The 72,089-nt window shown below is 43.0% G+C and overlaps 1 protein-coding gene across 1 annotated transcript; it reads right to left on the bottom strand.

Annotated features, from left to right (window-relative positions):
• Window positions 1-40,918: 40,918 nt before the first annotated feature.
• EMB1467 (NADH-ubiquinone dehydrogenase) lies at window positions 40,919-59,147 on the bottom strand. The gene is made up of 5 exons (XM_087683727.1): window positions 58,476-59,147; window positions 58,052-58,298; window positions 57,642-57,936; window positions 42,334-42,708; window positions 40,919-42,154 (listed from the first exon to the last, which is right to left on the bottom strand). The coding sequence occupies exons 1-5, from the start codon at window positions 59,008-59,010 to the stop codon at window positions 41,237-41,239; spliced, it is 2,370 nt and encodes a 789-aa protein (XP_087539853.1). The 5' UTR covers window positions 59,011-59,147; the 3' UTR covers window positions 40,919-41,236.
• Window positions 59,148-72,089: the final 12,942 nt, after the last annotated feature.

Raw genomic sequence — 72,089 nt, 5'->3', positions numbered from 1 at the left:
CTCATCCGCATCATTGATTTCGATGATGGTGGATACACGAACATTGACTGGTGGTTCCAACATTGGTGGTTCATGCAAAGGATGCGCGGGGCGATAGTATTTCTTGACACGACTACCGTTGAAGAATCCAATTCCTTCGCCAACTAGAGTTTCGAGCTCAACGTTGCCCGTTCGGCTGATCGCACAGACCCCGAAACTTCATTTTTTGCTTGTGTCCCTTGACTGAGTATAGGACCACTAGGTTGCCTTGTTTGAAGTTGCGTTGCTTGACATGCTTGTCAAACTAGCTCTTGCGTCGTGCCTTCTCGCATGTGAGTGCATGAGTGGCTAGAAGACAGGTCTCCGAGAGGTGTTCAAGTTCTACTAGGCATTGTGTCCATGCTTCATTTCCTTCCCATCGCTCCTGAAGCGCAATTCATAGGCTAGGCATGAAGAATTCTACGGTGAGAATTGCTTCGGTTCCGTATGTCAGCCTAAAGGGGGTCTGTCTCACAGCCGTTTTGTAAGTTGTGCAGTAAGCCCACAAGGCCACCATCAGCTTGTTATCCCAGTCGCTACGTGAGGCCGAGACTACCTTGGTTAGAACATTGACAAGAATCTTATTTGTGGATTCTGCCTAGCCGTTTTCTTGAGGGTAGTATGGAGAGGATTTCCGATGGATAATTAGGAAGGTGGATAGGAGATGAGTTATCACTTCATTGATGAAGTGTGTCCCCTAGTCACTGACTAGTTCGATCGGGCATCCGAATCGTAAGATCACCTGCTCCCATAAAAACTTAGCAGTCGTTCAAGCGTCATTCTTTCAGGTTGCTCTCGCCTCTATCCACTTCGTTAGGTAGTCTGTGGCCACAATGATGTATTTGGCTTGAGAATACTGTGCAACAGGGCTGATGGGTCCCATGAAGTTTATTCCCCATTTTTCGAAGGGTTGTCATGAAATGGCTAGGGTCAACTCCACCTAATCCTTGCGAATTGGGACCCTTGTCCCCCGCTGACATTCGTCACAATGCTTAACAAACCGCACGGCATCATGAAACAACGTTGGCCACCATAGTTGAGATTGCAACACCTTGCGGGCTGTTATGTCTCCGCAAAAGTGTCCAGTAGCAATCCCACTGTGTACCTCATGAGAGCACGTCATGCATCTCATGTTCGCACACACATCTGCGCATCAATCCATCTTTCCCTAAGCGATATAGCTGGCCTGCTATCAACTGGTAGGGTTGGATCTTGCCTTCTCTATTGGTCATTCAGGTAGTTCGTGGTCAAGCAATTGGACTATGTCATCTGCCCAATATGGTGTTAAATCGGCTTTGAATAAATCCCTCCCGTTGGAGAGGTTAAAGAGGTGGGCATCTGGCAATTCATCGGTGATGCCTTCTCCAGTGGATTTCCCTATGGGGATGCGTGACATATGATTAGCCATGTAGTGTTGTTTCCCCTTCCGTACAACCACCGAGAAGTCAAACTCCAAAAGCAGAAGGAGCCACCGAGCTATGTGTCCCGTAGCACAAGGTTTGTTCACTAGGTATAGTAAGGCTTGATGGTCTACAAAGAAGGTAAAGGGTGTACCCAATAGATAATGCCGAAACTTCTTCACAGCAAACACCATGGCCAAGCCCTCTCTTTCGATCGTTGAGTAATTCATTTCCATCTCCGTCAATTGTCCGCTAGCAAAGCTCACTGGATAATCTAGGTTATGCTTGCCAGTTTGGCACAACACTTCCCTCACATCGATTTTAGAAGCATCGATATGCACGTGGAAGGTTATGGTCCAATCCGAGGCTCATAGAATTGGTGTTGTGGTTAGAGCCTTCTTCAGCTCTTCATAAGCGCGTTGGCAGGCTTCAGTCCATTCGAAGACAATCAGCAGTTTGTACAAAGGTCTTGCTATCAATGCATAATTCAACACAAACCGTCAATAGTATCGCATATGGCCTAAGAAGCATTGAACTCCCTTGTAGTTGGTTGGGGGTGGAAGGTTAACAATAGCCCTGACTTTTGAGAAGTCAGTGGCAATGCCATTCTTCGACAGCACATGGCCAAGGATGCATCCATGTTTCACCCAAAATTGGCATTTCAAGGGGTTCAAGGAGAGACGATATAGGTGACACCGATCAAAGACTGCTTGGAGTTTGTTCAAGTGTTCCATCCAAGTTGAGTGAATGCAGAGGTCATCGACAAAGACTTCTAACTCCTTGCAAAGCATGTCTTTAAATATGGTGCACATGAGATGTTGGAAGGTGGCAGGGGCATTAGTCAACCCGAAAGGCATGACTATGTACGCAAAGACACCCCACTTGGTGGCGAAGGCAGTATTATGCCTGTCGGCAGGATGCACTTACACCTGGTTGTATCCTAAGAAGCCGTCCATGAAATTGTAGGCCTCCTTGCCTGCCACTCTTTCAAGCATGTGCTCGGTGTATGGCAATGGATAGTTATCCCTTTTGGTAGCAACATTCACCTTTTTATAATTGACGCACACTCTAATTTTTCCATTTTTCTTCATCACAATGACTATGGGTGAGACCCAGTCCATGTGCTCAATTTTGTAAATGAATCATGCTTTCATCAACTTATCAATTTCTTCCTTGATAGCATGAGCGTGCTTAGGATTCATTGGATATGGTCGCTGCTTCACCGGCGTTGCGTCTGGTGTCATGGGTATGTTATGAGTCACCACACTCGAATCTACCCCTTTAAGCTCTTCCAAGGACCATGCAAACATGTCCACATACTCTCACAAGAGGCTGACCAGACTCTCCTCCTCATCCTCGGCCAAGTCATCGGCAATGAAGACTGGTCAGGGTGTCTTCCCTTCCCGGGCTAAGTTTGCCTCTTTGACCCTGGCTGGCCCCTCAATTGGTTCGCTCGTTTGCCCTTGCCATTTGGCACCCATCAAGATCACTACCCTATCACCTTTCTTGAATTTCGTAAATCTCTTAGAAGGTCCCGTGGTTTTTGTTGCTCGTCTGTTCGGGTGTTCCTAGGTTGGTTCGCCCTTTCTTGCTTCAATCGTTTGTGCCCCAGGTGGATAGGTAAGTCCCCAAGTATGTGTTCGATCTTGGGCAGCCTAGGTATTTCTGGGTTGCTATCCGAGCTCACTTCTGACTCAGAGTCAAACTTGTCGTCTTCGCTAGAAGAGGGGGTCTCCCCTAATGGTTGCAGTTCAGATGGTGATTCTGCTCTAAGCACTTGTGTTGCCCCTGGTTGAGCTAGGCATGCTTGCTCAAGGTCTATGGCTGCTACATGTTCTAACCAGGCACGGTCACAATTCATGTGCATGAGTCCCTCACTCTATCTTGTAGGCACTTCTTTTTTGCAGCTTGGAATCTGCCCGTATTTGTTCTATTTCATGTCCCTCCGTGTCGTACTCTACCGAATCCACCTCACCCTCACTTTCATCCCTGAAGGGTTGGCAGTCTTCGTACTCGTCGTCAGAGTCCTCTCCACTAGACGGTTCGTTGTCCCGTAGGGCTTGGTACTTCTCTTGTCGTTGATCCGGGACTAAGGCCCAATTGTACATAAGGTTCAAGTCATGCACTCTGGTCCATTGTCACTCGGATTTGCCTAAGAGGTCCTGGAGAGGTGTGAGGTTTGCTGCTAAGTTGTCAGCCAGCTTGTCTGTTAAGTATTCCAGGCCCTCCTGGAGTTCTTTCTTGTCGCCTGACACTTGGAAGGTGATGGGCTTAGGTCTCCCAAGATGGGTTCCTTCCATCATGCACACTTGTATAGTGGGCGTGTCATCGATCGTGCCCATCATCTTGATGACTTGCTCATGCGCTTCTTGGTCCAAGAATGGCAAGTCGATTGTAGCAAGGACATGCATCCAATCCTGCTCGTCTTCTGGACATGGGATATACTTGGTCAAGGGCCCATAAGACTTCTTAACCTGACTGTCACCCTTGAGCATCAAGGAGATGGCATCCAAGTTGACTGGTGAGGTTTTCCAACTGTCCATCTCCACCCTCATAGCTTCCATCCTGTTCCCTAAGAATATCAAGCTGTTACCCCAATCTTCAATAACTCTGGCATTGCACATCCAGGGCCAGCCTAACAGGATATCGTAGTCCACCCCCTTCATGACTATAAAGTCGACCAAGAACTGGACACCTGAAATTTTTACTAGCCAGCTTTTAAGTACCCCGAATGGTCTCACCCTCATGCCGTTTGCTAATGTGACATTAAACTGAGCAGTCTCAACAGGTGGGTTTCCCCAGGTTTGCAGTACCGCATGGCTTAGCACACTAACCCTGGCTCCCGTGTCTATGATCCCCTTTCTTGTTGTGTCTCCTAAGGCTAGGACTGGTAACACTACATGCATCTCGGTGCCTTCCCAGAAAGCATTAATGTGCAAGGATTTTGTCATAGAGTGTAGTGTTAGACTCGGTATTTTTGTTTCTGCATCCTGATCCTGCAGATCCGACACCTGTTCTCATGACTCCTCGACCCACTGCTTGAGATTTTGCCATAGGGTGGGGTGCTGCTTAAGCAGGTCTCCTAGGCTTAGCGTCGCTGGGGTGGTCACTATCATGGTGAGGAGGCTGTCGATTGCTCGTCCTGTGCCGAATTGTCCTAGCCAATGGCCGTGACTAGTTTGTGGGCCTTCAGCATCAAGGCTTGCCCTAAGGGGTGCTGTCTAGGGTGCAGTTGCCCTTCCTGACTTTGGTTGAGGGGGTGAGTCTGCTGTGGTCATGCTGATGAGATCCTCGCTCCCGTCCTCTAGGATGGGCTCAGCGTCTTTTAAGTGCACTTGTGTCTCTTTACCTAGTCCCTCACCTTCTCTATGGCCTCGAGTTAGCTCTTCGGATGCGGGTACTCCCCTACCTTGGCACTCCCCTTTTCGGCCATCTTGGGGGCTGAAGTTTCGGTCTCTATGTCCTCGACTTTCTTTCCAACAAGTAGAGTTGTAGCACTCTCAGCTTTCAGTGAGATATTAGCCTCCAACCTCCTCTTCCTTCACCTCCTGCGGCTCTTTTTTCCCGTCGAGGCTACATCGAGGTTACTATGCCATGGTAGTGATATGCCAGCCTGCTTTGTTTGGGCATGGGTCATGACCCACAACGGGATGGGCGTGGCCTCCCCATCAAGGTTCTCGATGCCAAACAACCCCAATGGGACAGATGGTACTTCGGTTGAATTTGTAGAAGGTTTTTGCTTTAGGCAATTGACGAAGAGATGGATGATTCCACACTCTACACACCTTAGGTCAGCCTTGTCTCTGTTCTGCTACTCCCTCTCGAGGCAATGCGATGAGACATGACCTGGGTGTCCACAGGTTCAACAGATGATTGGATCATCATGCGTCTGCCGGCCTCTACCTTGTCCTCTTGCTAATGCCATCACTAGTACTAGTCGATAGTCCATGAGGATGGCGTTACCCTCTTCATCGTGAGAGACATAAGGGTACAAGTAATTTTCTTCCTCATTTGGCTCTTCCACATAGTGGACTGAAGCGTCACTTGGTGGATGGGTCACATAGGGACCGGGCAGCCTGGGTATACCTGTGGGGTTTATGTCCATCCTGGGGGCAACCGACTTCATGTCGTTAGGCGCAGGAAGGGCCAATGGGGCTCCCCTTCTGAAAAGTGGTTGTGGTCTGTTTGCTAGGTAATGCTGACCATATTTTTGGGAGTACGGAAGTCTCCTGGGAAATCTGCATTGCATAGCATCATGATCGAACCTGTTGCAGTTAGCACAAGGTCTCGACCGATGGTCTTGACACTCGGCTGGCAAATGATTTCTGCCACAGTACACACATTGGATGTGTGGCCGCATTGGTTGTCTCCACAGGTCTTGCAGCTTGACTATCTCCATCTTGACATCAGTCAAGTCATGGTTCGTCTCGCTGGCCTTCCCCTTATCTTGGGATGATGATGCGGGTCACTCACCAGAGGTTGGTGCTCTTTCCAAACCTCGCGAGCAGGTTTCTTCTGAATTGGAGTTCCTGGAGCTCCTCTCTTTCAGTTGGTCGTCAACTCTGATAGCTTCCTCAAAAACCCTAGCTAGCACATCTCGCTACAAGCTCGAGTTGGCTGCCAAATCCTTATATAGTTCCTCATTTTGAATTCCACTGATGAACACAGTTGAAACTGCTCTTTCCTTGGTTGTTCACCTGTAGGGATTCTCTTGAAGAGGCTCCTTATGTGGGTTACGTAATCGCAAATGTCCTCCTTCTCTTTCTGCTTGACATTCATCAATTGCACCAACAGATTGTTGGAGTATCTAGACTCGGCAAATCTCTTAATGATGAGATCCTTGAGGCTGTTGAAGTTTGCCTGCTCTGCAGCGTCTAAACTTGTATACCAAGTCCTGCCCTTGTCACCTAAGCAGAGTCCGAACGCTTGAGAACGCTGAGTCAGGTCCCTGAGGCCGTTGGCTTTGCAGACTTGCTCGAACTTCTCTACAAAGCTGTATGGGTTGTCATGGGGTTGATACTTGTCGAGCTGCTTTGCGACTATTGGGATTTTAGACTGGCCCTTAGAGCCTTGGGTTGCTCCCAATCCTGCGAGCAGTGAGGTTGCTAATGCTGCAGCACTTTGCTCTGCTGCGGTGTTGCCTAACAATCACTTCATAAGAAGTTCGCTCAGTGTTAAGTCTCCTTCTAGGGCTCTCTCGTGATCCATTCGGTCTCTGCCGGCTAAGTTCAGTACTCATTGTACCTCATGCAACTCCTTACTTTGCCTTTGACTCCTGACCTGCTGGTCTCTATTATACGTGGCTATGCCTTGCAATGCCTTATGGGCTAGCTTTCTCTCTTCTTCTAAGTCTGCGATGATAGCATCTGATGTCCGATCGCGGTGCTCATATTGGGCGTGCTCATCGTAGCTGACCAATTGCTGAATAGCCTCTGGGAAGACGCCCAAGTCGAGTTCCTCATTAGACCTGAGGTCTGAGCTTTTGTCCACCATAGTCGAATTCTCGTGCTTCACCAAGCTATCAATCGGATTGAGTGGGTTTGTCAAATCCCCTTCGCTTGCGCCACTTGCTTGGTCCTACTTTGTGTGTTGATGGTTTGTCTCTGTCCGTGGGTTCTCTCCTATTTGTGGGTTCCTTGAGTGGCTTATTTGAGTGAGTTCCTTGACTTATTAAATGTAGTTCTCAAGTTATCTCCACTCTGTGAGGGTTTTCTTTCTAGTGCACATGTGTTCAATTAGGCTTTCAATTTTTCTTAAGTGCCCTTCAAGTGCGGAAATTCAAGGTGAGTGCGACAAACAGCCTCTAAGCGTCACATGCACCCTTGGGCCTGATAGGCTTAGTAGATCGATTCTCTGGCCATCTAAGAGGGATTTAGGGCCTCTCGGCTATGTTGCCTTGCCATTTCTTTTGGGCTCGATCAGGGTTTTATGGCTCGGCGGGTTACCTCTAGGTCTCTGGGTTTCTAGTATCGCAACAGCCCACTTAAATTGCTAAGTGGCCATGCCTTATGATTTTGTCTACTTAGTGCGCCAAAATCAGGCTTTGAACATTAGGACAACTTACGACAGGTTGCGCCGCTGAGGTCCAGTTGGGTCAAGTCAAATCTCTAAGACAGAGTGGGACACACACTTGGCCCAACTGGTCTGAATTGCAGGGGCCGAGAGAGTGACTCGGATGAGCCGAATCTCGCCTATCTGAGTGCAAAAAGTTTTTTCATAGGCCGAGGTCCGAGTGGAGTAACTCGAACGAGCCGAGCCAGATGTTGGGCCGAGGGCCGAGTATCGTGTCCTCCTGGGCCGAGTGGACACTCAAGCCGAGTGGACTTGGGGCCGAGTGTTACTTTGGTCAAAGGGCCGAGTCGAGTAACTCGGATGAGCCAAACCGAGTAACTCGGACGGTTCGAATCGAGTATCAAGTCCAAGGGTCGAGTAGGGTTTTCGGGTCGAGGTCCGAATGGGCAGGTCCGAGGGCCGAGTCTGGGACTCATCCTAACAAGGGCCATTTGGATGGGCCGAATGCGGCGCAATGAATGCCGCAGTGACAATTTCGATTGAATCTCCCTAGTCAGGCAATCATCCCCTGCATAAACTTCCAAATCTTGGCTAAGGCACCAAGGGAAGTGATTGGCATACCTAGGGTGAGCGGTAGCTCTCCGACAATGTGATCGAATTGAATCGTTGCGCTCTCTCTCTCTCTCTCTCTCTCTCTCTCTCTCTCTCTCTCTCTCTCTCTCTCTCTCTCTCTCTCTCTCTCTCTCTCTCTCTCTCTCTCTCTCTCTCTCTCTCTCTCTCTCTCTCTCTTTCTCTCTCTCTTTGTGCAATGGTTGCAAATGAGCTCTCCCTTGGCCTCCTAGCCCTTAAACCCCTTCTCGAGCAGGGCTTTAACCCTCTCAATCAATCACTTGCCAACATTAAGCATCCCAAGCTAGCTTTTTGCCATTTTTTGCATGTTTTATGCCCTGTTTGCAACAGTAAACCCTAACCTTTCCCGGTCGGGTTTCCTAATGCTATCCTACACTAAATGCAACGAGAATCGAAAGCAACAAACTGACATTATTTCTCCCTATTTTCCAATCATCAAACAAACTAACTAACCCAAAATACTTACTTGTTTCGAAGATCAAAACACCCAACCTTCCTACCTACCTCAAGCTCCATTTCGGGGGAGAATCCCTTACTTCGATGCTTGATATGGGGCGCGCAAGCACTCAAGCTTGAATACGTTGGTCCCGGAAATGGAACCAAAATGTGGGAGCTTTCGATCAATTGCCAAGACCCACGGACCACTTATTGTTTCAAGTGTTCCAAGCGAGCTCTAATGGCTACCTCTCACATAGCCGACGCGCCCTTGATCCTACGAGTGTAGTGAGCTTACCTTGATGACGATATGAGTTACCTCCTCTCTTCCACACTCCGGTAGCTCCACAATCCTAGATGCTAGCTCAAGCATGCTCAAGCCTCCTCCTTCTCCAAGCTCCAACCGCCATAGCCGTGCACGCAAAAGAAGGAAAGAGAAGAGAAGATGGTGAAGAGCTTCACCCCCTTGATCCCGCACTTCCACTCACTCCCTCCCTCACTCTTACAATCACTCCATCTCTCAAGAGCACACACAAGAAAGAAGAGGAGAAGAAGAGAAGAAGAGAAGAGCTCTTGTTGGGCACACACCAAAGAATGAGCTTCCATTCACTTTTTCAACTTTATATATACAAACCCTAAAACCCCATGGGCACCCATCCTTCTTTACATGACTGGCCATTGTGGCAAGGTCCCTTTTTCCAGTTCCCTCTTTTTGCTTCATGACCTAGGCCTATATTCAACTATTCTTTTATAGGTGGCACAGGAGGGAGCCTTGCGCTCTTTTACAAGAGTTTTTGGAGTTTTTTAGGTGCCTTTTATTAAAAACTATGCTTTTGGCCCTGGCTTAGCTTTGGAGCCCGCCTGCGTGTCCTTGCTCCTTTTCCATGTTCTTTCTGCTTTTTCATTCGTCTTTCCACCTTCTCGACTTGGGGTAAACAACAAGACAAGGGAAGAGAAGAGAAGAGAAGAAGAGAGGAAGAGATGGAGAGCTTCTCCTCCCCGATCCCTCACACACTCACTCCCTCATACTCTCATACTCCCTCTCTCAAGCATAAGCTCAAGCAAGCAAGAACAAGAAGAAGAAGAAGAAGAGGAGATCCACTTTTGGCCACACACAAGAATGAGCTTCTCATTCACTTTTCAACTTTATATACAAAACCCTAAATCCCTTTTGGGCGGTCATCCTCTTATCCCCTTTTTTACATGGCCGGTTGTGGCCTAGGCCCTTTTTCCCATTGTCCTCCTATCTTCCTAACTTCCTTTCCACCACCCGTCTACATTTACAAATTGCACGGGTGAGAGCCCGGCACTCTTAAAATAAATCATGGTGCGCTTGTGCTTTTTTACAACAGTATAGACTCGCACTTTTTCTCATGCGCCTTTTTCCTTGATTTAGGACTTGTCTACACTTCTTGTGTTTCTAGATTCTTCTTGGCGCGCCTTCGTCTTCTGTTTCACTTTTGCCTTTGCCTTGTCTTCTGCTTTAGATTTTCCAGCTTTTCCTCCTTGTTCGTTTGAGGGTTAACAGGGGGCCAGAGAATCTATATTTCAACTTTAAGATGGGGTTGGATGGATCTCCCTCTTACCCTCTGAGGTTGCAACAACGATATGAGCGAAACATGGCTTTTCCCTATTCCCTTCTAGTTGCATGATCCCTTCACCTATGTTTGTTTAGAGTCTACCACTTGCATAGGAGGAAACATGCACTGCTTATAAATTGAATTATATTGTACCTCATGCTTTCCTTGCGAGAGCCTTTAGAGGTTCTCCTTCATCCTTGAGAGAGCCTTGCTAGAATATTCGGTGCTTACCTCCATCTTTCCTAAGCACCTTGCTAGAATCTTTGGTGCTTTCCGTCATCCTTGACAAAGCATCCTTCATCCTTGATAGAGCCTCCCTCATCCTTAAGAGGAACTTGCCAAAGTAGTTGGAGCTCCCCCACATTTTTTCTGAGGTTTCCATCTCTTGCACTATTTTGAATGAGCTTCTTCATTCACTTTTTGACTGGGGCTTCCTTGGTCTACCTCTACTTTGTTTTGGCTACATCGTGACATGTCGTATGAGATTACCCCCTCCTAGATGGGTGCCAATTCCCTTACACTTGTAGTGTTGAGCCGATGAAGACCCCATGATTGAAAAGGGTTGTCGTGTGAATCAATGATGATGGGGCCTTGTGGGGATTGGTTTTGGGGAGAGGTTGACTAACCGGTTGAGGTAGTGGGGACCAAGAATGTATTGTGTGGATGATGGGGCCTCCAAAGTTGGTGGGTCACATCCTTTGTTTGTACATGAAAAGAAAATTAGGTGCACTACTTGGGGGTGTGTCTACCTTACCGTATGGTGCATGCGCTCGTGCTAGTGGAGCCAGGAGTTGGGTAAGCCTGGGTGGTGTCCCACACTTGAGGACTCTTGAGATATCGAGCTCCACTCATGATATGCCAAGGTGACCATTGTGCATTTATGTCACCGACTTGTTAGTTGCAGATGCGGTTGGTACACCGCCCATGAATAATAGCTACATGATAGCTATCCTTATCTACTCTAGTTCGTGGTTCAGTTAGTATGTCACCTTAGTTAGTTGAGTTTGGTTTGAGACCCATATATAGGGTTCTTCTATTTCTTTGTATAAGAGTTCTTTTGGCTTACACAACTAAGAAGAGGAAAACTGTTTTCAGCCTCCACCTCTATGTGTATTCCCCCATTATGCAAGCAAGAAAGCTACAAGTGAGACTCCTTCCTTCTCTCCCACAATCTTGACATGGTATCAGAGCCTTGTTCGTGGTAAGGAGCTCAAGAAAGCAAGCCAAGTTCGTGGTGTTCTGGTAAGAAGACCAGTGTTGCTTTCATTTTTCTGGTGTGGGAGCAAGTCTCTGCAGGTAGCACAGCCGGAAAGTGCAGGAGTGCATTGTCTCAGGTTGAGACGCCCTTCGCGGTGAAGCAAGAGGGCAGTATATGCTGTGGGGAAAGAGCTTTAGCCCTTGGTGACCCCGTTTTTTTGATTTGAGGCCATTTCGGGGCCTGTTTTGGAGGCGGAAGTTTTCTGCACGCACTCAGAAAAAGGCCTTGTTTTATGCTGTGCGACCACTATTTTATAGGTTGGTGAAAAGTTACCACAGAAATTGCATCGTATGCTTGTGTGCAGAGACATTGGGAGTTACAAAATCATCCTTGGTTCCTGTTTATGCAAAATCGTCACTAGGAAGTGACTGTGTGGTCAAATACCACTTTCGCCAGTTTTGCAGATTTGCCCTTGTGAGGGTGAAGTTGTGTTTTTTTGCAGTGACAGAATTTTTTGCAGTGTTCTGTAATGACGTCTGATTCTCTTTCACAGATTTTCACTGAAAAGCTTGACAAGAACAACTTCCAAGCATGGAAGTTTAGAATAACGAATTTCCTTATGGGAAAAGGATATTGGGAATTTCTTGCAGGAAATGAAGAAGAACCAGTTCTTCCTGATGTTCCCAATCAATAGCAAATGCAGGCATTTAAAGTATGGCATGAGAGAGCCATGAAAGTTATGTATTGGCTGTCTATCAGCATTTCAGACTCTATGATTGTGCATATTCAGGATGCAAGTACGCCAAAGGAGGCATGGGATACTTTGTCAAAAATGTATAGCACAAATACGCAAGCCAGGAAAATGCAGCTCAAGCAAGAGTTGCACAATGTGCAAAGAGAAAGTATGAGCATCAATGACTACCACATGAAGGTGAAGAAGATTGCAGATGCACTTGCTTCCATTGGGTCGCCAGTGGAAGATGATGATTTAGTCTCAGTGACCTTGAATGGTCTAGGAAAGGATTATGCACAGTTCCGAATATCCATTTCCGTCCGTGAAAGATTTCCTGATTTTGAGGAGTTGATTGCTCTTCTAATTTCTGAGGAGCAGAGAAATGGTGGTGCATCTTCTTCAGGAGGAACTTCAAAAGAAGCTGTCTTCTACTCAAATGCTGGAAGAGGTAGAGGCAAAGGTAGAGGAGGCCGATTTGGAGGCCGTGGTAGAAATCAAAATATGCAGCAACTCAAGAAAACCAGTCCTATGGAGGAGGACATGGTAACTCTAGAGGCAGGGGGAGCCAAAGAGGTCGTGGTGGATAGCAAAGAGGCCAAAATGCAAACAGTAATGTTGAATCCTACTACTATGGTAAAATGGGTCATATGGCTAAAGACTGCTATAAAAAGCAGAATGACATCATGAATGGAAAATTGCAACAAGGAAATTATGCATCTTCTAGTAGACAGGGTGATGACAAAAATGAGCATTTGTTTATGGTGCAACACATGAACAATTCTGTGACAAGTGTAGAAGAAAGCAACAAAGTGTGGTATGTTGACTCAGGTGCATCAAACCACATGACAGGTCATGCAGAATGGATGGAGGATGCAAGGAAAATGGAAAAACCAGGATTTGTGGAGACTGGTGATGATACTGCACATCCTATTGTGAAGATTGGAAAAATTCATTTGTCTATGCAGGATGGGAAAAAGAAATACCTGTCCGATGTATTTCATGTCCCGAATATCACCAAGAATCTGGTTTCTGTTGGTCAAATGGTTGAGCAGGGCTTGCAAGTCAGATTTAATCCTCATGGATGCTTTGTTGAGGATATGAAAAATAAAGGTCACTTGATAGCAAAAGGAAAGAAGAAGGGCAGAATGTTTACGTTGGATGCAGACATGCCTGAATTGAGTGCAGCAATGTTTGCCCATGGGACCGGTGTTGTTGCAGATATTGATATCTGGCATAAACGCATTGGTCATGTTAATGTACAGCGACTTAAATCAATGCAGGCCCAAAATATTGTTGCACGATTGCCTAAATTCAAGGTTGCAGAAATGCATAAGGTATGTGAAGCCTGCCAATTTGGAAAACAGGCAAGGAAACCATTTCCTAGACATGTTCAAGAGAGTAAGAAGCCATTGGAATTAATCCACTCTGATGTGTGGACTACTAAAGCTGCATCTCTTGGAGGCTGTCATTATTTTGTCACTTTTATTGATGACTATAGTAGAAAAGTTTGGGTGTATTTTATGAAAAAGAAAAGTGAATTTTTTGGGCATTTCAAAACTCTTAAAGCTATGGTTGAAAAAGAAACAGGCCTGCAAATAAAATGCCTAAGGTCAGATGGAGGGGGAGAGTACCTCTCAAATGAGTTTGCAAGGTTCCTGCAGGAGCATGGCATAAAGCAGCAATATTCATGCAGTCATACCCCACAACAAAATGGAATTGCAAAAAGGAAAAATAGGCATATTGGAGAGGTATCTCGTGCCATGCTCAACGAAAAAGACTTGCCAAATTTTTACTCGGCATAAGCAGTTGCTACAGCAGTCTACATAATGAACAGGATGTTAGATATGATCAATGCCCCACCCTCATTAGGTGCTACCAATGATCCATGGTGCTCAAAAGGCCCCCATTATGAGGAGAAGCCAAGTGTGAGCCCGGACATTGGTGGAGTCCTGACTTGTATATCAGATGAGGTCTATGTGACCGGATGGCAAAAAGGTGACCATTGTGGGTCTAATCTTTGGGTTAGACACAGAGGTTAAGTTGGTAGCAACTCGAGGCACATTGCATTGAGTTGCGTGGTAAGGGAGTTAAAAGGGGCCCCTATTGTGGGGTCCGAGCGCCACAGAAGCGGCTCCTAGCTGGGGGGGTCCCAGGGGGGCCAGCGGCCCCCCTGGCGGGGGTTGGGGGCACCGCCCCCGGCCCGATGGTAAAGGGAATATTCCCTGGAATATTCCCTGGTCGACTAGTGGAGGCTCATATGGTAGGTCGGTTAGCAGGCCGACCTAACGACCTTCGTAGGCTATAAAAGCTAAACCCCTTCGCAGCCATCACTCACTCATCTTTCACCCAGTCAGAGTTGTTGTTCCAGCTAGCCTTAAGCTCTTCACCTATCTTCTGTCTAGATCGCCATCTAAGCTTCACACAGTGGAAGCGCACGGGTGGATAGAGCCATCTTTGTATCAGTTGTTTGAAGTTAAAGAATTTACTGATTCTCCTCTTATCTGTTGTGTACTCTCTATCTCTTTCTCAGATTCTGTTCACTACGCCGTGTAATATTTGACACACGACTCCCACTGCAGCAATACATGGGATGACTCCAGAGGAGAGGTATACTGGTAGGAAACCAGATATTTCTCATTTGAAAATTTTTGGTTGCATTGCCTATGTTCATGTGCCAGATGAGTTGAGATCCAAGTTGGATCCAAAAGCTGAGAAGTGCATCTTTATTGGTTACTCTTTGCAGCAGAAAGGGTATAGATGCTATAACCCTTCTACTCGTAAGTTTACAGTGAGCAGAGATATTGTTTTTGATGAGATGAGTAGCTGGTATAAACCAGTAAATGTGATTGATGATGTAGATGCACAAAATGGTAATGCTGCACAGAATTCACAGCAGCAGTCACAAAATATTAGTGGACTTGGAGCATCCTCTAGCAGTGGTTCACATTCTTCGCCATGGATAGGCAGATTGAGATCAGGAGAATCTTCTCAAAGCAATGTAGATAGTGGTATGCATGTATCACGAAAAGGAAAAGAGAAGGTAGATCAACCCATGTTTGATGTGAATGCAAGTCACTCTTATGTGGATGGTGAATCCAGTGGCTCAGAACAGAGCATTGATGATGAGTTGGGTATTCTTTCTATTGTTACACCTGGAGTAAGGAAGACCAGGGATGTTTTGAGAGCACCTGGGAGTGAACCTACTTTGCACAGGTCTACCAGAGCTAGGTATCCTGTGGATAGGCTGAAATATGATGGATTTACAGCCATTCACTATGCCTATATGGTCAAAGTGATATAGGAACCAGAACCCACTTCTTTTGAGCAAGTCATGGGAAAAGAAAGATGGGAGAAAGCCATGGATTAAGAAATGGATGCCTTGGAAGCAAATGCTACATGGGAATTGGTACCTTTGCCTAAAGGTAAGAATGCAATTGGCTGTAAGTGGGTTTATAAGGTGAAGCACAATGCAGATGGTTCTGTGAACAGATACAAGGCAAGATTAGTAGTCAAGGGGTATGCACAAACATATGGTATTGATTATGAAGAAACGTTCAGTCCGGTTGCAAGGATGGCAATCGTAAGAGCAGTCATTGCTATGGCTGCATCAAAGGAATGGTCTTTACATCAGATGGATGTAAAGAATGCCTTCTTGCATTGTGATTTGCAAGAAGAGGTATATATGGAGCAGCCACCAAGTTATGTGCATGTTGTTCATCCTGAGTTTGTTTGCAGGTTGAAGAAAGCATTGTATGGCTTGAAGCAAGCACCTAGAGCATGGTCTGACAAGATAGGACAGTATCTTGTCACTATTGGCTTTCAGATTTCCAAGGCAAATTTCTCACTTTATGTGAGAAAAACAGAGAAAGGTATTATGCTACTTGTCATTTATGTTGATGATTTGATTATAACAGGTGACAGTGATGAAGATATCCTTCATGTGAAAATGCTATTGAAGCAGAAGTTTGAGATGAAGGATTTGGGAGAGCTACGTTATTTCTTGGGCATTGAGGTGATTAGATCACCAAGTGGGATACAGCTCTTGCAGAGGCAGTATGGATTGGACATGCTGTCCAAATATGGGATGACAGGCTGTAAGCCTATTTTAGTTCCTTTGGAGCAAAATGTGAAGCTGAGCACAGATGCAGGTGAGCTTCTAGAAGACCCTACTATGTACAGACGCATAGTAGGAAGTTTGATTTATATGATTATTACCAGGCCAGATTTGAGCTATGTTGTTGGACTGGTAAGTCATTTTATGTAGGCTCCAAGGAAACCACATTTGGATGCGGCTAGATGCATACTCAGATATGTGAAGTCCACATTGCAGTATGGACTATTTTATGAGACTGGGGTTCAGATACAGTTGCATGGATACACTGATGCTGATTGGGCTGGTAGTATTTCTGATAGACGATCTACCAGTGGATATGTGTTCTCTTTTGGGAGTGCTGCAGTCACTTGGAGCAGCAAGAAACAGCCTACAGTTGCCTTGTCGAGCACAGAGGCTGAGTACAGGGGTGCAGCAATGGCTGCATGTGAGGTAGCTTGGTTGCATAAGCTACTTTATGATATGCATCAGCCTACAGATGGGCCAGTTGTCATTTATTGTGACAACATGAGTAGTATACACTTGGCAAATAACCCAGTCTATCATGCTAGAACAAAGCACATTGAGGTGCATTATCACTATGTGTGGGAGAGGGTTTTACTAGGTCTTATTGATCTAGTTTATGTCAGCACAGAGGATCAGGTAGCTGACATATTTACGAAGGCATTGGGCACAGAGAAGCTGTGCAAGTTCAGAGACCTGCTTGGTGTGCAGGAATTGGGATTGAGCTCGAGGGGGAGTGTTGAGATATCGAGCTCCACTCGTGATATGCCAAGGTAACCGTTGTGCATTTATGTCACCGACTTGTTAGTTGCAGATACGGTTGGTACACCGCCCATGAATAATAGCTAGATGACAGCTATCCTTATCTACTCTAGTTCGTGGCTCAGTTAGTATGCCACCTTAGTTAGTTGAGTTTGGTTTGAGAACCATATATAGGGTTCTTCTATTTCTTTGTATAAGAGTTCTTTTGGCTTACACAACTAAGAAGAGGAAAACTGTTTTCAGCCTCCACCTCTGTGTGTATTCCCCCATTGTGCAAGCAAGAAAGCTACAAGTGAGACTCCTTCCTTCTCTCCCACAATCTTGACAAGGACCCAGTTCATGCATTGTTTGGAGGTGCATTGCGTGGCTTAGGAAGACGGGTCTAACCATAGGTAACCTTAGGCGAGGGTGACCTCCCTCAATATGTCCTACCCTCGATGTGCCCTAAGCATGATGTGGGGGATCAAAATGGGCTAGGGGGTTAGAGATGAAGCCGACCACCCGACATTGCTAACTTGAGGACCCCTAGGTGCAATGTGTGTCTATGACCTTTGTGCACTTTTTTTTTTGAAAATTACATACTCATGACGAGAGCTAATCTTTATCATCCATGTCAAGAGAGGGTGGAGTTGGAGGCTTACGAGATTTACTAAGGAATTGCCAGCTCTGCAAAAAGTAGGTACCCTCTAAGGTTCAGGTGCACTTGGAAAGTGGAGCTAGAAAGAAATGGATGATTGCAGTGTGTGAAGCAGCTGTCATTCATTTCTTCCAAGAGGGCTAAGCAAAATGAAGGAAGTAGAGTTGCTCGCATCATCAATCTTGCCATGGCATAGCTATCTATTTCATTGGGATCAAAAAAGATGGGTGAAAGCGATACTCTTGTGGCACAGGATCCTGTCTAAGTAGTATCCTAAGTAGTCTAAGATAATTATAGGTAGTGATAAAGGTAGGATTGGGGATAGGAGGAGAATTCATCAATGAAGTGGACTATGGAATCATATAGGTCCTCTGGCATGAAAATGAGGGCCTCTTCACTTTAGTTGCTCTATAGATAGGCGTGTTGCCAGAGCCATGTTTTCGTGTCCCTTCCTTTTCAACTCCTCCCTTTCTTTTTTCTTTCTCTCTTCCCCTTCCTTCTTAGACTATCTTTCGGCTTTTTGTAAGTCTATTTTTTCTTTTTTCCTGCCTTCCTCCTCAACCTTCTCTTATAAGTCCTTCTGCTTTGGTTTTTTGGGTTTTTGTTGGCTACTTTGCATTTCTCGTTCTTCTTCCTTATCCTCACTCACCATTCTTTCACTAGAGTGTGGTTGTTGTTCATGGTGAGGAGGTGACCTTTCTGGTGTTTCTCCAACTCCTTCTTCACCTTGTTCTTTCCCTAGTGCTTCCCTTATTATGGTTGTCAAGATCCCATCGAAGCCGATGGTAGAGGCCTTTGAGGATGACGCTTTTCTTTTTGCCTTGGTGGCAAGGGAATCTCCTCCTACTTGTCGCCCTCTTATTGCCAATGCTTTTGCTGAAGACTCAATCGTCTTTCACACAAAGCCATTTAGGTTCACTTTGTCGAAGGATCTTGCAGCAATGCTCTCCAACATAGGTCCATTGATTCAGCTCATTACTGAGTTGTACCTATGGCTAGAGAACAATGCGTGCATCATTTTGGCCTCGTGCTGGATCTCAGAGTCGGGGATGTCTGCCAAGCTGATGTCATCATTTGTGTGGACCATTACCTTATCCATTCTTAGCATGGTATACACATCTCTCTTCAGTCACCTTTCCACCTTATTGGCTAGGCCTAATGCTTTTTCCACCAACACTGGAATCAACTCAATCTGGACTCGAAAAGTTTCTTCTTCTTCTCACACAGTGATAGTGCTGCGGTTCCTACCAAAGGTCTAGAGGAATCCGCACACTTCTCATAATCAACAACTTGGCCAGCTACCTCCATGTACTTTTGCAGATGACATTGTTCGACAATCTGCTTCATTGTTTGTTCCTTCATGGCGACATCCTCCAAGTTCAAAACATGCCTGAACTTGAACTGCTTAAAGGCCCTTGTTTCCATTGAAAGGCCAAATTTTACTTGCTCTTCTTCAAAAAATGGCAACTTGCTAGCTTTTTCTTAGCCTGCCATGCTGGGCACCTGTCATGAAGCTATGTTCACCATTAGTGCTTTTCACAATAACTATTTGCAGAGAAAAAAGATCACATGCTTGTGGAATCAAAATGCTAAATTATAGGATTAATCCCAAATTTTATGAGACTTTTTCTTAATTGTGAATTGGTTTTGATTTGTTTCCATTTGCTTTTGAGTTTCATTCTTATTTCCACCTTACCCCCCCTCCTCGTGTGGAAAGAAGAAGAATCCTTCCTAGGATTATGGTTAAGGGGTTAAGGGTGATCCATGCATGGTTACTATGTTTACTTTTGCATGAGCCAAGGATAAAAATTGGGGTTGTATTCCAATTGGGCATAGTGGTCTAGGCCGCAGGGTTTTATGTGATGTAGGTGAGGACATCGAGAAGGAAATCCCCGGAGTCGACTCTACTAGCAATATGGAGCTCCTCTTCTATGAGATTCAATCTAAATAGGGATGCTCTTGTGGACCGCAAGGGGTCAATTACGAATAGTGGTCATCAACACCCTATAGAAAGTTGGAGCTACCTATGTCAAATCATACTCGGCGGTTTTGATCGCGCATCTATGTTCAGTGTTTGTCATGACTTGGTATCCTTCTAGTTCCCATTGAAGTCGAAGAGCATACCATTTGCGTAAGAAAGAGGAATCGTTGTTGGCAGTGAGCTGCTTCAACTTTTCAATTTCTTGGTCCGTGGCAAGGACTTTGCTCTTGACATAAGATGTGATCAGGCATTGTTTGTGTGCTTGTTCAATGGAAAGCTTGGTGGTAATGAGTTCCTCAACTGCCTAGGAAGCTTTGACAAATACAAATTCAGATTTCTCCCATGAGCAAGGTAGCGTTCACACTTCTGTTTCTAAAGGCTCGTCTAAAAAACCTAAGTCCATAATCAATCGTAACTTTTAGCAAGCATGGTAAATGTGGCATCCATACATCTGAGGCAAGCAACCAAGTCGTCACCTATATTCTCACCTAAGTCTACAGCCAAGCTTAGAATGGAAAGGTTAGAATGGATCTCCGATGCTAGTAGGAGAGTCTAAGACCGACAAGCAGGTAGCTTAGGTTTGGTGGGGCTTGACAAATCCACAATTGTCGAGTGCAACTCTGGTTGCAATTCTGGCAATGATTGTGGCCTTAGTGCACTAGGCATGGCCAGTGCAGTGGATAGCGTGCTACTAGATGCTTGGGCAGTAGTTGGGGCACTAGCGGAGCAAGGTTGAGACAGTTTAGGAGTAGTGAGCTACATTTTGGGTGGATAGACTTGTTGATTCTCAATAGGTTTAGGTTTTGGAAGGGTAATGGGCCCTAAAGCCAAAGGCTTTAGGGACTTTGATGCTTGATTCATCTTGATGTTTCACGTGGTCAAGTTTGAGGGCGGTGTTTAGGTAGTGGCATTGGTCATCTTGACTTTAGGCACCCAAATCCAGGCACTACCCTCGTAATAGCCTTGCACTTGCAACAAGGTCTTGGGGACCCATCACAGCCGTTGGTGCTTGTAGTTTCTTCTAGGTCTCCTAGGTTTTGAGGGAAGGTTCCTAGCCTTGCAAGTTTGTGGTTGGGTGCTTCTAGGCGACGGTCGTGGATGTTTCGGTAGCCATTTGAACTTTTGTTTGAGGATTTTAGCTTTGTGGTTGGCCTTTTGGTGGTGTTGAGGGTTGGCGAGGTGTGACAAATCACAACCCCCCTCCTTAGGCTTGATGGTGGGTTTCTCTACTGGTGGCTTGGCAGACTGTGATGGAGTCGTGCAGCCCTTTTGCTGAAGGCTGTGATGATTCGTACATTGCCAATGGCCAAGTGAATACACTATGACTAGTACTCAACATTAGAGTGAGCCTATTTCTTAAAGGTTTGTCCTAATAGTGATTCTGTGCATGTATTTTTTGTGTTTGGCAACACATAAAAGACCATGGGCAAGCTTGCAGACTCGATAGAGACTGCAACTTTGCACTTTCCTAGAAGTGCATATGCTCGACCCCAAACGAGCTGAGTTTGGAATTAGTGGATTGTAATTGTGGATTTTTTATTTGAGTCCAATGATCATGAGTCAAGATATTAAAGTCGATACTCTCATCGATCAATGCATCAATGGCATCTATCTACTACTGGGCTGTAATGGTCATGCACAGGTAAGCCAACAAAGCTACGGCTTCCTCATCCTCATCTTCAATCACCGTAATGGTAGCTACCCCTATATTGATAGGGGCTTCTAGTATTGGGGGTTCGTGAAGTGGATGCATGGGGGGGTAGTACTTCTTTATGCAGCTGCCATTAAAGAAGCCTATGCCCTCGCCTTTCAGGGTTTCGAGTTCCACACTACTGATTCGGCTTATGGTACAAATTTTGAAAGGTCATAACCCCCTAAACTTCATTTTCTACTTATGTCCCTTGACCGAGTACAATAATAATAAGTCACCCTAGTTGAAATCTTGCTACTTAACATGCTTGTCAAACCAGCTCTTTCATCATGCCTTTTCGTAGATTAGCGCATGGGTGGCTAGAACCTGAGTTTTCAATAAGCATTCTAGCTCAACTAGACATTTCGTCTAGGCTTCCTTTCCCTCCCACCCCTCTTGAATAATGATTCTCAGCTAGGAACGAAGATTTCTACAGGTAGAATTGCCTCAGTTTTGAAGGTCAACCTAAAAGGGGTGTTGAGAATCAAGCTCATGATGAGTATCACTGACATGACCGACCTTATCTAGACACTTGTCGTCTTAGCTGTCACTCTACATGTGTCTTGAAATAATTAAGTCAGTCAAACTCAACCACAGTTAGTGGTACGGTTAGTTAGTGACCTAGTATGTTTATCAGTTATGTGTGATTAGACTTTAGTAAGCATTATGGAAGAATGAGAAGAAGAGAACAATGAGAGTTCACTACTCTATTGAGATGACAAGCTCAACACATGCGGACATTGATGATGGACCACCTGGTTAGATGGGTCCACATGTATATACTTAGCACGTTGGTGGTCATTATGACTCACACATGGCCACTGACTCATTACGTATTATATTCAGGTTGTTACACCTATTTACAGCTGGCATAGTTATAGCGCCAGTAGACTAGTGTAGTCGGTTATGCATTGTTTGACTTAATAGGTTACTTTCCTTTATGTTGTATCTTATCTATACTTTGTGTACATTGTAAAGTGTGTGGAAGAAGAAGAAGAAACCAGCAAGAAAACGTTTTGGCCTCCATCTCTCTTCTTGTCTCTTGAGTGAGCTTCTCCTTGTGCATTCTGTGTGTATTCGGTGCAGCATCTTGAGCAAGTCCCCCCACCACACGATTCTTGACATGGTATCAGAGCCGCGCCACTGAGAGAGGCTGATTTTGAAGGCTGAAGCGAAAGAGAAGAAGCAAGGTTCGAGCAAGCAAGCCACGGGTAAGAAGCTCTCCCATTCTTTCACTCTCTCTCTTGGATAGTGCTTGTGGAGGCACCGGAAGCAGCGTCGAGCAAAAATATCATATTGCAGTGAGATTTGGTGTGCGCGAAGAGCGCTGTGTATTTTGGGCATCTGAGGCCGTTTCAGGCCCCGTTTTAGAGCCACAAGGTTGCGGATAACAGTTTCAGGATACACTATGACTTCGACTGTATTAACCGAAAGTGGGTGCGCAGGTTACAGATTTCAGATCTGTAAGTTCAAAGGTGTTTTCCAGCAAGTAAACACAAGGTTTATCTGCAAACTGGTTGCATATTGCATGTATTATTGAGTAGACAGTGAAAAAGGCTTTCTGGTGTATTGCTATGCACTACAGGTCGAGGGTTGCAGAAGACTTGCTTGTTGTTTGGTATTAATTTTGTGATAATGGCAGAGAACAGTGGAAGCCCCATCATTGAGAAGCTCGACAAGAAAAACTACCCATCATGGAAGTTCCATGTCACGAACTTCCTTATTGGAAAAGGCCTCTACGAGTTTGTTTCAGGTGAAGAAAAGGAGCCGAAGGTGAGTGATCCTCCAACTGCAGAAGAGACAAAGGCACAGAAGGAATGGAATGCAAAAGATAAAAAGGTCATGTATTGGTTGTCTGTAGTAATTGACAATAATATATTGAGACACATTAGAAATGCAGAGAATTCATATGCAGCTTGGACCATACTTGAAAGTATGTTTTCTGTAAATACAAAGGCACGAAAGATTCAACTCAAGCAAGAGTTGAATACATTGAAGAAAGGGAATATTTCTATCAATGAGTATGCACACTGAAGGTAAGGAGCATTGCAGATCCCTTGGCAGCGATTGATGCAATGCCCGATGATGATGATTTGGTGTCGTCTACCTTGGGTGGACTTAACAATAAAAAGGCTTGGAAGTCTTTTGTAACTTCCGTATATGTTAGAAAGCCATTTCCAGATTTCGATGAGTTGGTCTCCCTTATGATCACTGAAGAGATCAACATGCAGACTGAGACATCTGAAAAAAGTGGTGAACAGGTCCAAGCTTTCTACTCCAGTTCAGGAAGGGGACGTGGCAGGTTCTCTTCAAGAGGCCGTGGTACAGGACGTGGTAGTGACAGCCAGCAAAACAGATTGAATCAGCAATTTGGCGATATGCAGGTTTTAGGAGGTCGTGGTAACTTTAGAGGCAGGGGTAGCTTTAGAGGAAGAGGTGGATGGCAGAACAGAGGTTCTAACAACTTTGGTATTGTGTGTCACTACTGTGGCAAAACAGGTCATATTGCAGCCCAACGTTATGCTAAGAAAGATGATATCCGCAGTGGTAAGTTTGGAGAATGGTTTGGAGAGATGCAGGATTTGCAAAATGCAGGTTATGTGCAGACGGGTGATGATTCATGCCACCCAATTTCACACATTGGAAAAGTTCCCTTGTCCTTGCATGATGGTAAGACAAAGAGTCTTTCAGATGTATTACATGTGCCATCTATTACAAAGAACTTGGTGTCAGTCGGTCAAATGGTAGAGCAAGGGCTGCAAGTCAGATTTAATGCAAAGGGCTACTTTGTAGAAGACTTCAATGACAAGTGCAGGTTAGTTGCAAAGGGAAGTAGAGTTGGATGTATGTTTACTCTGGATGCTAGAATTCCTAGTATGAATGATGCTATGTATGCTAAAGGAAAAGTGTTGTTGCAGACATTGAAATTTGGCACAAATGCATTGGACATGCAAATGTACAAAGGCTGAAATTAATGCAGTCCAAAGGGTTGGTTACAAGTTTGCCTATATTCAGAGTTGCAGAATTTCATAAGGTATGCGAAGCATGTCAGTTTGGTAAGCAGGCAAGACAACCCTTTTCACATGACAGATATGTAAGCAGAAATATCCTTGATGTTGTGCATACAGACATTTGGGGGCCTACACAAAATGTATCTCTTGGAGGCAGTTCATACTTTGTCACATTCATTGATGATTGTTCTAGAAAGCTGTGGGTATATTTTATGAAGAAAAAGAGTGAAGCTTTTGAGCACTTTAGAACTTTCAAGGCTGCAACTGAAAGAGAAACAGGCTTGAAAGTAAAGTGCTTGAGGTCAGATGGAGGGGGAGAGTACCTCTCGAATGAGTTCAGTGATTTTCTGAGGTCACATGGGATAAAGAGATAGTTCACATGCAGGTATACCCCACAAAAAAATGGGATTGCAGAAAGGAAAAACAGGCATATTGCAGAAGTTGCACGTGCCTTGATGGCTGAAAAGAATATGCCTAAGCATTTTTGGCCTGAGGCCATTCATACTGCTGTTTATATTATGAACAGAACCCCCACAACTGCAGTTCATGGTATGACTCCTGAAGAATGCTTTACAGGTAAGAAGCCTGATGTCTCACACTTGAAAGTGTTTGGCTGCATTGTGTATGTTCATGTGCCAGATGAGTTGCAGAAGAAACTAGATCCAAAGGCTGAAAAGTGTGTCTTTATTGGATACTCTTTAGAGCAGAAAGGGTATCGCTGTTATAACCCTGTCACATGTAAGTTCAGAGTGAGCAGGGATGTCATCTTTGATGAAATGAGAAGTTGGTATGCATCTAGTGGTGATGCATTGGATGATGATGATGATCATGGCACTCATGTGCAGGCTTAAAAGCAAGAATCACGGACTCTTAGTGGACCAGAGACGTCATCTGGTAGTCCTTGGTCTCGGAGACTAAGGAGTACCTCTACATCTTCAGGTGCATCTAGTAGCACTACAGGTAAAGACAAAGGAAAGAATAAAGTGTCAGATGGCATTGATGCAGTTCTTGATGGAGACTCCAGTGGCTCAGAGAGCTTGGATGATGAGCTTGGTATTCCTTCTGTCAGGACACCAGTTGTACAGAGAGCTCATAGTAATGTAAAGGCTCCATTGAGTGATCCGATGATACGCAGATCTAGCAGGGTCAGATACCCTGTTAAAAGATTTGGTTTTGAAGGTTATGCAGCTCACCATTATGCTTATATGGTGAAACTAGTTGAGGATGTTGAGCCCACATGTTTTGAGGAGGCTGCTCGTCATGCTCATTGGGATGCAGCAATGGATGAGGAGATGGCTGCATTAGAGGCCAATAAGACTTGGGATCTAGTATCATTGCCGAAGGGCAAGAAAGCTATTGGATATAAGTGGGTTTATAAGATTAAGCACAATGCAGATGGTTCTATTAGTAGGTACAAAGCTAGGCTGGTTGCAAAAGGCTATGCCCAGACATATGGCATAGATTATGATCAAACCTTCAGTCCACTTGCTAGGATGGCAACTGCTAGATGTGTGATTGCTTTGGCAGCAGCCAAAGGTTGGAGGTTGCAGCAAATGGATGTGAAGAATGCCTTCTTGCATGGTGATTTGCAGGAAGAAGTATATATGGATCAGCCAGCAGGTTATGAAGATTTAGAGCATCCCACGTATGTGTGCAGGTTGAAGAAGGCGCTCTATGGGCTCAAACAAGCACCTAGAGCATGGTCTGACAAGATCAGAGAGTATCTTGTCAATATTGGCTTTTATGTTTCTGATGCTGATCACTCACTTTATGTGAGAAAGGGAGATGCAGGTTTGGTCATCATAGTCATCTATGTGGATGACTTGATTATTACAGGTGATAGTGATAGTGGGATTGCTGAAGTCAATGACTTTTTGAAGAAGAAGTTTGAGATGAAGGATTTAGGTGAGCTAAGGTACTTCCTTGGCATTGAGGTGATCAGATGTGATGATGGTATATGGCTGTCCCAAAGACAGTATGGCTTGGATATGTTGTCCAAGTATGGTATGACAGCATGCAAACCACTTTCAGTCCCATTGGAGCAGAATGTAAAGTTGAGTGCTGATGTTGGAGATGAGATAGAAGACCCTACTATGTTCAGGAGGATAGTGGGAAGTTTGATCTACATGACCATTACAAGGCCAGACTTGAGCTATGTTGTTGGTCTTGTGAGTCAGTTTATGCAAGTATCTAGAAAGCCACATTTGGATGCAGTCAGACGCATATTCAGATATGTGAAGTCCACATTACATTATGGACTTTTCTATGAGGCAGGTACAGATGTACAGGTGTTTGGATACAGAGATGCAGATTGGGCTGGTAGTATGTCTGATAGAAGATCTACCAGCGGATACATGTTCTCTCTTGGTAGTGCAGCAATCGCTTGGAGCAGCAAAAAGCAATCTACAGTTGCTTTGTCGAGTACAGAGGCTAAGTATAGAGGTGCTGCTGTTGCAGCATGTGAGGTAGTATGGCTACAAAAGTTAATGGCTGATTTGGATGTGCAGGTGGAAGGTCCAGTTGTCATTTATTGTGACAACATGAGCAGTATATAGTTGGCTAGGAACCCTGTGTTCCATGCCAGGACAAAACATATTGAGGTACACTACCACTTTGTGAGAGAGAAGGTACTAGCAGGTGAGATTGACTTGGTATATGTCAGCACACAGGATCAGATAGCTGACATCTTCATGAAGGCATTGGGTACAGAGAAGCTTCAAAAGGTACTAGTAGGTGAGATTGACTTGGTATATGTCAGCACACAGGATCAGATAGCTGACATCTTCATGAAGGCATTGGGTACAGAGAAGCTTCAAAAGTTTCGAAGCTTACTTGGAGTTGCAGAGATGCAGTTGAGCTTGAGGGGGAGTGTTGAGATTACAAGCTCAACACATGCGGACATTGATGATGGACCACCTGGTTAGATGGGTCTACATGTCTACACTTAGCACGTCGGTGGTCATTATGACTCACACATGGTCACTGACTCATTACTTATTATATTCAGGTTGTTACACCTATTTACAGCTGGCATAGTTATAGCGCCAGTCAACTAGTGTAGTCGGTTATGCATTGTTTGACTTAGTAGGCCACTTTTCTTTACGTTGTATCTTATCTATACTTTGTGTACATTGTAAAGTGTGTGGAAGAAGAAGAAGAAACCAGCAAGAAAACGTTTTGGCCTCCATCTCTCTTCTTGTCTCTTGAGTGAGCTTCTCCTTGTGCATTCTGTGTGTGTTCGGTACAGCATCTTGAGCAAGTCCCCCCACCATGCGATTCTTGACATACTCTCTGTTACAGCTCCATGTCGTTGTCTCCCTCTCCCACTGAATCTTGAACATGGTATCAAATCCTAAAGCCTGAAGGCTTGGCAATGGCCATTTGACATCAAGACATCAGATCTGAAGAAACGTCATCAAAGGAGACTATGCATACAGACCTTTTTTTTGCAAAACCTATATCTTGCTACAAAAATGGATTTTGCAGAAGTGGTCTCCATTGCTTGACTGTTTTGATGTGGCCTACAACTTTGTAGAAGAAAGTTTTTTCAAATTCTTCACAGATTTTGAGATATTTAGCATAGGCCTATGCAGACTGGCTGTTTACTATAGTAAATAGTAGGTGGTTCCAAGCATCGGTGGCTTTCATCCTAACAATGTATATGCCCTTATTTGCATGCATTTGAGCATGGTTCTAGAGTGTTAAATGCTCAGTTTTGGAGCTTATTTATAGGCTGAAAATTGTGAACTAGTTGATGTCTAGAATTTGGAAACGGTATACATACAGGGTTGAAGTATCTGTGATGCTTATTTGCTACTAACAAATGCTTGGATCATACCACTTGAGTGGTAAATGATTTTTGGGATACTATGAGTGCTGAAAGCCCAAATTCTAGACTAATATGTTGCTTGTCATACCGGGCTATTGACTAGTTATTGTCTGCAGGAAGGATACCTATCATCTTCACTTGGCATACATGCAATCTATTCTGACCGGTTGACATGTATCAACTCTTGCATAGAGGGGCAACTGAATGAGATGTTTTGGGGCTGTTTTGAGGTATGAATACTCTTGTTTTAGCAAAGAAAATACTGTTGGTTATAGCAATGGATTGGTTGTAGACAACCTGTGATTCGAGTATTTGGTACTGCTACTTGCATACAGTATAAACATTGATGCTTGTTTGGTCACATATTGAATTTCCAATGTACTGGAACATGTCTATGGTGGTTTGAGGATATTTTTGAGCTGAGAATACCCTGATTATTGTAGAGTTTATGCTGATGGTGATAATAGGCTGCTTGCCTATCATAAACAGTGGGAAAGTCTAGTGACTGTCAGCATCAGTGCTATGCATCTATTGATGCTTGTATGGACATAGTTTTTCACTAGGATGTTTTTCCACTACCATAGAATGTTTTGAATTGATTTGAGCTTTGTTTTTATGATTAGTTGATTGTGTTTTTTCATTGTTGGAATACCATTTACAACAAGAAGGTTGTCATGAAACTCTACCTGAAGAACTACAAGAAACTATTCCTGGACTGCAGGAAACTGTTCCTGGAGGACTACTGCAGGAAACTATTCTTGAACTATAGGAAGACTGCTCCTGAACTACAAGAAGACTGTTTGTGAACTAGAAAAGTCTATTTCTAAACTATTGAAAGTCTATTTTTGACCTGCAAGGAGTCAATCACTTATAGATTGCATATAGCATTGAATACCTTAGTTGCAAATATGGCAAATGCTCAAGACACTGACAATATCACTCAAATTGTGGGAGAGAAGCTTGATAACAAAAACTTTTCTCTATGGAAGTTTAAGATGCAAAACATTTTGATTGGCAAAGGTTATTGGGATTTATGTACGGGGGTTGAAGCTGAATCCAAATTTCCTGAACGAAATCCCACACAAGAACAATGGAGAGCTCACCGATAGGACGATGGTCAGAAAGAGCTAGTAAAGTATTGCATTGGTTTTCTTTATGCATTTTTTATGCGATGGCTATGCAAAATTACCAATTACTATTACTCGAAGGATGCTTGGGATGCACTTATGAAGAATTATGATAGTGTCACACATGCAAGGAAGATATAGCTGAAAAAGCAGAATTCAACAACATGTCTAGGAACAGCAGGAGCATTCAGGCATACATGATGAAAGACCATAGCTGATCAACTGGCTACTATTGGATCTCATGTTTCAAAGGATGATATGATTGCAGTGACATTGAATGGGTTAGGCAAGGAGTATAGGGCATTTGATACATCCATTTCTGTGAGAATAGAACCCCCTGATTGGGATGAGTTACTTGCAGTGCTACTATATGAAGAAGTAACGCTTGGCTTAAATACACATTCAAGCACATCTCAGGGAAGAGACATTGTCTTTTACTCTAGTCAGCTAGCTAGAGGTGGTAGAGCTTGTGGAGCTTTTTAGGGTCGAGGAGACACTCGAAACACACATGGATAGCAGTAGCAACAAAATGCTTGGCATAGCTCAAACAGCCAAGGACAACAAGGATCTGGAGCCTTTAGAGGCAGGGGGAGACCTGTTGATTGGGAACATCAGGAAGAACTGGTTCTTCTTCATTTCCTGCACAAATTCCCAATATCCTTTTCCCATAAGGAAATTCGTCATTCTAAACTTCCATGCTTGGAAGTTGTTCTTGTCAAGCTTTTCAGTGACAATCTGTGAAAGAGAATCAGACGCCATTACAGAACACTGCAAAAAATTCTGTCACTGCAAAGAACACAACTTCAGCCTCACAAGGGCTAATCTGCAAAACTGACGAAAGTGGTATTTGACCACACAGTCACTTCCTAGTGACGATTTTGCATCAACAGGCAACAGGGATGATTCTGTAACTCCCAATGCCTCTGCGCACAGGCATACGATGCAATTTCTATAGTAACTTTTCACCAATCTGTAGAACAGTGGTCGCACAACATAAAACAGGGCTTTGGCCTGAGTGTGTGCAGAAAACTTCCGCCTCCAAAACAGGCCCCGAAATTGCCTCAAATCAAAAAAACAGGGTCACCAAGGGCTAAAGGCCTTTTCCCGCAGCATATACTGCCCTCTTGCTTCACCGCGAAGGGCATCTCAACCTGAGACAATGCACTCCTGCACTTTCCGGCTGTGCTACCTACAGAGACTTGCTCCCAAAACAGAAGAATGAAAGCAACACTGGTCCTCTTACCAGAACACCGCGAACTTGGCTTGCTTTCTTGAGCTCCTTACCACGAACAAGGCTCTGATACCATGTCAAGATTGTGGGAGAGAAGGAATGAGTCTCACTTGTAGCTTTCTTGCTTGCACAATGGGGGAATACACACAAGGGTGGAGGCTGAAAACAGTTTTCCTCTTCTTAGTTATGTAAGCCAAAAGAACTCTCTTACAAAAGAAATAGATGAACCCTATATATGGGTCTCAAACCAAACTCAACTAACTAAGGTGGCATACTAACTGAGCCACGAACTAGAGTAGATAAGGATAGCTGTCATCTAGCTATTATTCATGGGTGGTATACCAACCGCATCTGCAAACTGACAAGTCGGTGATATAAATACACAACGGTCACCCTGGCATATCACGAGTGGAGCTCGATATCTCAACAACAAAATGTAATAAAAAGTATTGTAGGCTAATAATCCCAAGCCCTCCTCCCAAAAACAACACACCCACACACAAACCCAAAAAAACCTAGAAAAGTGTCACTTTTGTTAATTTCAAATACCAAATAGCTCAAAAAGGGACCTTGAGACTAGTAATATGACTAAAATGGATAATCACATTAACTCCTAGGGGGACCATTAACCATACAGATGTACTTTGCACTACCATGGATCGTTCAAAAAGGGATTAGGGTTTAGAAATTTGGCAGCATACCCTCTCCTACTACACTTATCCTCTCTCAATCTCATTCAATCACAATGACTCTCTTGCTCTCTCTCTCTCTCTCTCTCTCTTGCATCTACTTTCAACTTTCTCCCAATTATTATAGAGGGTATGTGTATATAGTTGCAGAGGCCCCTATACCACTTGATGGCGACCCTTGTATGCCATGAATCCCACATGGGTCACCACCAAGTGAGGTAGGGACCTTCCAGTTGTTGCAGAGGGCCCTAGTATCACTTGGCCCATGCCTCACCTAGTGACAACCCTCATGTGTGGTGAAGCCTGCATGGATCTCCACCAAGTGAGGGAGGGCCTTGCGGTTATGGAAGTCCCTTGTATTACTTGGTAGTAACCCTTGTGTTCAATGAAGCCCGCATGGATCACCACCAAGTGAGGGAGGTCTCTCTAATTGTGATGGGCCTCCATGTCCCTTAGTGGTGGCCCTTATATCTACGATGAAGTCCACATCGATCATCACCACCAAGCAAGCGAGACCCCTCCCACTTATGAAGAGGCATCGTATCACTTGGCAATGATCCTCGTGTGTGGTGAAGCTCGCATGGGTCATGACCAAGTGAGGGAGACTTCTCCAACTTGCAAAGAGACCCCATATCACTTGGTAGCATCCCCCGTGTGTAGTAAAGCCTACACAAGTTACCACTAAGCAAGGGAGGCTCCTTCTACTTGCGGAGAGACTCTATATAGATTAGTTGTGACCCTAGTGTGCGGTGAAGCTTGCATGGATCACCACCAAACGAGGGCAGCCCCTCCCACTTTTGTAAAGGGTCTCTATATTGCTCGATGGTGACCCTTATTTATGGTTTGGGTGAGAATTTTTTAGGTGGTGTTTTTGGCCCTAAGAATTCTTTTGATGTGGACGAAAACCCATACATGAAAAGATTTTTATGTTCCTTCACAATGCACATGCTCATTCCCATGCTTATGAATTATATATATTTACTTCGCCACTTTCCATTGAGAATGTTTTGTGTTTCTCTACAAATATGCTAAGTGTCCATGTGAAGGAATACGTAAGAATAACTTCAACTGGCACAGTGACCATAGAGAGACACAGGAATATATTCACACTCATGACTTTGTGACCAACAAAGTCACAAAGAGAAAGCTAGCCATGGTGCTGGATAAATTACCTAGCAATGCACATAAGGACACAAAACACTACCCAAGACACTCAAAGAGATGTTGTCTTCTACAATCCCCCTTTGCATGCCTTTGCAATTTGCATCTCCTAAGGGATGAGAATGACTCAAAAATGACTTTACAAGGATCGTGTACTGAGGAAAAAAAACAACTACCATTGCCATTAGAGAGGTTGAAGAGGCAAATGAGATGATACCCTTCAACATAGAGGAGGAGAGAGTGAAGCCTTCTTTGTAGAGTTTTGATCAATGACCATGATGACCTAGAGGATGTGCAATCAGTTAATGCATGTGAGAAAGGAAGCCTATCCATCTTTCCTACATTTACTATGTCAAATGACCAAGACTATCTATTGTTGGCTGATATAATGGATTCACTAGACATCCTAAGAACTATAGACTCGTTGTATTACCACGGTTTAGTGAGGCTTCTTGTCTCTTTTCTTTTGCCATTTATAATGCAAGTGCTATGTCTGAGTTTTGGAAAGTCCTTTTTGCTTCTTCTACTCTTGTTTTGTGCCACATTGCTTTATAAAATAATTAGAAAACTTACAGTAGGTTGTTTGCTTTCGATGCACCACTATCATGTCTTGTATATCTAAAGTACCTAGTCCTTGCTTAGTAATGGAACTTCTCAATTTCCTTGAGTGGACCAAATCAACAAACTTCCATACTATTACACAAACCAAGGACCGTGACTATAAGTAATATATTGTTCATAAGAAAATATAGACACATTGGTTAGTTAAGAGCTAAGTAATAAGTTCAAGGCATAGAAACCAAATATAATGTTCCTTACTATATAGCACGTGACATTATCTATTCCACATGCATCCTTCAAGGAGGTTTTGAATTTGTCAACGACCTTCTTGAAGGCTAGAAGATCCTCCTTAGACCAAGGTCTTTTATCATAATACATGAACATTGTGTCGACCAGTGCCTCAAATATTGTGGCCAACTTACTCCTTACTCTTATGTTATCCTATGGTCTTTGACTACCTTGTGTAGCACTTTCCATTGGTTGTAATGAATGTGATAAGAACCCATCATGGAGTTCCTTTTTTTGAGCTTTCCATGGATGCACAAAAAACTTCTAGCCTTAACTCCACTTGTTGAAGGGTTCCTAAGAACATCGTTCCTATTTTTGGATCTTTGAGGATTTGTCTTGTTTACAACATTGCCCTTTCCATGAGGGCAAACCAATGTCTCAATAGCCTTCATAGCATTATCATTAGCCTTTTGGGATTGTAGTTTCCATGTAAATCCAATGTAGAGATGCACAATTTTCTCTACTATTCTATACAAAGCATACAATGTGCACATGTAAACATTTGTTAAAGGGATATCTAGAATGACTTGAAAGTTTGGATCTTTAGTGTGTGTCTCAAGTGACTTATTCCAACTAGCAATATTGCACTCCTTGGCCATGGATATCTAGAATGGATTGAAAGTTTGGATCTTTAGTGTATCTATGAGGTGACTTATTCCAACTAGAAGTATTGCACTCCTTGGCTATGGCCATACAGTAAATGCAAGGACCCTTATAAGTAGCATCTCTCCTGACACATTATACATGCACTTTAGTGTCTTTAAATCTGCGGCCATATACCACTCTACTTTATAATTGCCAAACATTTCAATACTTAGTTCATCCCCTACAAGCTTGTTGGACACTTATCACCTCATGTATAGAAGTTCATTTGAAACACCTAGAGCAACACACCAAAATCTTCCTTATCAACCTAAAATACTCCCAACCACCCAATGTCTTACTTTAATTGTATGCAAAAGTGCACTAAGCCCTCCATGCCCTCCTCACCATTGCTACTTCGCTGAAGATCCCTATTCATCAGGCTAATAGAAATTGTCTTCATCTTATTCTTTACAATCTTAGTTTCATCCTACTTTATAACAAAATGGTAATCCCATTTGCTATTGTAAACTCTAGCCTATGAAACTTGATTATAGTTCTTTGCAAAGTCCTCAAGTTAAAGAATATATTGTTATACTTGTCATATTTAGCACTCTTTTCTGTCCATGATAGCTATCTATGATGTGAAAGGGCTCACCAAGGACTTCCAAGAGTCTCTGGTTGATGTTGCATCTTGTTTATCAAATTGAGAATGGTTTTGGAAGCAAAGTTCCCTTTACCCTTTTCTTCTTCAATGTCTTTTGCATGATTTTGAAGAGTTGATACTAATCCCTACTTTTTCCAGGGTGTCTTAGATGTCCAGTTTGTCTAGGCAAGACCTTTGTAGGAACTTTTCAATGCAATATTCATTGGCCTTCCTAAACCTCTTCTAAGCCAACATGTTCCCTATAGCTTTGAGAGGAATGATATTGTTATAGGCTTGCGATGCTCTCTCCACATTCCTTGTTCCTTTGTCCGAATGGAGAATGGCCCTCTCCATCACACAACAAAAACAATCATAAACATATGAGCATGGATTCGTAATGCATTCATAGAACGAGCATTTGCTTTAAACTTAATGCTCCCATAACATAGTAGAAGAATGCAACTAGTTTAGCATGAGTGCCCAACTGTTATGTATTATTATTATTCTTCTCCTGCGACCTTCACTTCCAGGCTTGAGTGTCTTAATATTCTTCAAACTCCTCTACCTTTCATCCAACCCAAGTGCCACTTCCTTCCCTCTAACTATATGTAGTTGGGTTCCGATACTCCTTATTTTTTCTTAGCTCTCCTCTAATTATTTCCTCATTGTATCTATTTTCTAGTGTAACCATTGGTTCTCCACCTTCAAAATGTTTGCATAGCCTACTTTAGATTCTAAGTATAAGATAGAAGCCCGTGATGACCATCTCCAACAAACCTCACTAATGAGGAATACAAAGAGAATGGAGGGGTGCTTCTTGTCGTAGGATCCATATAATACAACCTAACATCACACCATAAATTGATATCCTTTGTGCCTTCTAATCTCATTGCTTCCAATACACTCATTGTGCTACTAGACACCTTGTTTCTTTTGTGAACAGGTGTATACACATCATCTAGATCAATATGGAGGTGGTATATATGTTTACAGTTATCCATGCTTGTAATCAAGTTACCAAGAAGTGATCCAAGCTTGCAATGAATGTGATAACAAATATTTAAAAACAAAGAGAGAATATTTTGAGAGAGCCATTGAAGCCTAGATGGGAAGTTTCTAAGCAACGGCGAGGCATTGAAGGTGACAAGTGCATGTGACACCTTCTTCAAGGTTGGTCATCAATGAATGATAGACAACAAAAGTACCAATGTATAAAAGGAAAAAAAAAATCGCCAAGATTTTTTTTTTCTAGTAATGCTTTTTATAAACTGAATCGCACTTTCTCTCTCCTAAATTTCTTACACGGCCAAAAAGTGACCTCAAATCTCCCCTAATGCATGTCCCGACTTTGACTTAAAGACTTATCTCAACAAGACAATTGACTGATGATAGGTATTATGTGTCTTTTGGTGATTCTGCATGAAAGATACCCTAGAGTGGTGTTTCAAGAGTTCATGAATAGGACTATCCAAGAAAGAGTCCACTGTATGCTTAGTCGAGTAGGCTTACCGCAGCATATTTGGTTTGAGGCAGTTACTATTGCAGTTCATTTTATTAATAGCTCCCCATGCATTAATCTTGGTGGTAGAGTTGCAGAGAATGTATAGTATAGTAAACCTCCCTTGCATACACACTTACAAGTCTTTAGATGTGAGGCTTTTTGCCAGATTTCTAAAACGTAACGAATAATATCCAAATTCCGTCAAATATATCTTTCTTGGATATGGTGATGTAGGTGAGATGGGTTATCGCCTTTGGGATCCATAGGCTCAGAAGATTATCCATAAGCATGATGTCGTGTTTCATGAGGATAAAATGCATAAGAGACCAGAGAAAGTGGTTGAGGTACTTAGGGTGATCTTTTAAGAGGTGCCTCTTATTACAATACCACCTACCGCAATTAGATAACATGTAGCTACTGATGATGGTGTATTGGCCCAAGATCCATCTCTTATGCAGGATCATGATGTTAGATAGAGAGAACATGTAGCTAAGGCTCCACAACCAACTGTGAGATGCTCTACCTTACATCCTCCTGATCATTTTGATCCCTCTATGTATTATAACTTGGTGAAAGATTCTGCTGAACCCTTTACTTATGAGGAGACTATGTAAAGAAAGTGATTCTTGGGAGAGGGCCATGTAGTCTAAGTTTGATTCATTGTAGAAAAATCATACGCGGAACTTGGTTTCCTTTTCAAATGGTAAACATGTATTGCCATGCAAGTGGGTGTATAAGTTGAAGAGCCCCCTTGGTCGTCGTAAGCTACCATACAAGGCTCATTTGGTTGTAAAGGATTTTAAACAAAAGAAGGGAGTTGACTTTGATTATATATTCTCCCTTATGGTCAAGATGACTACATTACACTTGGTTTTGGCCTTGGTTGCATAGTTTGATCTAGCACTTTGTTAATTGGATGTGAAAATGGCTTTCTTACAATGGGACCTGCATGAGGGCTTTATGGAAAAGGGTAGGTAACACCTAGTGTGCAAGTTGAGAAAGAGTCTCTATGGACTTAGCCAGAAACCTAGGGAATGGCATCACAAGTTTGATGTTTTTATGCATTCTAAGGGTTATTCTCACAGCACTATAAATCTGTGTCTGAAGAAGGTCAGTGATGATAGCCTTATCATTTTGGTACTATATACTAATGATATGTTGATTGTTGGGAGTGCTCATGCTAAGCTAGATGCTTTGAAGACTCCGCTCAAAAAGGATTTTGAGATGAAGAACGTGGGGCATACCTCTCACATACTTGGTATATGCATTATACATCACTGAAAGATATGTAATAAGCTAAGTCTATATCCTCTGATTGCAGGGGCAGCTTATGAAGAAGCATAGTGCATGCTTAGAAAAAGAAGCATGGAGCTTTGTTAATAGTGAATAAAGAGGAGAATCAACTTTGTTTTTGTGTGCTATTGGAGAGCTCTAAGCTCCACAACTCTTTGAGAAGGACTTGAATATATCCTCATTGCATTTTAGGACAGCCACTTAGAACATCCCCCATGGTAAAACGTGAATTTTATGCCATCCAAATTTGTCATCCAATGGCTTTCTTCCCATGAGGTAGATCAAACAAATCCGAAGTCTTATTCCACTCCAAAGCATCCATTTCTTCATCCATTGCCTTGCATAGAGTATGCCTACTCATAGGAATAGTTGAAAATATCACAACAAAATGGCTAGATCCCTTAAACATCACAATCTATCAAAAGCCATATAGAGCACAATGAAGTAGGGGAAGATACCTAAAATTGAAGGCCAAAGAAGCATGGCCAAATCTACTAGAATGGTGTGATCCTATTTTGGAAAATAGCAAGAGGTATTGAGAAGCCTTTTATTATTCACAAGAAGAGAAACAAGCATTTCCGCTCTATTTTTCCTACCTACAATAGCATGGCTAGGAGTACTAGGAAAATGAACATGGTAGGTATAACTTCTTGAAGATTCCCAATATCAAAGCAAGCCACACGGACAAAACCTACGCGTTCCAGCCTACCAAGTTAGTGTCGTGCTTTGGCTATTTTATAAAAGAAAATATGGATTGTATTGATACCTCCTTCATCACCACTGGTATTTACCTCAAACTCATCGCCATGCTTTTGCAACAACCAAACACCATATGAAAACGAGCTACCACTTCTCTTCTTTGAAATGCACAGATATTGATCAAGTAGTGATGATCTGTCTTTATCTCAAATCCCTACTACTATCAACATTATCTACTCAGCTACTACAGAAAGACATGGTGGATAGAAAATTCACTATGTGCACTCATCCCTTCTATCCAGAGTGATCATTACAACTGTACAAATCAGAAACGTAATATCTTCTCAGCAAGGGATGTCTTCAGTGTACATTCAAGCCACTCCTTAAGTGATGTGTCTTTTCTCACCCAATCACTTGTATTTAGTCCATTTATTACATTTTTATTTTTCTAAAAGAAAAAGAACAATAATAGAAAAGCACATCATACCCTCACTACACCTGGATCAACATCTTTCCACACCACAGCCTTAGAGCATATTAAGGATAGGACATCTTGAACGTGCTCGAATGACCTGTCACCTTGAGAATAGCACAATATCACAACTTCTTACCAATTGGGTTCTCAAGTGTGGGACAACATTCCAAGTTTACTTAGAATTCAACCCAACTCCCAATTGCACTTACATGTATATAAACCACTACACAAGTAAGGTAGACACACCCTGTAGATAGAGCACAAGTGACAAGCGAGAACAATGGAGCCCTCAAGTCCCATCAACATTGGTGGCCCACAACCATCATGATCCCTTGAGCATCAACCAAACATCACTCCTTCCCTCTTCTAGACATCCTACTTGATAACTGGTTATTTAGAGCCATTTTTACAACATTTTTATATTGCAATCTAAATGGTTCCGACTATGTATTACATAATACTTCTCATGAAAGTTGATAAAATTTAAACCTGAAAATCAATTTCAAGACACTAACATGTGCCCATGAACCACCTGGAAAATCATGATCGAAGAAAACTCTTTCCTTAAAAGTTAGAAAGCACACTTAGCGTAACAAAAATGTAGTACTAATTGTAAAGAGGTTCAATGTGGAGAGAGATTAAATTGCAGTACACTCGATAGGTCCCCATGAACCATCTAGAAAATCCTCATTGATTTTCCATTATATTATCTACTTGAGCCCTTTTTCTTCTAGCATTGGTCTTATTTTGGACTTTGAACATCCTTGGCACTCAATGTCAACTAGTTCCTCTTGTGTTTCTCATGCCATCACTCAAAAGGGCCTCCTAAACATGCATGGAAAGCAATTCTTTGCAATATAGCTTCATTAACTATTGAAAAGATGACGTCTATCATACATTTCTAATCTACATCCTTCCTTATTTCGATTTCCTTTTGTACTTGTTGATCTACATCCTTTCTTGTTTTGATTTCCTTTGATATTTACTCTTTGCACTTTGGTCGATATTTCCTTGACTTCATCTTCAATCTTCTTATTGGTTGTAACAATCGCCATAGATAGAGGTTTCCTTCTGATCCCACCAACGTATAAGCACTTTGACTAGTCTTTCAAAACCACAATCGCTGCATCCAAGTTGTAAACTCAGTGATGCACATATTCCTCCCATGGGTTTGGCTCTCAATTTGGCTTGGGTGGTAATACCAAGACCATAGAGAAAGTCTTTGGGTACATCTCGCTATTAGGGCAAGAGCTAAGGTCTAACCCTCACCCCTAGGTGCTGCCCTTGTACCGTAGGTGGAGGTGACAAGGTTAAAAACTGATTAGCTTACCCTTGCAAACAAAACCCTTGTATAAAAGAGAGAGAGAGAGAGAGAGAGAGAGAGATTATTGTAGTATGCTGAGGCAAAACTTTGCCACAACAAGAGAGAGGAAGCCTAAGGAGAGGAACCCGAAAAGGAAAAAACACATGTTAGGAAAACTTTGTTTGCCTGGGCTGTGAACTGTTGAGACTATTGGATAGGATGGGCTACAATGACAGGACACAGAGCACAGCTGTTTGAGGGGTCTGAGAAGAGATGACTGGAGCTTGGCAGAGAGAGAGGGCACTAACAAACCGAATGCAAATGCTATAGGTGGGAAGAAAATGGCCACAGTGAATATGGATGCTGAGAGAGCGCGTCTAGCAAACTAAATAGGATGGCCCCTTCGACCAGCAATGGGTCCCAATAATTAAGGATAATAACCAGTCAACTCAATATCCGGAAGATATGACGATTCACCACCTCGCCATTCAAGTTCTGTTTTCCAACTATCTTTGATATAAATGCGGAAGCATATAAAAAACACTATGTCCCAACTTGTAGACTTACATGATTAAAAGTGCACTTCCAAAACCATGTATTTCCTCCATAGCCCTTTTTCTCCCTCTCAATGATTAGTTCTCCTGATTCTGGCTCTTGCTACTTGTTTCAGTTTTTGTGAAAGCTATTTGTCACAGTGCTGAGATTAAGTACTTCTCATTTTCATTCAGCTTTTGGCAACTTCCATGGTGAAAGAGCAAACCATGGCAAAAAGCCTCAGCCTCACAGTACTCCAACCTTTACTGGTTCGACATAAGTACCAACCCATGTGGCTTGCAGTAGTGGGCCCAGTTAGTTTATTGAACTCTCCATAAAAGTTGCTCTCAAGGTGGTGCAAGAATTAAAATAATCCATTTGAGAACCCCTCTTTTTCCCCCAAAGCCCCATCAGGATGAGCTATTGCTCAGCTGAGTCTTTATGTTGTGTTCACAGTAGCATGTGATCTCCCTTACATGTTAACTTGCCAATACTTTTGAACTGAGTATCATTCACTGAGCATATCAAACCAACACTATGTTCGTAACTCCTAACAAAACTTTTCACAGAACTGACATAGTGTACACACTGTTACCATTGAAATATAATCCGACACAGTGCTTATATGAAAAGGCCATGTACTCACAGGCAAATGCATCACTACACTTGTGCCTCCTAAAGCAACATTACTGACTGGATACAGGTATAGAAATCATTTGAGTACACAGATTTCTGAGAAATGCACCTCGTCTAGAACTCAAAAATGAATCTCTAGTTGTTGATTTGAATGCACCATAGTGGAACCAAAAACTAATTTCTCTTAGTTTTGTTGAGTGCAAATAAATGGTGCATTTCACTGAATTCTCCCTATAGAAGGTTAACTCAGTCAAAAGCCTAAATGAAATTCATAATACATTATTTCTGTTGGGACCAATCATCATAGCTGTCTCAATCTCCTTGGAGTCATCTAAACAGTCTTTGCTGCTTTCTTATTATGCAACATCCACATAAGCAGACCAAGCTCGAAGACAGCTGATTTGAGGAATCAAGCCTTCAAAACCTGAAGTCCCAATAATGATTTAATCATCATAATCACAAACATCATTGCACTGGCCGTCAGCCCTTTGAGCCAGAAAATGCAGCAGTACATTGAGCCATGATCTTTGAAGCCCGGCAGATGGAGTTTGTCATGTAGAAATTTTCCACACTACTTTTGAATGGTGTTAATTCCAATCCTGCAGGTACTGCTGGTTTTATATCATGAGACCACATGAAGGCAGGCTCAAGATCATCCACATGAAACAAATTTGGGGAAACAGCTAGCATTCTGGCTCTGAGGGCACCTATAGTATCATAAGGTAGTTGAGCTCCTGCTACCTCAGATAAAGCACGCAGAATCTTCCAGTCATCACGAGCATCACCTATTGTTGGTACTGCAGGAATTGTTTGTTGAACACGCCCTTCTGTGTTAGCATAGGTTCCTTCCTTTTCAGTGTAAGTTGCACCCGGAAGAATAACATTTGCACGGAAAGCACTCCGATCTCCATGATGCCCTTGATAAACAACAAAAGTGTCCTTGGGAATTTCATCCAAAGGAAAATCATCAGCCCCTAAGAGATATAAAACCTTCAGAGACTTCTTCCAATCTTTAGGAATCCCAACTCCTGGTACCAAACCAAGATCAAGCCCAGCAGCATGCCCAGCATTTAACAGCAGCACATTGAAGCCATTCCAACCTTCTCTAACCACTTTAGCTTGTTTTACTATCATCTGCACGCCTGCCATGACAGCTTCTTTGTCACCCCGTTCAAAGATCCCGGCACCTAAAATAACAATCGGGTACTTTGCTTTGGCAAGCACTGAGCAAAACGGATGTCGACCCTCTGCTACTTGGATCAAAGTCTCCACCCCTAAGCCCAAATGCTTGTGATCATAAGTCAAATCAACATGTGGGCCAATTGATGCTATTTTTGCACGTCCAGCCCTGACAGCTTTCCTCAACCTTGCATTTACCAGGGGTGCTTCATTCCTCAGCTACAAAAACATGCATAAAACGTCCATAACATTCTCAAATGAGATTGTGCATCAAATTGACATCTAACATGTCTGTAGACCAAATTTAGAAAATAGTGATCCTGATTGTCACACCACAGATGAGTTAGAAAAAACATTCTCATTTTGAGACCAACAGTTGGGTCTAGATGATTCCTTACCTGTGTACCAACCAGAAGACACACATCTGCCTTTTCAAGGCCTGCGATTGTGGTGTTTAATAAATAATTTCCACGAATATCAGCAACAGGCTCAACTACATCCCCTTCACACATCAGGTTTTCACATCCAAGTTTGTTTAGGAAATCTTTCATAGCCAGCATAGCTTCTGCATCTGCCAGTTTCCCTGCAACACCTGCTACTTCTTCAGGTTTTGCTTGCTTGATAGCATCTGCAACTGCATGCAGAGCATTATACCATGCTGCGGGTTCCAACCGTCCATTAGCTTGACGGATCATCGGCTCATTCAGCCGTTGTCGTTTTAATCCATCATAACAAAAGCGAGCCTTGTCTGATAACCACTCTTCATTAACATCCTGCAACCCCATATTAGTGTCATCAGAGGTAAATACTACCATAACAGACAATAAAACCATAGCTAACCAATAAAACCTCCAGTTTACCACCTTGTCCAGTTTTCAAAAATCAAGACAACAAATTGGAAAACTGGGAATGTGATGGCACTATAACAAACTCCGACCTTGACAGTAAGCAAGAAAGTAAACTGATTCAATTAAAATAACCTGGCTTAGGCATGAACTCCATGTTCAGTGTTGAGGTCTGCCACAGGCTACTGATGTTAGAGCATCCAAACATAGTTGTCAAGGGCAGGAGGTCCACGAATGCAAGATGCAAGAACTCAGAAAAGTTGATGCATCAATCAGTGCCACATGCTGCTACTGATGTTAGAGCATCCAAATATAGTTGCCAAGGGCCACAAGGTCCATGAATAAAGAGAACTCAGAAAGGTTGATGCATCAATCAGTATCACTCTTTCAACGAACCACAGTGGCACCTTAGCAAATCACTGAGATGATCTTTTCTATGGGATAGATGTGTGAGCTGATCACAATATATGTGGCTAAAAGAATGATCTGAACAGGCCATCTACACTAATACAATGGGCTAGTGGCTCAGAGGACCAATGAATAGATTTCCAAAACTTACTAGGGTGGTTGGTATTGGCCATAGGAGGGCGCGGTTCTACAAGCATGTGAAACAACAAGACTTTGAGACTTTGAGACCGTGATCTTGTGCCACTTTATCCAATAAAGGACATAAGCAAAAGATGAAGTTCCAAGGACTAGGACCCTTTTAAGCTCAATCCATTAGCAAAACAAGCAAATGTTGAGCTTGAAACTCTAGAAGGGGAGGGGTGGCTACTATAATAGAAGCCACAATCAAAATTAAAAGCATCCCATTTATGTCTCTGTGCTTCTAAATCAAGAATATGTTGGAGGTTGCTCCAAGATCAACCACAACCTTTAGCAAGGGGGGTAAAATAATGCTTGTGAGAGTGTGCAACGGAAGAAGGAACTCGAACACAGAGGAAGAGAGAGAGACAATCTGCAAGAGAAGAAGAAAAGAAACCTGCACTGAACAAGGAACAAATGCTGAATACAGAAGGGGGACTGATCAGTCCTTGCACGCAGCCCATAGCATCAATGAGGACACCAAATCAGGCTGATGATGCCGGCAACACCAAAGATGAAGGAAGATGACAAAGTTGGTGTATGCACCTACCAAGGAAGGAAGGAAGATGATGCTCTGTATGACTGCCAAGTGGGGAATGGCTATAAATACCCACAAAACCCCTAAATTGGCTGACTAAAATCTGGAAATGCCATAAATGCTGGCCGATCAGCATTTAATGCTGGTCGTGGCACAATAAATGCCTTAAAAATGCCAAATGGCCACCAAAAAATCCGACTAGTAAGGGCAATGTCTGGCAAGTGTGGACAGCCTGGGAAATGCAGAAATTGCTCATGGAAAACACACTAGAACCCGACAAACAAATGAAATGCACCCAAATAGCCACTCTAGAATGAGTAGCCTCCCCCAAACCCGTCAAAGCTCCAAGAGTCCTCGTCTATCTCTGACTGAGGCTCACATGTAGGAGATGACAAGGCATGACCAACATGACTACTACCAACCCCTCTTAGATCTTGGATGTGGCGGAAGGCCAAGGAAGAAACAAATCCTGGGGAATGCCAATGTCAATGAAGCCCATCAAGGAAGACTACCGATGAAGAAACTCAAACACTAGGGTCCAAGGAATCCACAACTGGATCGCCGAGATTGTCCCCCTCTAAAAGAAATGGGGGGTACAAGGAAACCATCGAAGGAGAGGGTGGGGGATAGAAAGGAACCAGTGAAAAAGATGGTGCACAAGCGAAAACTGGTGTAGCAATAGACAACTGCCTTGAAGGACCCTACTTAAGAGAAGGGGAATGGAGCCTATAAAGCCCACTCTCCTACCGACATGTCGCAATAACAGCCCATGCAGAAGAATCCTCAATACAAATGCCCTGCTTAGTGAAGACAACTCACGTACCAAGCCTAGTAAGGCCATAAACAAAGAGGAGTGGAAATCCCAAGTCTGAAACATAAAGAGCCTATGAAAGGGAGCTCAATGCATGGTTGGGAAATAAAGGCAAAGTGCCAACACCACAAATAGGCACCGAAACAATGTCACCAACAGTGACAGAACCCTCAGAAGGGTGTAGATCTTGCAACAAATCACCTCGTGGAGTCATATGACTAGAAGCTCCACTATCGACCAACCAAGGCCTCTTAGAAGATGAGGCAACGACTCAAGAAGGCTCCTCCAAGTCAACAATATGAAGAAACATTGACTCGTGGGTAACCGTTGGAGTAGAGGTAGAAGGCTCGGATGTTTTAGCTCCATCCTTCGCTCTCGAACAAAGGTGAGGATACTTCTTCCAACATTTCTCCTCTAGATGTGTTCCCTTCCCATTGTTTATGTCTGAAAGAATTTTCGACTGCAAGCAATGAACCTAAAGATGGAAATCAAGGGATGTCATGCGCAGCTACCCACAATATGGGCATTTAGGCTTCTCCCAATCGGAGTCGAAGCTTGAAGAACTCTCCTATCCTTTAGCCTTTGACTTTCCTTTCTTCTTCTTCTCCCCTCCCGAACCTGCAACAAAAGCTTTGGTAGAGGTGGACCCACTAGCTACCTCTTTGGCGCACTCGCCATGCTCCAAAACAAGCAAGCCAAGCTCCTCCCATAGAAGCTTCTCACGGGTCCTCGATGTAACGAGGCTGGTGTAGAAGACATCAAACCGGGGAGATGGCAGTTGAGTCGATCATCTTACCAAGGGACACAAGCTCATCCCTCATATCCTCCAACCTGTTGATATGATCCTTCATGGAAGGAGAATTATCAACAGAGAGCATCTGTAATTTCTTCTCGAGTGTAATCCGGTGGGCAAATGTCTTATGATGGTACAAAGAAACAAGCTTTGTCCACACTTCTGCTACTTTCTGCAACCTGCGCACATGCACTAGGACAAAATCCTGTAAGCTCATAAAGAGGAAAGATCAAGCTCTAGAATTGAGCAGATTCCATAAGGCCGCACAATCCATCAATGATCCAATTGTGGGATCCTCCACTGGATGGGGAATAGGGTGGGTAACAAACTCCCAAAGATCAAAGGTATTTAATACACTCTTGCTTACACAACCAAAGCGAGTAGTTGGAACCATCAAGCCAATCTTCTTTGGGCAAAGAAAGGAGTACAAGCACATGTATAGAGAGTGCCATGGAAGACATATGAAGGCCAGCACAACGGGCCTTCTGTGAAACATGGAGAGAACGGGGGGGAGATGATTCCCAAACAAACGAGCTAGGTGACCTCTGTTTGTCACGTAAACTAGCACAAAAATCTCTCCATCTCTCAGAGGATGGAATTGAGACCTCATCCTCTAAGTCAACAAAGAACTAGTGATAAGACATCTTCAATATCCTGCAAGAGAAATACCCACAGAAATTGTGTTTGGACAAGACAAGCCCTCAAATAATGAAAAGCAGCTACATGATCTTAAAGGATTCAATATAGATGGTCCGCCTACAAGAAAATAATTGTCCCTACACACAAAAAGGCTGCACTTACTGAAAACGAGGATGCAAAAACCTATCATCTGCGAATTTGATCAATCAACTATACCACTGAAGTGATGGGTGAGCAATGGAGATACAATGGTCAACAATGGTAATGACTAAGAGAGAGTGTGTGTGTGTGAGCAACAACAAAGAGTAGAGTGTGAGTGTCAGAGTACAGCGGTGCGGAAGCGTAGGGTTGAGAGAGAGAGAAGAGAGAGAAAGAGACAGTGGAAGATGAAGATCTGCTGTATAAAGTGTGCTGTATACAAAGATATGCAGATATATACACGGGCGCAGTGCGCTGGACTGCGTGTCTCCACCTCGACGATGCAACCTGCTGTTCACCTCGAAGTCCGCTGCAGTCTGCACGATCTCCTGTCTAAAATCTGTGAACAGAGACGGAATCTGCGCGAGCCACCAGCCTGTAATCTGCAGCAGAAGAATGTGTGTGGGCAGGCTGAAAACTCGGCAAATAGCCAGAATCAGGGCGCACCAGATAGGCAGGTCGGCTGCATTAAATGCAGCCGACTGTACTGGTACAGGTCGGACTGCCACGTGGTAGTCCGACTGTACAGTCCGACTGTGACTGTACGGCCAGTCTCTGATCTGCTAACACCCCCTCTCAGAGCCTGGGCGGGGCAGAAGCAGAAGCCTAAGGGATCTGGAATGTCTCCAAAGTAGAGCCTGGGGAAGGGCCTTCGTAAACAAATCTGCAAGATTGTCCTCCGTCTTGCAGTACTCCACAGTGATGGTCTCATCCAGAAGCTTCTCTCTGATGAAGTGGTACTCGATCTCTATGTGCTTCGTCCGGGCATGAAAAACAGCCATTGCAGCAAAGTAGGACGAGTCTGGGGGCAGCCAAGCTCCTCCAACAATCTCCGAAGCCAAGCCTCACATGTGGTGGAAGACGCGGCCCGATAGTCCGCCTCAGTAGACGAAAGGGCTACCATGGGCTGCTTCTTGCTACTCCATGAGATAACACCTGCACCCAAGGTAAAACAGTAACCTGTAGTAGACCGCCTATGGTCCACATCACCGGCCCAATCCGAGTCGCTCCAACCTGCAAGTACAAGATCTGAACCATCTGTCCCTGCGGGATAATGAATCCCTAAATCAGACGTCCCCCTCAAATACCGAAGTATCCTCTGAGCAGCCTGCCAATGCACCATCTGAGGTTCACCCATAAACCCTGCCAAGAGCCCAACAGCAAAACAAAGATCAACACGAGTGTTGAGGAGCCAAATCAATGATCCAATCAACTGACGATAACGGGAGGCATCCGCCATAGGAGAAGCTGAATGGGAAGTGGCCTTCCAGTTCAGATCCATAGGAGTAGAAAGGGGCCGACAATCCTCCATCGCAAAAGAAACCAAGAGCTCCTGTACATATCTCTGCTGAGAGATGAAGATCCCCCTCTGAGACTGATAAATCTCATGGCCCAAAAAGAAATGGAGTAGACCCAAGTCCGTCATCTCGAACGTCCGATGTAAAGCTGCCTTCGTCTCTTTGACCTTCTGTGCATGATCACCTGTGACAATCAAATCATCAACATACAACACAAAAAGCACACAACCAGCCTCGGAAGTGTGTACATAAAGCTACGGATTGGCCTTGGAATGCCGATATCCCAACTGTGATTGAAGGAACGAATCAATCTTCTCGTTCCATGCACGCAGAGCCTGCTTGAGGCCATACAAGGCCTTCTTCAACCTGTAGACTTTCCCATCTGAAGATCCAAAGCCAGGAGGCTGCTCTACATAGATCTCCTCCTTCAAATCACCATTGAGGAAGGCCGACTTCACATCCAACTGGTAGACAGGCCATCTCTATGGCCAGCCAAGGCAAGAACAGCTCGAATAGTCGCCATACGAGCAGTGGGGGCAAAAGTGTCATGACAATCAATCCCTAGGTGCTGTGCAAAACCTTTAGCAATAAGGGGAGCCTTTTGCTTGTCCAAAGAACCATCACTAAGGTACGTGGTCTCGAAGACCCATTTGACGCCAATCACCTTCTTATTCGGGGGGGCGTGGCATGAGTGACCAAGTGCCATTCCTCTCAATAGCCTCCAACTCGGCTTCCATAGCTTTTTTCCATGGTGCGGACTGTAAAGCCTCCTTCACGAAGGTGGGCTCTCGATACTGCATAACACGGGTCATCAAACAATAGTTAAACAAGCTCCGAAGAATGTGTCTGGTGCCGTTGTGACCGCCGTGGACCATCCTGCGGTCCCCACTCCTCAGGGACCCCCTCGATCCCTGAATCACGGAGTGTGTCACGGGCCCAACAAGGAGGAGGCCGGACCTCTCCTCGTCTCTCTCCATCAACTGAAGACTCTGGGATATCCACCAGTGGTAACTCCTTGGGGGTGACCGGTGGAACAGTAGACTCTGTATCAGAAACAGAATCGGAATCAAAAGGCACGGGCTCCAAAGGAACTGTCGTGGGAGCCCAAGTCTCCCCTGGATCTCCAAGAACGGGATGCTCCTCACCCGCTGCTATGGCCGGAACCTCCACGAACCGCACATCTCGACTAGTGTACACATCCCGCTTAACGGGATCATACAAACGATAGCCTTGGGACTAAGAGCTGTAGCCAACAAACACCTGTCTTTGGGAAGCTGCTTCAAATTTATCACGATGAGTCTTGGGAATGTGAACATAGGCATCACACCCAAAGACCCTAAAATAAGAAACATCGAGCTGAGTCCCAAAGTAAGCCTCAAAAGGTGTCATCCCATCAACGGCCGAAGTGGGGGATCGATTAAGGATGTGGACTGTAGTAGCCACAGCCTCGGCCCACAGAACCTGAGGGGTCTGTCGATGCTCCATCATGGTGCGCACCATCTCGATCACACTGCGGTTTTTCGGTTCAAGAATGCCATTTTCTTGAGGAGTGTTGGTATTAGCAAACTCCTGGTGAATACCTTTATCTGCACAAAAACGAGCAAACTCATTAGAAACAAATTCACTACCCTTGTCGGATCGCAAGGTCTTCAATTTCCGGCCTAATCTGTTTTTCTCAAAGAGAAGCCAAACCTTGAAGTGGGAGAAAGCTTCTGACTTCAACGCCAAGAAATAGGCCCATGTCATCCTGCTGTAGTCATCTACGATCAACATGAAGTACAAGCTTCCTCTCAAGGACTCGTTCCTCATAGGGCCACAAAGATCTGTAGATACAAGCTCCATCGGTGAAGTAGACCGACGCGAAGCTTTGTTGGGAATCGCATCCCTATGCTGTTTCCCACGAATGCAGGAGACGCATGGCTGCTAGCTCACCACTATGTCTGGCAACCCTCGAACAAGCTGTCCACGTGACGCCCTCCGAAGATAATCATAGTTAAGGTGACCAAACCGAGCATGCCAAAGCTCTGACTGTGTCTGAGAGGTAAGAAGAAGAGTAGAGAGGGCAGTAGAAGACTTCAGTTTGTAGATGCCGTTCTCCTCATATCCTGATGAGAGAACCTTCCTTGACCCACGATCAAGGACTCGCACCGAATCACTGTCAAACTCCACCATAAGGCCAAGGGAACAAATCTTATGAACTGACAGTAGATGATACCCTAAACCTGGTACATGCAAGACCTCTGAGGTATGGGTACCACCACGTCCATCTGGAATAAGCTGCATCTCACCCCGTCCTGCAATAGAAACTGAAAAGCTATCTCCAATGAGAATCTGCCCACGCGAAGGTCGCAAGTGGCCAACACCATCTGATGAAGGAGTCATGTGCCGGGAGGCACCACTGTCTACGATCCACTCTCGAGCCTGGGGAGCTGTCATCGCAGCATCAGAAGCATTCGGTGTAGAGTTCTCAATGACAGCTAGATGAAGAAATGCAGCTGATGAGGGTGCAGCCACCGCTCCAGAATCCTTCGTGTCCTTCTTGTTGGTATCTGTCTTGTCTTTGTCAGGGCAATCCTTCTTCCAATGGCCAGTCTTTCCACAAGTATGGCATGTGGATTCTTTGTCCTTGTCCTTGTCCTTCTTTGACTTGTTATCCCCCTTCTTTTTCTTTTGGTCCTTCCCCTTCTTCTAAGAGGCTTGACCTGTCAGTGCCTCCGACTTGGAAGCATTGTGTCCCTTCAGTTGTTCCTCTTGGTCCAAGACCATAGGAACCAACTCTTCCCACCGAAGAGTGGACTCACGCCCCGAAGCAATAAGGGCGGAGTAGAAAGCACCGAATCGTGGCGGCAACTGGGACAAGAGTGTGATCGCCATGTCTTCGGAAGAAATCGGCTTCCCCGCATTCTGAACCTGCATCTGAAGCTGTCTAAGCTTGTTGATGTGCTCCCGCAACGAAGAAGACTTGTTCACGGACAAGGTCCGCGTCTGAACCTCCAAAGAAACCCGCTTCATAAGGGTCATCCGGTTATACATCTGATCAAGCTCCAGCCATATCTCCCGAGCCACCGTCAAGTGCTCGATGTGGGTGATCACGACTGTAGTACAAGACAGAAAAAGAAAGGAACGAATCCTGGCATTCAGTTTGTCCCAGTGAGACTGTGCCTTGGCCAACTCTACACGAGCATCGGAAGAGAGTTTGGACTCATCTCTCACCGAGGGCCGGTCGAACTCCTGTACAAGCTCCGCCAAATCGTATGACTCAAGGATGGCCAACATCATCACATGCCAGACGCGGTGATTGTCGCCATCGAGCTTCTGATCTGCGGGAAGAGCCGGTAACACAAGCATCTTCCGGTCCATAATCGTTTGGAACTCCAAGTCAATCTCTGTAGACATCTTCACCTGTAATGCCTTCACAAACGCAAAAGCAGCCCCCTCTGACTGTGAAAGCTCAGCCTGCTAGGGCTCTTTCGCGTCCGAAACTTCTTCACCCGCCGGAGCCGATGAAAAAGCAAAACCTGCACTTAAAAGCTGAAAACTCAAACTTCCTCCTTGTCAAACAGCAGTAAACAGCAGCAAATCCACCACCTGGACTCCTTTCCCGCGCGCCCACGCTCGCTTCAGCCTTGTTCCGAGGCACAGCCCTCCTGCCTACCCTCAAACGCTGAAAACGCAGCTTTGTGTCGCGATGGAAACTCCTATTCAGGTTGGTTCTGCACTCAGTCAGCCCTTCAACACTGCTCTGATACCATGTCAGAGTGCAGCGGTGCGGAAGCGTAGGACTGAGAGAGAGAGAACGCAGAGAGAGAAGAGAGAAAGAGACAGTGGAAGATGAAGATCTGCTATATAAAGTGTGCTGTATACAAAGATATGCAGATATATACACGGGCGCAGTGCGCTGGACTGCGTGTCTCCACCTCGACGATGCGACCTGCTGTTCACCTCGAAGTCCGCTGCAGTCTGCACGATCTCCTATCTGAAATCTATGAACAGAGACGGAATCTGCGCGAGCCACCAGCCTGTAATCTACAGCAGAAGAATGTGTGTGGGCAGACTGCTGAAAACTCGGTTATAAATAGCCAGAATCAGGGCGCACTAGATAGGCAGGTCGGCTGCATTAAATGCAGCCGACTGTACTGGTACAGGTCAGACTGCCACGTGGCAGTCTGACTGTGACTGTACGGCCAGTCTTTGATCTGCTAACAGTGAGATGCACGATGTGTGGGTACCATGAGTTGTTCCTCTTAGGTTTTTGGATAGATATATGTAAAGTACAAGTGCTAAGGGTGCATTTACACCTAAGCACGTATAAAAGGCATAACAGCCCTTTATTCCCAACAACCTCCCACCTAAAGGCAACGTGCCTTTAAGGTTGAGAAAAGAATCAACTAAGTCTAAGTATGTACAAAGTTGAAATACATATACTATCCAACTTCCATCATCTGTCAACAATGAGCAAACTGTCAAAGTGAAGCAGTGCGGAAGCATATGATCAGGACAAGGAGTGAACAGAGAGAGGAGAGAGAGAGAGAAAAAGAGACAGTGAAACGCAGAAAATCTACAGTGAAGAATGTTGTATAAGGATGTAGATATATACATGGGTGCAGATAGAATGTTTGTGTACGTCTCCACCTCGAGAGCAGTCTCCATGGTCCGCAGCCTGAAAACTGAGAGCATAACTATGAAAGAATGTGGAAGCCAGGGCCAACAAATAGGCCAAAGGAAATACACCAGAAAATGCAGCTTGGCTGCATTAAATGCAGCTGACTGGACAGAAAACTGTCAGACTACACAGTCTGACTGCAGCCCCACTGCCCCTGACCTGACACGTGTCTCCGGCCTGTCACGTGGTTACGTCAGCTGCCACATGGACTGCCTGCTGTACCTACTGCACCTGCCTGTCCAGGAAATGTCAATCGCTAACACCCCCTCTCTGATCCTGGACACAACAGTAAGGCTAAGGGATCTGGAGTGCTGTCGAAGTAAAGCCTAAGGAAGCGCCTTCGTAAACAAGTCTGCAAGATTGTTCTCTGTCTTGCAGTAGACTCACTCATATTGGTCACCAAACTTTTTCCATACACTAAATGCATAACTTCCATGTCTTTACGTTAAAATACACGGACTTTGAGAGTATCAACATGATAGTGTAATGTGCCAACTCATCTATTTTTTTTAATACATCAATATTAATGCCCTCAAGCTTAATACCCTTGCATTTAATTAGCTTTATTTGCTCCCTTTGAAAGAATACATTATAGAGTTGCTCTTTCCCATTAATAAAGTTTGATACCATCCAATTTTTCAACGTTGAATAATGCATTTTCAAAAGTGGACGAAGAATAGCTGCCATATGTCCTACACACCAAAATACCCAAAGTATGCTCAACTGCCACAAGTCGAAAGAGACCAAATGACAATTATAGGAGTGCCCCGCAAAGCGGAGTAATGACTAAATCAACATTAAGCCAACATAAAACTAATGCAAAATTAATGTTCAAACTCACAACGACATATGAATTACTCGCAAATTTCTAGTAATTGTTTTGCTATTTTCAAAGCATCAAATACCCACCTGAAACCAAATGCGTCTAAACACCTTTGTATAGCCAACACAGTCAATATAATCACTGTAAAATAAGCATAATGCAACATATGTATCCTCCAAGATGACATTTGAGTTGGTTCAAGTGTGTGCAACATGAACAAGACTTAGATGGTTTAGGTTCAAATCTTAGAAATATTTAAAGAATGAAATGGGAAAAAGAGTTTCTTCATAATGGAGACATTTTACTTCAAAATGCCATCAAACATCAAGCAACTGTTGTCATGGGAAAAAGAGTTTCTTCATAATGGAGACATTTTACTTCAAAATGCCATCAAACATCAAGCAACTGTTGTCATGAGGACATGTATTTTTGAAACCTCACTTAACATGTGGATTAATTCTTAATCACATGATTAAGTAAATGTTGCACATGTGAGGTGCAACTGGGATTAAAGTAAATTTACGAGTCCGGAACCCGAGGAAATCACGAGATGTCAAAGGCAAAAGTTGTTATAAGTTATGCCACACAGATACTTGGTGGTATTTGGTGCCAATTGTTAGCCTAGGTCATTCATTTGGTCATATGTGTCAGTTGGTGACACTAGAGACGTGGCGTTTAATGGTACCTAACGCCAATCTAATGGTCAAAGATGCCACAGAGACACTCGAGAGTGGAATATGCCTAGTCAATTTAATTATTGGCCAATCAGATTATTTTTCAGGGCACTAAAATAATTATTGGATTAAGTTTCAATATTTAAAGACTGAAACATAATATTTAATTATGGATAACGCTGAAAAAACCATTTGAAAAGACTGCCAATTGTCAAAAATGCCCATACAAGATTGAAAAACGTCTTTAGAGACTGGAGAGAGGCATTTTTAGTGTATTCAACCTGCAAGAGAGAGGAGGAGATGCTATTGGTCTGATTTGCAGCCATTGGAGGATCTTCTGAGGCAACCAGGGGCTGGAAAAGCCCAATCAACAGCAAGTGACAACATCTAGAGGCTGTTGAGACAAGGCAACAATAGTAAACGACTGATTTTCTTCAATTCTTTGCATCTATAAGCTGTTGAGACAAGGCAACAACAGCAAATGACATGTTTTCTTTAGTCCTTCGCAAAGAAACTCTAAATTTTCTCTCTCTACCGCTCTCTCTCATCTCCCAACCATTTCACAGCCTTGCTCCGAAGATCTCAGCATTTGGACCCTTGGAGGCTGAGAAATTTCAAATTACTTTGCTGTAAACCTAATTTCTACCCCAAATTAGGGTTTAGTAGCAACCTTGGGAAGCGTGCCAGAAATTGGAAGCTCCAAGACTTGGGATTTTCAAGACTGAAGGTGAATTTCAGCTAAATTCAAGTGGAGGACTAGCCAACCATTGAATTTGGGGCATTTCCATCGTCTATGAAGTGGATGAAGGCCAATTAAGTGCCCGAATCAAGGGGCAAATCAAATTGAAGACTTGCTGGTCACTTTGGACAACAAGGGGAGTTTGGATTGCGAAGGGGATCGGAAGAATCCCATTGTAAATCAACTTTTTCTTCAATAAAGCTAAAGAAATACCGAAAGGGGCGCCAATTTTGGGACCAATCGGGTGTGCATTGTCCAAGATCAGTAGGTAAATTTGTATTTTCAGATTTGCATTAATTGTTTGCTGCTGCAATCAAGTTGTAATCAGGGATTTTTCACCCATCCACGAAAGGAAGGCTGGTTACAACTGCATTTTGAGACTTTTTTCGATGCATCTTGCAAGCTGCACACCAAGAAAAACTTAATCTCTTCTCTTCTCTATTTCTAACAAAATAAGCACGTCCCCTGCTTGGGTTCACAAGCAGGCCCTGTACTCAAACCCCCTTGCTTAAGCCATGTGCTTCTAACAAGCATAGCCCCTCCTTCCAATGACAAGTTGCACCCTTGCTTAAGCAAGCCCCGTACTTGTATACAACAAAACCATGTACAAAAAACCTATCTTTGAGCACCTAAAGCTAAGCTATCCTACTTCAATACCAACCACTTATGGTTGCCTAGACAGTACCCAAATGGGCTATTGCAACCCACAAATCTAACCTCAATTGCTCAAGTACTTGTTTGCCTTAGATCTAGATCTCAATGATAAGAAAAATACCTCTATCATGATGTGGACAGAAAGCTCCAATGTCAAAGAAAAAGCTTGAATCCTCGATTTTTGCAACAGATCTACATACCTAATGCACAAATCTATAATCCTCATAATCAAATCTGCACTTCTCATGCACAGATTTGCACTCCTTGCGCTCCTCACTCCAAGCACAAATTCCTACAAACACCAAATGCTGCTCTAATACTGGTGGGATGCAAGATAGAAGCTATGGAGTGCAAGAGGGTTGAGGGAGAGAATAACACGAGAGTTTTGTGGCTATAATGAATGGTGCCCTTGTTCTTTGTTATCTTCACTTATATATGATTGTACAATGTGTACTTATACAACCGGTGCCTGCTGATTGTACAATGTGTACTTATACAACCGGTGCTCGCTGATTGTACAATGTGTACTTATACAAGGGGTGTCCACTCGACTATTGGTCATTGGCCTTTATCCCAACAAAAGCCCACTCTTCTCTCTTTTTGAGCTATACAAATTCTATACTTGTGCATGTAAGACATATCCACACCACCATAAAGATTTGGACTAGCTTAGCATCCCATATCATCACATGACCCTTGGGTTGAAGATACAATATCTCTCTATCGCAGATTCCCCTACGATGATAGACTATATCAACTAGATCAAGGAGATTCAAAATGAGCTTGCATCCCTAGGAAAGATTATGGCTTTAGAGGACCTAGTTGTAACACTTTTTTCACATCTCCCATCCCCAATGTATGATGTCTTCTATATGAGTTTCTAACCTCTTATATACGGGATTCCATCACATGGTTAGTCCCTATGGCACTTGAACAAGATGCCCATTATAAGGAGAGAAATTCTCACAAAGCCAATGGACAAAGTTATGCTTTTGCACCATCTTCATTAGGTAAAGGACAGTCCAAGTAAAAGAAGGGGAAGAAGAAGTCAAAGAAATTGATGTCATTTTCTAACTCTGATACACACATAAAGGGAAAGCACAAAGGATATCTCAAGTATCTAAATTGTGGAGGAGAAGTACTAGAAGAAATACCTCTATGTTCATCCTAAAGTTAAGAGAGGAGCAACAAAGCCTTCATCTACATCTACCTCTACTTTTGCCATTACAACAAAGTCAGTCTTCGTTCACATCCATCACTTGGAGGAGTCTCCCTCAGTTATCTCATCTTTAGAGAGACCCTATCTCATCAACAACAATGGTGCAAATCATACGACGAGGAGATTGGATCTAGGATCTCTATTCTCAAGAGGGTACAATCATCGTAGGTGTAATGGGTATACTTGCATTGGAATGGCTTGAGCATCTCAATTTTGAGTTACATTATTTCACCGAGGATTATTGTGAAATTGAATAAGAGAAAACAACTGAAGAGAGAGAGAGATTAACACAACTTGAACAGCTCATTTCTGAGTTAGATTGTTTTACATAGGAAGAGGATAAAATGAGAGGCTAGATCAAGCTTAGTATACACAAACTGGGCCTTGTACATGCTGATTCTCTCAAGTCTCATACAATTGTAGGCTCTATAAAGGCACCGCACTTGACACTCCCACACATTTAATCACTCAAAGCTACTCGGTCTTGGTTGGTGCTATAAAATTCAAGCACCAACAACTGAGCATGTGTTGCGCCATGATTCTCGCTATGAGTATGAAACCCTGGAGAACTACTGTCGGCAAAAGCATGGCAAACCAAGCAAACTCCCCACTTATCCAATCCTCTAAGAAGAAATCATCAAATATTTCATCATGATACAGAGCTTAAATTCTGCAGGACCAGCCAACTTTTATTAGCAGCAAAAGCAGCATGATATCTGAACATGCAGCAGAGCTGACAACTACAGAATGCAAACATAAGCAAGAAAAACTACATTCTATATGAAACACTGCCAAACTTGAGATATTAAGCACACAAACAAACTGATGTAAAGACAGCACTGATCATGATGGATCAATTGTAGCAAGTCCACACAAAAGCACAAGTGATCTTCCCTTTACATATTGCCAAACTAAAAATATTTGGTGGTGGTAACAATACTAACTTAAGTTACAAGCCTCCGTTCCTCAGCCAAGAAGGAAATAACTCTTAAGATTGCATCACTAAGACTGAATCAACAGTAGCTCTGCTCTAAAAAAGGAAAAACCTGACCTTGCAAATTGATTGTGACAATCAGATACAACAGTGTGAGCATGTGTATTTAATAACCCAGAAACAGCATTCCTCATAGCCAAAAATTTCTATTTCACCAGCACTCTGCTACTGGCCAAAGAATCTATTTACAACTTGACTGGAATTCTCTAGCAGCTTGGACAACAAATGCACACCTCGTTCAGCCGTGGAAGAATGCGCATAACTTCAGGGCCTCTGCTATCTATTCTGATGTTGGAGCCCACAGCATCTGACACATCAATACTTTCTGTTTTCTTCAGCTCCCAGCTCCGGGCAGTAAATGCATATGGTTTTGAGGTTAAGGCTCCAACTGGACATATGTCTATCACATTTCCAGAAAGCTCACTTGACATCATTCTCTCCACATAAGTTCCAATCTCCTCGCTGCCACCACGGCCAAGTACACCAAGATCTTGAATTCCAGCAATCTCGCTTGCAAACCTCACACACCTGTAACAGCATTATAGTGTGATCCACATGTTACTTGCTAACAAAGACCAATGATACATGTAAAAGAATAGAAGCTGTTTCAATAGAAATTGAAGATTAACAAGCACAGTTTTACCTAGTACATTGTATACAACGTGTCATAACTGTTTTCACAAGCGGTCCCAGATTTTTGTCAAGAACAGTGCGTTTAGTCTCAGTAAATCTTCCTTTATCTGAACCAAACGCCATGGACTGATCCTGCAAATCACACTCTCCTCCTTGATCACAAATTGGGCAATCTAACGGATGATTCGCCAGAAGAAATTCCATCACACCTTCTCTTGCTTTCAGCACCATGGCTGTATCTGTTTTTATCTTCATTCCTGCCAAACAATGGGTATACAATGCTTGGGAAAAAGCATTCTGTTATAAACAACATGTGCACGTGTATAAAACCCGATTTTCCCAGCAGTCTACCAACCTGGACAAGTAACATCCAGGAGACAGCAAACACTGCTGTTCTTGATCATGAGACTACTGAATTTGGAGAAACACCTCACCTGGCATTGCCGGCATTGCACAAGATGCCACGGGTTTAGGTGTCTTCTCAACCTCCACAAGACACATCCGGCAGTTTCCAGCAATGGACAAGCGAGAGTGGTAGCAAAACCTAGGGATTTGTGCACCCGCAGCCTCGCAAGCTTGAAACACTGTCATGCCCTTGGGAATTTTAATAGGATGCCCATCTACGAACACCTCGATGCAATCATCAGGGTTTGGGATCTCCAGCACCGCTCCTCCAACAGCACGGGCGGCTGCAGTGCTGCTGGCCTGCTGGGGACCAGACAGGGTTGTGATGCCGCGCAGCTGCTCGTGATGTGCGGTGAGGGTGAGGAAGCGGGAACCATTCCGGATAGGGTTCAGCAGAAAACGACCGAGACCATAACTCTGGTCCAGATGGCCTGAGAAGGCGTAGGTGCTCAGGGGCCGCGATGGCAGTCGGTCGTAGCGACCGGAAAGGGGGAAGCCCTTCTCAGGATTAGGGGCCGCAGGGCGAGCTCTGAGGTGGGAGATGATCCTGCGACAGTAACCCATGCCGATGGTCTCTGATCGTCAATCGATCATTCGAACGGTGGTGAACCTTCTGCTGCTTCGGCACCTCTTCTTCGTTCGTTCCTTGTGGCAGGAGAAACTCTCCTTCCCCTTCGACAAAGCAATTTAATCTCGTTATGGCACGTGACCTCCCCGTCTAATGCCCTTCCACTCGTTTATTCACTCAACACGGAACAAAAAGGTAACATGATATGTGAAAGCAAGGTATACTCTTGTATTATTCAATCAAGGAAATGATACAATATAAGCACATTTTAGGATTACATCTTCATGACGTCGCATATAAAAGGGTTCACCATTGGGTATAGAGAATCACATATAGAGTGGAAACTAAGCAGGGCTTAGAGTCACTACTACTGCCTTATGTAGGTGTTTTTGGCAACAACGCTATGGTATAGCTAAATAGCCCTTATACTCACCCCCGCTTACTGGATTGATGTCCTTAGCAATCTAAGGATAGAGGTTATTAGACTCATCTAGGGTTTTACACAGATTTTGCTAACAAGCTGGCCAGGTGTCTGCCGCACTAGGACCTTGGGGTCTTAGCACAACTTTTTCTAGCAAACCCTAGTCAATGTCGGCACGTCTAGACTTGGTGGGGGCTTTTTGGTTTATTCCGGCTACCATGCAAGTCCACCCTCAACCCAATTACATTTAAGGAGTGGATGTGTTACTGGGCCTATGATTAGTGTCGTTAGGATGACTCAAGGGACATTAGAAAAATTGGGGGGATTCTCCTTGAGCCAGATGGTGAAGGCGTCTTAGCCACGTTTTCGCGTGTCTCTGCTTCCAAAATTGAAGTGGTATCCTTGAGAGGGCACCTTCGCCACGTGGTGAGATACTCAGGGTACCCTTTGTGTTCTCGGCATCGGAGGAATGCTTCTACTTCGAAGGGGCCATTAGAATGAAGCATTGGTATGTGCCGCTCCCATGAGTTGTCGGGATAGAACCTACACAAAAAGCATGAAATGCATTATGAACACAAATACTTTTTGGCAAGTCGCAAGCTTGTAGATGACTTCATTCAACACTTGAGTAATGCGATAAAGTCCATCATAGTAGTGATTGAATTTGGGGCTCATATTCTTTGGGAGTGACATATGCTTGGAGGTGACTAGGACCATGTCGCCCTTGGTAAAGAGTATTGCCTTTCTCTTTTTGTTGGCTTGTTCTATCGTGGTGATTTTGCTCTATTCTAGACGCTGCTTTGCTGTGGCATTGCGGTCTCTCCATTTCTTCAAGAATTCTTCCGCATCTTGATCTTCAACTTTGGCCGCTCTCCTGATGCTAAGGCAAGGGGGGTGATGAGTTCTTTTCCCGTGATCGATATAGATAATGACGAAGATATCTATTTTGGGTCTAAAGACTCCATTCATGAGGCCACAAAAAGGTGCCTAGCCCATTACTCAGTCCAAAACCTAAGACTAGCCATTCAAAACTGCCATATCAAATATGGAAAGCTATTTTGAGGATAGCTTCTTCTGTTATTCGAATCTAATGGTATACTGACCTAAGGTGTATGCGGCTAAAGTACTTGGCTCCATGTAGCCTATCTAAGAGGTCCTCAACTAGAGGCACAAGATATTTGTTTTTAATAATGATATTATTAAGGGCCCTATAATCTACACATAGCCTAAGTCCCCCATCATTCTCCTTGACAAACAACACTGGGGCACCGAAGGGGGATTTGCTGGGGTGGATGAAACCTTGTTCTTCTAATTCATGCAACTGCTTCTTCAACTCCATGAATTCTGTGTGATTCATACGATAATGGGCTCTAGCCGGTGGGGCAAATCCTGGAATGAGTTCAATCTTGTGATCCACATCTCTTTTGGGTGGTAGGCCCTTGGGTAGTTCTACTAGCATTACATCCTTAAACTCCTCAAGTTTTTCTGCCACTTTTGTATTGCTGGCTTGGGTTTTGGGCTTCTTGGTGACCTCTTGCTCAATGGGTCGAATCATGCATAGATAAACCATGTCTCCTTGCGTAATTGACTTCTCCACTTGGTTGGCACTACATGTCATGATGCTTGGTCTGATATGGTTCACCTCACAAGGTGGTGCTTGGGTTGGTGCTCCTAGTTGGCTTGTACTTGATTTCGCCATTTGGCATGAGGCTCTATGCTTATTCTCCTTCATTTGCACTTTGATTGATGTTCTCTCTAGCAGCTACATTCTTTCACAGGATACTCTAAGACCTTCTCCTTGTATATCCAGCATTATCTCATTAACTCCTTTATCAAATATTGTGATGACATACAGGGAATAACTAAGAAGTTGAGTTTTGCCTTCTACTTTTTTGCTTCTACTTGTACTGCAAAGACTTGTTTCACCTCCTAGGCCTCTCATTGTGCGAAAGTTACTGTTAATCCTTCTAGGGCCTCCCGACAATTTTAGTCCATGCTTGGGTACGCAATCTAGTGTGATAAAGTTGTGGGTGGTCCATGTGTCCACCATAATGGCTTGATCCCCTTCACTCACTCTGCCCTTGATGTATAGATGTTGGATTGCTACTACTCAAGCAGCCATGCATTGGGGACGAGCACTAACTGTCCCCACCCTTGGGCGGTCCATGCTTTCATTACTTCCAATTGGGATTTCTTGGATACACAAGGGTTGTGGTTCTTCTCCTCCATATGCACTAGTGGTTGCCACTCTAGAATCGCTTGATGAGGTTGTGTCTTCCATGGAGCATTTGTTTTAATAGTGGGGTCCCCTGCACTTGAACATCTAATCCGTGTGGCTATGCCTTGGGGTCTCCACCATGATGTATTTGATCATGTGGGCCCATATGATGCACTTAGAGTTGGTTTGTAGTGGTTACCCCCCCATCTGCCAACTGCTCCTCTTGGTACTAAGGCGGATTGTGACGTGGCTGGGGTTATGCTTGAGGTTTGACTCTGCGTCTCTGGGAATGGGCCTCTAGGGGTACTGGGTCTTAGGGTCCATGAGTTGTTGTTGAGGTTGGTATTGAATCCGGTCTAGTTCCCTTGGGTTGTCCTCCTACCTTTTAGATCCACTAGTCTTTCAACCATCCTCATGGCCACAACTAAACTGGTTGGCTTTAGTCTCTCTATGTCTCTTCTAGCCCATTATTGCATGCCAAATAAGAATCCATGCAACTGAGTGTGAGTATCCATATTGCGAAGCTGCAACATCACCTGCCTCTATTTGCTAACATATTCCTTCATCTTCCCTCATGTCTATTTGAGGTTTCTCCATTCATCCCTAACTTTGAATTTCTCCATCTTTGGAATGAAATAGTATTTGAGTTCCTCTTGGAGTTCTTCCCATGAAAAGGTGGTGTGTCCTTGCTCCTGTTCCAGTAGGTACCAACCATCAATGTCCTCCTCTAAGTAGATTGCTGCCACCTCTCCCTTCCTATCTTCAGTGATCATGGCATACTTCAAGTATCTATCTACTTTGGCGATTCATTTCTTCAGGACTAACCCATCCCTCTCTCCTTTGTACTTAGTGGGTTGGGGCATTTTGAACTTGTCGTAGTCATCTTCTGAATTGTTGATCTCCTCCTCTTCTCTATGGTTATGTCTTTTGTCCTTCTTCTTACTTCCTTCTTCTCCTTTCCTCTTCCTTCTCTTTCATCTGCATATTCCTCCAAACTGAGTCCAATAGGCCTGACATGCCCTCCAATTGACTCTCTAGTCCGACTACCTTATCCTCTTGAGCGACTCTCCATTCTTGCCCTTTGCTCTTCTTCCTCTATTCCATTGTTGGGATGGGTGCATTCTCTCTGTTGTCCTCCATGTGGTTGTGGGGGAGCCGCACCTCGACTTTCAAGGTTATCGACGTGCGAAAGCTGTATTTTGCCTTTGGGTGGTGGTTGTGCTGTGGGGAAGCCGTGTCACGTCTTCAGATGGTGGATGATGTCAAGGTCACCGTATTAGGGGTCTTCATGCCAGGGGTCAACGCGACATGGGGTATCGCGACGTGGGGCGAGACGACATGAGCCATTTCGGCTCGTTCTCTTTGGGACACTGGATCTCCTCTCTTGCTTCCGTGAGCACTCCACTACGAGCAAGAGTTTCTCTAATACCAAGGGTGATACACTTGCACTTGTTCACTCACTCAACACGGCACAGAAAGGTAACATGATATGTGGGAGCAAGGTATACTCTTGTATTATTCAATCAAAGAAGCTGTACAACATAGGTACATCCCAGGACTACACCCTTGTGATGCTGCACATAAGAGGGTTTACTACTAGGTATAGGGAATCAAACATAGAGTGGAAACCAAGCAAGGCTCAGTGTCACTACTACTTCCTATATAGCTACAAAGCCCTTACACCCCCCCTTCGACAAAACAATTCAATCTCCTTCTAAATTCAATTTTTGAAAAGTAAATATTGTACCAAGATTCCACCCCACAAATGAGTTTTCTCCAAATGAAATTTTTAAAAGAGGGGTTTTTGGGTCAAAATGCAGCAATGTAGAAGCTTATGCACAAACTGATTCCAAATGCTAAACATAGAGAGAAAGAGAAAGTGAAAGAGAAAAGAGAATGTTGAACGGCGAATAAATCAAGGCAAAAATAGTACAGAAGGCTATGCATGTGTGCGATTAGTCAAAGACCTCTCGATTGTGCACAAGCTAAATTGACTATGACCCAAGGATAGATGCCTGTAAATCATAGATCTCCTCCTTCATATCTCCATTAAAAAATGCTTACTTCACATCCAACTAGTAGATCGGGCATCTCCTATGGTTGGTTCATATCCACCTTGCCTCTAACATTCGTGAAACAGTCATTCTCTTTGCAAGATTTCTATCTCATAAGGAAACCCCCTAATCGCTCGAGGCTTCTAATCAAGATTGTCAAAGTTCGAAGCTAGCATACACAAGCTTCCTACTCGCAACGGCCCCAAATAGACAATATTCTGGAGCAGGGGCCATGGGAGCTACAAATGCGATTGCAAACATGGATAATACACCATCACATGCAATTTCATCCTAGGCTATTTTGCAAATTAAATTCATTCAATATAAATATTAAAAATATAAGATCAATAATTGGTGAATAATTTATAGTTTAACAACTAGGTGAAATGAAAAATTCAAAAAGTAGGAGCCACCAATTTATATTTTTTGAAAGTTAGAATAGATTGCATGACATCATAATGCAATGAACAATTGCTTATAAATCAATCAATCAATTTTGATTCAAGAAGGATCATTAAAAAATCCACCACGATTTTAAAATCAAGTAATAGTGTAGAGAAAATTTGATTTGGTAATTATAGATCACGTAAAGCTAGGAAAATATTTTCTTAGCATTTATAAATCATGCAAACTATGAAAAATATTTTATTGGCATTCATAAATCATGTAAATATAGTGAAATATTTTCTTAGCATTTATAGATCATGCAAACATAGAGGAATATTTTCCTTAGTATTTATAAATCATGAAAAGTGAATTAAGAATATTAAAGTAGGATATTAAGTTTGTCGAATTGAAATACCTTCTTTAATAGAGAAAATTCATTTGTTGTTAATTAAGACAAAATTATTAAAATCGCAAATGTAGTTTTAGAAAGTTATGGAGTGACATAAGTAGTTATTAGAACCTAGGATATTCGAATCAATTCACTTTGCTGACATGACAAGGTGAAAATACAAACCCTAGGACCATGAAGCAACCAAAGAAACAATATAACCTTCCTTCGGGAAAAATAGAAGCCTAAAAGAAATTCCCAGGGAAAAATACTCACTTGTGACTTAAGTAGCTTCTAAAGAAAAACAATCAAGAATTCCAAGGTTCCAACTTAGTTTCCAAAAACCAATATAAAAATACTTTAACTAATTTCCATCACATAAGAGTATAGAAAGCTAGTCAAGTCTTGTAATAAGCTCGATTGGCTAACCTTAGATTACAAGTAAGGACCAAAATAAGATAGAAAGAAAAAAAAAATATAAACCAAGGGAAGATCTAGTGAAGGAAAACAAATTAGAAGGAAATTTGGAGAATCCAAAGGGAACTAAGAGAAATACACAAAAAAAAGGGGGGGGGATGTAATACCAAGTTGGAAACTACTACCACTAAGTTAAAACCCTTAATCTAATTTTATCTCTATTTTGTATATATTATTGCTTGAGAAAAGAAGTGCTTGTGTTTACAAAAGGTGCATACAAGTTTACTTGATGCACTTAGAAAGTTGATTGAATTAATCAAAACCCTAATATACCAAACTTCCCACAAGGTAAAAAGAAAGTGCGGTAGACCTCCACCAAGACTGCGGTGAATTCCTTTTCTAAGGGGGATTGGTTTTTCTTGCCTCAAAGAGTCGGACTAATGTCAATGGTGAGAGGTCACTCCATAGGGTGATCCTTGGACAGGAGGAGCTGAGGGTACTAGGGGGATCAGTAAACTCTTAAACTCCTAGGATTTGTCCAAAACCTTATGTGACTTAAGATGGACTTCTTGAGGGCTTCGATATTAGTTAGGAGTGAAAATCTGAAAAAATAAAGACCTTTTAGCCATTCTTTCATATAGGTGGAAGGTAAACACTTATACAAGAATTCTTGATTAAATAAAGCAGTTGATTTTCAATGGAATTTTTTCATTATTTGTGTGTTGTGACTTAAATTACATGAACAAACACTATAACTAAATGAACTAATTAAGGAAGCTGATTTTGTGTATAACATAAATCTAATAGGATAATTAGATAACTAAAAATAAAACCTAAGAAAAATGGGAGAGCGAGATCCCCGATGGATTCGTCCTACGAATGGGTGGCCTAGGTAAGCCAAGAGTTTTCCTCTAACCATCCAACCATAGGAGATCCAACTAGTAGATTGAGCATCTCCTGTGCTAACTTCACATCCAACCTTGTTTCTTTGTTAGTGCTTAAGGCTTTATAGCCTTAATCTAAGGCTAGTTGGCCATCATAAACTAGACTGAGACACCTCCGGAGGTATTGAAGCATGTGTGAAGATGCTAAAGATCATTCGTGTAATGCATACATTTACACATTACTAGTCGTTCAAGATGAGGAGGCATCATAATCGATGAGATGAAGTGGTGGTGGCAATTGATTTGATAATGGCATCACACTTTTTGATGATTTCTTTTTCTTTTCCAATTTACTAAGGTTTAATAACCTTGTTAATTTCCTCCCCCCTTTTAGCCCCCTTTCGTATAGGTTTCCTATGGTTTTTACACCTTACTTGTATTCCAAGCTGAAGAACTCTATTTTGAGGAAGATATTGGAGTTTTTTCCTCTTACACCATACAATTTCTTGAGCTCATCCCAATTCTCTTTTGTAGTTGCAAGTTGATCAATGTGGTGGATTAATGATTCATCCGGATGCAACATTATTATGGATTGGGCTCTTTCATCATCTTCTACATCTATAGGGTTGGATGGGTCAATGGCCTTGGTCCCTTTGATGAAGGGCCAGTAACCCCTCTCCATCATTTTATATTTCATTATTATCTACCATGGGTGAAAGTCTCTCCCATCAAACTTGTGGATTTGGGGTTTTATATCAACATAGGCCATGACAAGAAGATTTTACTAATTGCACAAGGCAATGGCAGTGTCTAATCCTTTACAAGTTGGACAATGAGCAGAATCAAATGAAATGATGCTTAAATCAAATAAGTAACAAGCTCAAAGTAATTAAGATATCAGCAAGACAACATTTGAAGAGGATATGAAATGGTCTTTGTGTTTATATCTAACACATAGCCTTACAATGGTCGATAGAGAGAGAGAGAGAGAGAGAGAGAGAGAGAGAGAGAGAGAGAGAGAGAGAGAGAGAGAGAGAGAGAGAGAGAGAGAGAGAGAGAGAGAGAGAGAGAGAGAGAGATGATGATGATGATAGCTAAGCACTTAGTGAATACGCTTAACGTCAAAAAAACCTTCAGATTGTCGAGGATAACTAGCAAGCAATGGTAACTAGATTGATTAGTAGTGTTTAAAACTAATATCCAAGCTTAATGAAATGCTTATGTTGGAATTCGATTGAACGATGGACTTGAGAGTTACCTTTGGGGCAAGAATCTCTGAATTCCAACATAAGCATTTCATTAAGCTTGGATATTAGTAGTGTTTAAAACTAATATCCAAGCTTAATGAAATGCTTATGTTGGAATTCGATTGAACGATGGACTTGAGAGTTACCTTTGGGGCAAGAATCTCTGAGTTTTTGAGTCTCCAAATTTGCAATGAACTTGAATCTTGCTCCATCAATGATTAGAATCATTGTTAATGACTTTAGTAAGAAAAGAACTAAAAAAATCAAGCTTCAAGCTTTTTGGCTATGGCTACCAGATAGGGTGAGAATTAGGGTTTGGTCCATAGTAGCCAATAGAGAAGGAATTTTGGGGAACCCTTTTAGGTGGGGGTAGCCCACTTGGGGGGCTACAATAGCCCTATGATATCTGTGAATATTATGCCTTGTCCAACTCATACCATCTAGCAAAACACGTTGCTATCGAAAACTAAATTGATTTGGGAGGAATGCCAATGTTGCTCTTCTACACTGCCAATTCAGGATTTGAAGTGATGAGCAGTTATGCGCTAGGATGGGGACTCCCAAAAGAAACTAGGAGCTAATATGCCATGCTTTGCCCTCACCAAGTCCCCCACCACTGAGTATTGGTCCAGATTTGGCTATGGAGGTTGAGAGGTTAAGATGAAGAATGACACTTCCTTGTGCACTCAACTAAGATATATTGGGAAAGCTCAATGGATTAGAGATGGCTCTGATACCATGTTGGAATATCAGAGTTGCAGCATAAAGGAGTGTGCACAAGAGGGAGAAGAGAGCTCACAAAGTACATATTGCTTTCTGTAGATATGAAAATTATATTTGCTAATTAATATCATGTGGATATAACTAGCAAGTAATTAAGAAGTTGTAGAAGGACTACTTCATACATTCTATTGAACCATTGAATCTTCATATGCATATCTTTTCAAAAATGTTTCCATGACTCCTAGCACATATGAGCTAGAGAGAGAGAGAGAGAGAGAGAGAGAGAGAGAGAGAGAGAGAGAGAGAGAGAGAGAGAGAGAGAGAGAGAGAGAGAGAGAGAGAGAGAGAGAGAGAGAGAGAGAGAGAGAGAGAGAGAGAGATTTTATGGAGCAGTTATTATTGTAGTAGTGAGTAAATGAAGGGAGCTTGTCCCTTGACTATGGCAAGGAATCACCCATGTGAGTAGCTACTTTATTCTCAATTTATATTACATTGTCATTTTCTCATTGAATGGAAGGATGCATACATACACACATAGAGTATATGTACATCTATTCTCCTTGTAAAAATTCAACTTAGAATGAATGGTATCTTCATAGCATAATGAACAACACCAACACATTATCAAGGGGGGATATATGTTAAGCCACAAGCCACAAGGCTTCAAGAAAAGAATCAAGATAGATGGAAGACAAGAAGATTCCAATAATATCTATGTATTACTCTTGAATGAACCTACACAACTATAGCTACACCCTCGAGTTAAAATACTACATCTAAGTCAATTGGTCAGTCTAAACTCTTCCAATATGATAGCTTGGAGATTCTATGCAACCCAAAAGAATTCTACTATAGTAGTATGATGAGAAACAAAGTCCCTTTGATAGCCCAAAGATTCCACCAATAGTAGGCAAGTAGATGCCTTAAGAAGAAACCCCGTAAGCAATGGAATATGATCAAAATCCTAAGGACAGTAGTCCTATCGTGAGCCTAGATGCAACTTATTTCCTCCCTAACATTCCCCTCCAAAACTCAATATATGGTTTTCCAAGAACTCAAATCGAATGGAATAGACAATCTACAAGCCAATGCTGGTTAAATTGCAAAAATCGTCTTAGAATAGCAAAAAATAATACTTTTTGTAAAACGTGTCACTTTTTATATTTTTGGCTTTGGACGACTTGTAACACTCAAGATAACTCCTTGCGTATGTTTTAATCCATCCAAAAGTATCATCAATTTAATAAAACTTGATAATGGGTATTCAAACTATTTTGGAGACTAGTTTTGAACCTAGAAAAACATGTTCGCATCCTGATTAAATTTTCCATAAGCATATATAAAAAATGATTATACATATGTCTTTTCCTTCACTGAACATCTAGCCACACAAAATCCAACCCCTCCAAACTTACACATCCTCTGACATGTGCCACCACTAATAATCATCATCTCGAAGATCATTTGTTAGTTCAAACTCTTTGTTTGTTGCTCAAAGTTCCTCACCTTCTACAAGTAGTAGCATACATCCATATCCTCCTCCTTGGCATAATCCCCTAATAAATCATACATACAACCCAAATACCCCTTCGTGGCCTAAACAACCTACATATCATGCTTAGAAATACACCGAGTTTGCCAGGATCAACGGTCCACTTCATTATCTCATATTAAACATCCTCTTGAAAGTAATCACTTGGATTATAAACTTGAATATGTCCTACACAGTTTGCATTTTCCATTACAATCTCTTGTAAACTTTTCAACATCTTACCATCAACAGCCAATTCATCATTGTCTCATCATCAATCAAAGCATTCATTCCCTTTGTATTTTGAGTCACTGTTTCCACCACATCCACTGCTTGTACTGTTGAAGCATAGGTAAATAACATATCCACATTTGACAAAGCATGTATATTATCCTCAAGTAATACATCCTTTCATGGGCTGAATTTGACAAGGAATAATAGGGAAAAATAGGGAATCATGCTATCCATAATGTTCAAGAGCTTCACACTTGGTTCTAAATGCATTTGTTGATGGAATTTGGCTCTTTAACACTAGAGAAGGTTTGGATACCATCAAAACTCAAGTTTAGAATGGATTTGGAGTAGCAAAAATGTATTTTTATGATATTGTAATGAACTGTAACAACATGGTTGAAGTGGGATTTAGTGGCCCATATAGGGTTTTGTTGGATTTTATGCTTTCTACCACTTGATACCATGTCTAGATATTTGATGCTAACTTTTGCCATATAGTTGCATGATCAAAATATGGATTTTGGAGCCTATGTACAATAATGAATTGATCAATGCTAGAGTATCAATTGAGCTATAACCTTAGAGTGTTTGGGGAATCATATCATAAAGGATTTATGATGTTACTTGCTGTGCATACATTGAACTTGAGTTGATGTACAAGTCATAAAGCAAAGGGCTTTGTTTTGGCTTCAAACAATGTGTTTGAATTTTGAAATTCCACAATCAATTCTAGGGTTAAATTTGCATGTAAGGCTTTCAGTGAATTCCCCTGTTGTGGTTTGTATTCTCTATCGTTCTAGACACACTAATTTTGTCAATTTTGATATGTCAAAATCTAGTCTGATTCTACAGAGTCTGACTCTATAGTGTCCAATTTCAGGAATTGAACATCCGATTTGACATGTGTGTATGGTCCAATTTTCGTGTCCAATTCTAGGATGTCCGATTCTGGGAATGGGATAGGGTGTGTCTAGTGTGTTCGATTCCAGAAATCGGACAGAGTGGCCTGAGAGTCCAATTTTCAAAATTGGATAAGGTCAGGTCCGAGTATCCGATCCTTAGGATCGGACACATGGTAGTGGTCCAATTATTAGGGTGTCCAATTTTGGTTAGTTTGATCAGTCGATCGGACCGATCCGAGTCCAAGTGGTTTGGTCCAATTGTAGGCCCCGATTATAGGCCATCCAATTCTAGGAATCGGATGAACCTAGGGCAACCGAGCATCCAATTCTGGAAATCGGATGCATGCGGATCATGTCTGATTCCATCAGCACACGTAGATCGTGGGAACAAAAATTGCTTTGTGACACACCAATTTTTGGCCACGTGCGCTAGCAAGATTCACCAAGATCAAAGGTTAGATGCACAGAAAGGTTTCTACACACCTGATCCAAGAAATAAGCTCCTATGGCCTTCAATCGATTCGCTAGAAGCACAAAGTCTTACACAAGCTCTCTCTCTCTCTCTCTCTCTCTCTCTCTCTCTCTCCTGCGGAACCTGAAAATGAGGTCTCCTTTTGCCTCCTAAGGTCTTAAACCCTTGCTAGACTCAACCTTAATCTAGCCGATCACTGTCCGTGATATTCAAACAACTCCAAGCACTCCTTTTTTCCATTTTTCTCCCTATTTGGGCATGTTCGATAGCACAAACCCTAAAGCTTTTTCCTTCAATTTCTTGGTCCTATCCTACTCTAAATGCAACAAAAATTAAAAACAAAAAATTGAAATGCTTCCTCCTACTTGCCTAATCATCAAAAAACCAAAATGCTTGTTGCAGAGATTAAAAACCCAAAACCTCCTACCTATGTCAAGTTCCGATTTTTAGGGATGAAACTCTTACTTCCTTACTTGATTTGAGTCATGCAAGTGCTTAAGCTTCAATCCGTTGGTCCCAGGAATAGAACCAAAATGTAGAGGCAAGCTCATACTCTACTGCCAAGACCCATGAATCACTTATTGTTCAAGTGTTTCAAGCAAACACCTATGGCTATCTCTCAGCTAGCCAACGCACCTTCGATCCTACTAGGGTGTAGTGAGCTTACCTCAAGCAACCTCAAGCCTCCACCTTTAAGCTCCATCCTCCTCCATAGCAGCACGCAAGAAAAAAGAAGAGAAGAGAAGAGAAGAAGAGATGAGATGATGGAGATCTTCTTCTCCTTGATCCCTCATCCTCACACACTCATTCTCTCAAACTCTCACACTCCCTCTCTCAAGCACACACAAGCAAGCAAGAAGGAGAGAAGAAGAGAAAAAGGTGAGTCCACTTTGCCACACACGAAAGAATGAGCTCCTCATTCCCTTTTCAACTTTATATACAAAACCCTAAATCCCTTTTGGGCGTTCATCCCCTTATCCCCTTTTTTACATGGTGGTCATCCTTATTCCCATTGTTCTCATATCTTCCTAGCTTCCTTCCTACCACCCATCTACCTTTACAATTTGCACAAGAGGGAGCCTAGACCTCTTTTACAAAAAATTTTAGGGGCGCCTTGCATTTAAAAGTGTGCTTTTGCCTTTTTACTTAGATTTTGAGGCCGCCCTTATACTTCAGCCATTTCGCTTCCTACTTCTT

Source organism: Lygodium microphyllum, chromosome 8, assembly GCF_053477565.2.
Source record: "Lygodium microphyllum isolate KBCC chromosome 8, Lygodium_microphyllum_v1.1.10, whole genome shotgun sequence".
Taxonomy (NCBI): domain Eukaryota; kingdom Viridiplantae; phylum Streptophyta; class Polypodiopsida; order Schizaeales; family Lygodiaceae; genus Lygodium; species Lygodium microphyllum.
This window is presented reverse-complemented; position numbering and strand designations above follow the sequence as displayed.

What these genes read in the sequence shown, in the direction of transcription:
- EMB1467 (XM_087683727.1), bottom strand. Translation starts at nt 59,010, where the DNA reads ATGGGTTACTGTCGCAGGATCATCTCCCACCTCAGAGCTCGCCCTGCG. An exon ending in TTCTTCCACGGCTGAACGAG is followed by an intron (nt 42,709 to 57,641) that starts GTGTGCATTTGT and finishes ATGGGGTTGCAG; the next exon opens with GATGTTAATGAAGAGTGGTT. An exon ending in GTCTTCTGGTTGGTACACAG is followed by an intron (nt 42,155 to 42,333) that starts GTAAGGAATCAT and finishes ATGTTTTTGTAG; the next exon opens with CTGAGGAATGAAGCACCCCT.